This window comes from Lathyrus oleraceus, chromosome 1, assembly GCF_024323335.1.
Source record: "Lathyrus oleraceus cultivar Zhongwan6 chromosome 1, CAAS_Psat_ZW6_1.0, whole genome shotgun sequence".
Classification (NCBI taxonomy): Eukaryota; Viridiplantae; Streptophyta; class Magnoliopsida; order Fabales; family Fabaceae; genus Lathyrus; species Lathyrus oleraceus.
In genome coordinates this window covers 36,665,517-36,737,605 of record NC_066579.1, presented here as the reverse complement: position 1 = coordinate 36,737,605, position 72,089 = coordinate 36,665,517, and the positions used below count along the sequence as shown (strand labels likewise).

Genomic DNA, 72,089 nt, shown 5'->3' with positions numbered 1-72,089 from the left:
ATCTGATTTTGTGTCAACACCAGTATCATTAGAAACCTAGGTCCGAATGTGTTTGAATTCTTCATTAACATCCAACCAGTACATAGCGTAGCTAGTAACTTAAGAAGTTTAGGTATGGATGTTATTTGATAGAGTAAATGGAGACATGAATGCCCTGCACAGAGTATCTTCTGAAATTGGTTTCTCTTCTGAAATTGTTTTTTGTTTATTCTAATTAGTAATGGATAATGCATGGATGTCTTCCAATCGATTGTCGAGAGAGTACGAGAATGGGGTATCAGAATTCGTTAAGTTTTCCGTTGCGCATGCCGAAGACCCCAGTAGAATGATATGTCCTTGCTTGGGTTGTTGTTATGGGAAACGGGTTGACGCAGTTCAGTTGACATCGCATCTAATGAGGCATGGAATTGATCGAAGTTATACATGTTGGAATTTGCATGGTGAGAAAAGTAACGAGAATGTTGAACCGGGGGATAGTACGACCTATTCCTCAAACTATAGTGGCGCAGATACATACGATTGTGATCGAGTTGAAGAGATTGCAGAAGCACTTGAAGGAGATCTTAAGGATTGTCCCGAAATGTTTGAGAGGTTGGTAAGTGATGCAGAGAAACCTTTGTATGATGGTTGCACTAAATTCACAAGATTGTCTGCGGTATTAAAGTTGTACAACTTAAAGGCGGGCAATGGATGGTCGGATAAAAGTTTCACAGAGTTATTAGCCCTTTTGAAAGATATGCTTCCTGAGGATAATGTTCTTCCCAATCGAACATATGAGACCAAAAAGATGTTGTGCTCTATTGGCATGAGCTATGATAAGATACATGCATGTCCAAACGATTGCATTTTGTTTCGAAATGAGTATGCATCGTTAAATGAGTGTCCTAAATGCGGTGTCTCACGATATAAGAACAAGTTGCCTCCAGCAAAAGTCTTGTGGTATTTTCCTGTTATTCCGAGATTTAGACGCATGTTTCATAGTGAAACCGATTCAAGACACTTGACCTGGCATGCAGATGAAAGAATTATAGATGGAAAGTATCGACATCCGGCAGATTCACCACAGTGGTTGAAAATTGATAATGATTATCCTGAATTTGGAGAAGAATCAAGAAACCTTTGCTTGGCATTATCTACTGATGGAATGAACCCACACGGTATCCAGAGTATCTCACACAGTACATGGCCTGTGATTATTATGATTTATAACCTACCTCCATGGCTATGTATGAAGCGTAAGTACATGATGTTGTCTATGTTGATTTCTGGACCTAAACAACCAGGGAATGACATAGACGTGTACTTGAAGCCCTTAATCGAAGATTTAAAGATTTTGTGGGAGACCGGTGTGGAGGTTTGTGATGGATATAGGAAAGAAAGTTTCAACTTGAGGGCGATGTTGTTTGGCACAATTAATGATTTTCCAGCATACGGAAATCTATCAGGGTATAGCATAAAAGGTCAATGTGCGTGTCCTATTTGTGAAGATAAAACAGATTGGAAGCGCTTGGAGTTTGGTCAGAAGAATGTCTTTCTCGGTCATCGGAGATTCTTAAATTCAAATCATCACTACCGTGGATGGAGAAAGGCGTTCAATGGAGAGACAGAACAAGGCAGAGCTCCACCTATATTGACGGGTGATCAAATTTTTGAAAAGGTGAAAGATTTGGATACTCAGTTTGGCAAGCCTTTTGCCCACACACTTGTCAAAAGTGGGTGGAAGAAGAGGTCAGTTTTTTTTGAATTGCCGTATTGGAAGTCCTTGTATGTGAGACATTTTCTTGATGTTATGCATATTGAAAAAAATGTATTTGAAAGTGTTATTGGCACGTTACTCAATATACAAGGAAAGTCTAAGGATGGCCTTAAGGCAAGAAAGGACTTGATAGCGATGGGAATAAGAACTGAATTAGGACCCTTGAAGAAAGGAAAACGAACATATCTACCGCCTGCTGCTTATACTCTATCTAGAAAGGAGAAAAAACATTGTGTAAGTTTCTAAGTGAAGTTAAAGTTCCAGGAGGGTACTCTTCAGATATTAGAAGACTTGTGTCTATGAAAGACCTCAAGTTAAAGAGTTTAAAGACCCATGATTGCCATGTTATAATGGAACATTTTCTCCCAATAGGTATACGGTCTATTCTTCCAGAAAAAGTAAGAAGCTCTATAACTAAGTTGTGTTCTTTCTTCAAGTCAATTTGCAGTAAGGTGATCAATCCTGCGATCTTACCAATGTTGCAAAAAGAAATCGTTATTACTTTGTGTGAGCTTGAAATGTTTTTTCCTCCATCATTTTTTGACATAATGGTACATCTAGTTGTTCATCTTGTGAAAGAGACACAATTGTGTGGACCAGCTTATATGAGATGGATGTACCCTAATGAACGTTATATGAAAATATTAAAAGGGTACGTGAAGAACCGAAGTCGACCAGAAGGTTGTATGGTTGAAAGATACATTGTTGAAGAAGCGATTGAGTTTTGTACTGAATATTTGTCTAATGTTCAGTCAATCGGACTCCCCAAGTCTCAGCTTGTCGAAAAGAAAGAAAAAAAAATCTAATTGGAAATAAAATCGTGGCAGTATCAAGGGTCGAACGGGATCAAGTGCATTTGTATGTTCTGCACAATGAGAATGAGGTTGAGCCGTATGTTGAAATTCACAAGGATGTTCTCCGAGGTTTAAATCCCAATAGAAATGAAAATTGGATAGTACGAGAGCACAATCGATGTTTTATACCTTGGTTTAAGGATCATATTTATTCAAAGTATTATTCAGATCCCGCTTCAATAACAGAAAGGTTGAAATGCTTAGCATATGGTCCAAGTTTCCATGTTTTTTCTTATAGCGCATACGCGATTAATGGATACACATTTTATACCAAAGAACAAGATGATAAAAGTACTATGCAGAATAGTGGTGTCACCGTGGTAGCTGAAGCAATGCACATATCAAGTGTGAAGGACTTAAACCCCAAATTTGCAAATCTGTCGTATTTTGGTGTTATCGAGTGCATTTGGGTGTTTGATTATGAGAAGTTTCAGATTCCTATATTTGGTTGCAAGTGGGTTGAAAATAATAACGGCATTCGAATGGATAAGTCAGGATTTTTGCAAGTGGATCTTAATAGGGTGGGATACAAAGATGAGTCTTTTATTCTAGCCTCTCAAGCTAGACAAGTGTTCTATGTCAATGATCCGAAAAGTACGAAATGGTCTATAGCTCTTTTTTCCAACAAAGTAATTGATGAAAACACTGGAGATCAAGGTGATATTGATGTTGAGATTGAATCGTTTACTAGAAATGATCAAGATGAGAATATTATATCAAATGATTCATATATTAGAAATGATCATAATGAGGGTATTTGGATCAATCCAACCGTCCGTGTTGTTAAGAGACATGTAGAACATATTCCAACCAAGAAAAGAAAGAGAACTTAGTGAAAAAGGTACAGGTCAAATGATTTTAATTATTTTCTTTATTACAGGTAAAATGACTTTTATGATTTTAATTGTTTTTACATTTGTCATCTGATTTTAATTGTTTTCTTTATTACAGGTAAAATGGCTATTATGAAGTCAATCATTCGTGCAAGGGGCAAGGGATACTTGAAAGTATCAATTGATATTTGTTTAGATGGAGATGTTCCATTGTCGTCAAGCCTCATTCGCGTAGATGATGATGCTGGATATTTGAAAGTATCCCTCTACGACAATGGAACATGTCCATCTAAACAAATATCAATTCTATCTTCAAAAGATAAGGGACCAAAAATATAAGGGGATTACACAGCAAATCGAGTCAGTTGCGTAAAAAAAAAGGTATAAACACAATTATATGATATTTATGCATAGAAAATGTTAATTCTTGATCTTATATATCACCTAACTAATTTTATGATATTTTAGGTTCATGCTATTGATATTGAACAAAAAGAGGTTGTTGCTAAGAAGACTGCTGCTAGCAAAAAAAACATACATCTCAGAGATGCTTTTGCTACTTAGTTTTATTTCTTTTTAAGTTATGAATTGGTTGTATATTTAGAATCTTTAGAAGTTAAACGATTATATATCAGTGGATTGTTGTATATTTATGGATTGTTGTATATAAGGCTTGTTGAATGCAATGTGTGAAAAAGGGCTTCAAATTATACAGTTTTGGGTGTACTGCTTCAATATAGGTTGTCTAAAATAAATAAAAAAATATAGCGCTTTTTAAAAAAAAAAATTTAAATAACCACCCACTTTAGAGGGCGCTTCCCAAAATAAGCGCCCTCTAAACCCTTTAAATTTCCACTTTAGAGGGCGCTTTCCAGTAAAAGCGCCCTCTAAACCCTTAAAAGTTTCCACTTTAGAGGGCGCTTTCCAGTAAAAGCGCCCTCTAAACCCTTAAATGTTTCCACTTTAGAGGGCGCTTTCCAGTAAAAGCGCCCTCTAAACCCTTAAATGTTTCCACTTTAGAGGGCGCTTTCTTTAAAAAGCGCCCTCTAAAGTGGCCCTTAAAGGGCTTAAAGAGCCACTTTAGACAGCACTTTCACCAGGAAAAAAAGCGCTGTCTTTACCTATGCCAGCGCCAGATTAGAGGGCGCTTTAAAGCGCTGTTATAGGCCAATAAAAGCGCCCTTTTTTCCCTTATTTGGCGTAGTGTTTATGATTTCTTTTCTAAATTACATGAGAAATGAAAAAGAAAAACAAGTTTATCTTAGTGTAAAATGTGAAAGAAAAGATAGTGAAAATAGTGGGTCACTTATAGAGTAAGAAAAAAGATTCAAATTAATGGAAGAGAGAAGGCGAGTAAACTTCTTTGTGCTTTCACTTTGGGTGGAATAGTTTTTCATGGATTCCACTCAAGGGTTAGCTAAAAAAGAAAAAGTTAGAGTACTATGTAGAAAATTACACCAGAAGCATTAACTATGGAATGGTTGGCTTTTCCCAAACAAGAAAAAAAGATAGTAAACATTCTAAAAAATATTAAATTCATTGTCCAACCTTATTAGTCAAACGGGTCCCATCCCCAACATTTTCCTATCTTCTTCTTTTGATACATCGAAAGTGGATTGATAATGGAATTGACAAGGCTTTTAATAATCGTTACACATGTCTTAAGTTGTAAAGCAAGTAGTAGTACCATGACGTTTCATTCATTATTTATTATTATGTGAAAGCATCATAAACCAATGCCAAATAAAAACAAGGTGATCCCTTGCTGTAAATCACAGAGTTAGTATATGTTTTTGATATAATTCAAAAATAAAAGAAAAATGTATTTAGATGAATATTTGTTAAAATTTTCTTCAGTTATGTACCTCATAATATTTCTGACAAAGTTATGGCATATCAGTATTTTTTTTATAACTCAAGCTATTTTGTCATCACAACTTAGAACTAAAATTTAACAAAATTGAGAAATTTAGATTATTGTTGTCTTAAAAGGTAAATGAAAAATTTAACAACATGTTGTACTTCATAGCACCAAACAATGCATATATCAAGTTAAAAAATCATTAGTAAGAACAAAACATTACCTGAAAATTCATCATTTAGAAACAGTGAACTGGTTTGGTCAAAAATCCCTTCAGCTGGAATAGAGGTATTTTTATATATTTTTTTCAAGAAATTACCACGAAAACTATTTATTATATACTATTTTAACTATGAGTTCTCCACTTGTTGACACACTTCTTCACTTCTAAAACACAACTTCCTGTAAGAAGTAGCTAACTCATCAAAGGTTAATTCATCATCACTGGAGTCTCCATCAGGATCCCATCTCCCAGTCAAGGCAATCACATAATTGGCAGATTCTCCTTCTGTTTCACTTTCCGAATTATCATCAGACCAAATAGCAGCAAGACTCTTCTTCTGTTTCTTGAGATAGGTCCCACATTCAGCTCTAATGTGACCAAACCCTTCACATTCGTGGCACTGAATTCTTTTGCCCTGTCTTGATTTTTCTTCAGATTTTGTTCTTCTTCCAGCATCATTGGGCCTACTAATGTCAAATGAGTTGTTATTGACATTAGACTCTGACCTCACATCCATCCTCTTCAGGATTTTGTTGAATTGTCTTCCAAGTAATGCTAAACCATTTTCTATATCTTCAACAAACAATATTGACTTAAACAGCAATTAACATTATGTAGGACATCGTGACTATGTTTGAAAAAGACAGCGTGATGATGATGGAGTGTAGTTGAAAGAAAAACTATAACAATGTGATCAAACTTAGAAGTTTGTATGGATGTAAAAAAATGTAATTCTTTTTTGTGATTGGGGAATGCATGTTAAGTTTTAATATTGACATATTAATTTTTAAAGTGTTTTTTTACAAAATGGTCAATTTGATGTATTTTTCTGAACCAGACGGTATAACAAAACCAACTTCGGTTATTTGGTTCGAATGGTTTTGGACGGTTCAATCTAGTTTTTGCGATTTTATTCCGGTTTTGACCCACTAGCGGTTTTGAAAGGTTGACCCAACCAGATTCATCGCTGGTTCCCGGACCAACCGATTGAACCGACCGGTTTGATCTTATTTTTAAAACATTTGGTTCAAAAAAATTATTTTGATACATATAAACATACAAATTGTATACAACATATCCTATTAAACTCCAACTTTTATAGATTCAATTAAGATCTCTTTTATTAGTGACGATTAATAATGTCAAAATATTTTCACAACTCTTGATTTTAAAATATTATAACTCTCTTTCTAGATTTCTTTTTAAAAGAAATTTTAATTTTAAAATTACTTTATGTAGAACCCATAATTCTTCTTCAAGTGCAGATCATATAATCTGGATAATATTTTTATTTCATAAAATATCTTTCATAATCAATGTTATAGAATAAAATAAAAATGATTACAGATGGCTTTTAGGTATTATTTTAATAAAAATATTGGCAACACATTGGTTTTGCTCTAATTCTTACACATCTGTAAAAAAATAACCTATAAAAACTACTCGAAAATTAAAACAAATTATTTACTAATCTACTAAATATGTAAAGTGGAGTATTTTCTAGGTAATAAATATTAAGTTACTCTCCAACAATTTATTTTTAAATTATTTTCATTAAACTTGAATAATTCAATCTATACATTAATTGTGTCTCCTAAAATATTTTATGTTGTTCCATTGTGTTTAATAACATGAGATTGAGAACATCAGTCTAACTTATTAATGAAATAATTATATATTAATTAAAAATATATTATTTTCACTATATTTGATCAAATAATTTGAAGATATTTTATTATAATCCAAACCACTTGATAAAATAATTTGATGAGATTTTATTATAATTTAAACCCCAATATTAGCTTTTAATTATTATTTTTACAAAAACAACAGATGTCATTTGAATTTCTTATTATTAACTATTGCTAAAATATACGGTCATTAGATAACAATTTTTTTGATAAATTTTTAAAAAAATAATAAATGTCATACATGAAAAAACATTTTTAATTATATTTCCTCAATCTCAATAAAAACAAAATATCGCACCTTTTTCTTTAAAGGAATATAAATATTTTGTCATGTGGAGTTTCTGGTAGATTATTTTTATAAGTTATTGATGTTATATTTTTCATTATTTTTGTAACTATAATTATAAAATCCATAACAACTATTAATTAAATAATTTGTAAATACATTAATTTAATATAAGTTTAGTGTTGAAAATTATTAAATTTGTATTCCAATTAATAAGTAGAAATTATAAAATTAAATATTTGAAATGAAATTACATTATTGATACTTCAAAAAAAAAAAATTATGTAAATTTCAGATGGAGTGTTTGTAGATAAATGTATTCAAAGAAACAACGAAAATGTTTATTTTATATTCAAACTTTCCAAATTGCAACAACATTCACCCCCTAAACACGAGCCACCTTTTGGTTTGCCCAATGAGGTTTTACAAAAATGGTCACACTGTTCTGGTGCAGTTGGACAAAAATTCGATACGAAGCATAATGTTCTGTTTGCTCCTGAAACTATCATTTCAATTACATTAGAAATAATATATAAAATTGTGTTCATAAGATTGTGTTTTCTTAAACAAAAACATATTCCTTTTAGTATACTCGATAGTATCCTACCATCCAAATGCTTTAATAAAAAACATAACAATGAATATGAAGCAATAAAAATTGAGTTTTATAAATAGATTATTACCGACAACCATGCCTGAAGCAATGCAAATGATCAAAATGGTTAAAATGAGAGTCTTGTAGGATGCCATTTTGTTTTTTAATGTTGAAGTAAGCATGTTGCAAATGCCTATTTATAAGGACTTTGGGAATTAAGTTAGAACAATAGTTTCAAGATGTGAGCCAAAGGACATAATTTAATTTTGAAATACCATATTATCTCGATTTTAAAAATTCTATCTTTTAATTTATTTTTATGCTTTTTTTTAAATCGACCCAATGAATAATACATAAAATTTCCAAATATTATTTTATTTATATAACTTCTCAAATATTAAACTATTTTTGGGATAGATTTAAATTTTTATTAATACCCAATAATGATGGGGACATATTATTGTTCAGAATTAAACACCATGTCAATATACAAGTTTTATACGACATAACCTATTAAATTCATGTGTAAAAAAGCCATTGAAATATCAACTTTAATATGTTTTAATAACATCTCTTTTAGTAGTAAAACATTTTTTAGTCATTTATTAAATTGTCACAAATATTAAACAGTTACGAAACTCAAAATAAAAAAACATGATAATTTTATTTCTCAATATGTTTTAAGAGTCAAATTTTATTTTCCAAATTGCTTTATTTAGATCCCATAAATAATCTACAAATGCAGAGAATTTAGTCTATATAATATGTTTATTACATCTTTTGGCTACAATGTCTTCCCTAACCAATGGTACAAATAAAAATATAATTTTTTTTATGAATAGTTATAAAATATTATTTATATTTTCTATATTATGTGGTTACAACATCTTTCATATCCAACCGTAAAAATTAGAAACAAAACTTTTTAAGTTGTCCAAAAATCTAGCAAAACACTGTTGGAAGATTTAACTAATTAATTATTTTTTAACAACTAATTTTAACTTATTTTATAAAAATTTAATGATTCAATCTATATAGGAATTGTATTTGATATTTTTTTATATATCATTATTGTTAATTTTAAATAGATGGAAACATATTTCAAATAGAAAATAGTCATGCTTTTTAAATATTAATGTGTAAGATATTATCAGAACGAAAGTGATCTTCTATTTAACATATAAAATATATATATATAAAATTCATAATAAATAATTTTTACCTTATTTGATTAATAATTTTTCTATATTTTCTGTAACTTAAACAAAAATATTAACTTTTAAATATTATTTTGATAAAAAAATATTGGGCAACACTCAAGTTATTCTCTGTTATATGAATATTGATAAAATAAGAGAAAAAATATAATCCAAAGTTAAAAAACCATCATTTAATATTCTTATTAATAAATATTAAAAAAAATATATTAAAACTTATTTTTCTACTATTTTTCCATAATATAATATCTTGGCCTAAACCATTGGTTTAAAATCCAATCACTTTTGTTCTTAATAATTTTTTTTTCTTAAACTCATAAAGTCCATGATTGTTAAAAGTAATGTATTGTCTACTAATAAATATTCTTTTATTTATGAAAAATATTTTTAAAATTATTTTTTACAAAACCTAACGATTTCTTCTATCAATGAATTGTATTTCCTTAATTACTTCTTGTTGTGCCATTTTGGAAATTTTAACTACATGGCAATATATTTCAAATGAGAAATCTTATCTTTTATTTCAACGTTATTGTGTTTAATATTAAGAGGATAAGAACATCAGACTAACTTATAGAATAAATTAATATATATTAATTTGAACTAAATTATGTACATTATATTTTATCAAATAATTTGTTGCTCAAATAAAATAGTTTCATACATATGAATATACAAATTTTATGTGACATATCCTATTAAATGCCAACTTTTATAGGTTCATCAATGTTTTAAAAATCGAACCGGTGAAATTCTTGGTTTAAGGTTCAATGAATTCAACCGGTTAAACATACATTGAACTGTTTATTAAATAAACTAATATTCATAGATATGTCACACATAATCATAGGTTCACAACTTAATAAAAGAAATATTTCAAAAATAAATTACAAACTTAATACGACAATGTCAATAGCATATATAATAACACAACATAGTTGCACAATTCATTTCATCTTCATTTAAGAATAATTTGAACAAATTAAAAAGTTATAATAAAATAACTTAAGCTAATTCAAACCAAAATTAAAATAATAAAAGATAATAACTAAAATAAAGTTCAAATAACTAAGAATAGCTAAATCAAATAAGATAAAATACCAAAAATAAAGAATACAATAAACTAAATTAAATTAAAAAAATCGAGTTGAACTACGACAAACAAGTTAAAGTTGACAACAACAAACAATATTGAATTAAACGAAAATTAACATTATGCAGAACATCGTGACTATGTTTGAAAAAGACAGCGTGATGATGATGGAGTGTAGTTGAAAGAAAAACTATAACGATGTGACCAAACTTAGAAGTTTGTATGAATGTAAAAAAATGTAATTCTTTTTTGTGATTGGGGAATCCGTGTTAAGTTTTAATATTGACATATTAATTTTTAAAGTGTTTTTTTACAAAATGGTCAATTTGATGTATTTTTCTGAACCAGACGGTATAACAAAACCAACTTCGGTTATTTGGTTCGAATGGTTTTGGACGGTTCAATCTAGTTTTTGCAATTTTATTCCGGTTTTGACCCACTAGCGGTTTTAAAAGGTTGACCCAACCAGATTCATCGCTGGTTCCTAGACCAACCGATTGAACCGACCGGTTCGATCTTGTTTTTAAAATATTTGGTTCAAAAAAATTATTTTGATACATATAAACATACAAATTGTATACAACATATCCTATTAAACTCAAACTTTTATAGATTCAATTAAGATCTCTTTTATTAGTGACGATTAATAATGTCAAATATTTTCACAACTCTTGATTTTAAAATATTATAACTCTCTTTCTAGATTTCTTTTTAAAAGAAATTTAAAATTTAAAATTACTTTCTGTAGAACCCATAATTCTTCTTCAAGTGCAGATCATATAATCTGGATAATATTTTTATTTCATAAAATATCTTCCATAATCAATGTTACAGAATAAAATAAAAATATTTACAGATGGCTTTTAGGTTGTATTTTAATAAAAATATTGGCAACACATAGGTTTTGCTCTAATTCTACACATCTGTAAAAAATAACCTATAAAAACTACTTGAAAGTTAAAACAAATTATTTAATAATCTACTACATATGTAAATTGGAGTATTTTCTAGGTAATAAATATTAAGTTACTCTCTAACAATTTATATTTAAATTATTTTCATTAAACTTGAATAATTCAATCTATACATTAATTGTGTCTCCTATAATATTTTGTGTTGTTCCATTGTGTTTAATAACATGAGATTGAGAAAATCAGTCTAACTTATTAATGAAATAATTATATATTAATTAAAAATATATTTATTTCACTATATTTGATCAAATAATTTGAAGATATTTTATTATAATCCAAACCACTTGATAAAATAATTTGATGAGATTTTATTATAATTTAAACCCCAATATTAGCTTTTAATTAATATTTTTACAAAAACAACGGATGTCATTTGAATTTCTTGTTATTAACTATTGCTAAAATATACGGTCATTAGATAACAATGTTTTTGATAAATTTAAAAAAATAATAATAAGTGCCATACATTTAAAAAAAAATTTAATATTATTTCCTCAGTCTCAATAAAAACAAAATATCGCACTTTTTTCTTTAAAGGAATATAAATATCTTGTCTTGCGAAGTTTATGTATGGTAGATTATTTTTATAAGTCACTCATGTTATATTTTTCATTATTTTTATAACTATAATTATAAAATCCATAACAACTATTAATTAAATAATTTGTAAATACATTAATTTAATATAAGTTTAGTGTTGAAAGTTATTAAATTTTTATTCCAATTAATAGGTAGAAATTATAAAATTAAATATTTGAAATGAAATTACATTATTGATACTTCAAAAAAAAATTATGTAAATTTCAGATGGAGTGTTTGTAGATAAATGTATTCAAAGAAACAACAAAAATGTTTATTTTATATTCAAACTTTCCAAATTGCAACAACATTCACCCCCTAAACACGAGCCACCTTTTGGTTTGCCCAATGATGCTTTACAAAAATGGTCACACTGTTCTGGTGCAGTTGGACAAAAATTTGATGCGAAGCATAATTTTCCGTTTGCTCCTGAAACTATCATTTCAATTACATTAGAAATAATATATAAAATTATGTTCATAAGATTGTGTTTTCTTAAACAAAAACATATTCCTTTTAGTATACTCGATAGTATCCTACCATCCAAATGCTTTAATAAAAAACATAACAATGAATATGAAGCAATAAAAATTGAGTTTTATAATTGGATTATTACCGGCAACCATGCCTGAAGCAATGCAAATGATCAAAATGGTTAAAATGAGAGTCTTGTAGGATGCCATTTTGTTTTTTAATGTTGAAGTAAGCATGTTGCAAATGCCTATTTATAAGGACTTTGGGAATTAAGTTAGAACAATAGTTTCAAGTAGTGAGCCAAAGGACATAATTTAATTATGAAATACGATATTATCCCGATTTTAAAAATTCTATCTTTTAATTTAAATCTTTTAATTTATTTTTATGCTTTTTTTAAATCGACCCAATGAATAATACATAAAATTTCCAAATATTATTTTATTTATATAACTTCTCAAATATTAAACTATTTTTGGGATAGATTTAAATTTTTATTAATACCAATAATGATGGGGACATATTATTGTTCAGAATTAAACACCATGTCAATATACAAGTTTTATACGACATAACCTATTAAATTCCTATGTAAAAAAGCCATTGAAATGTCAACTTTAATATGTTTTAATAACATCTCTTTTAGTAGTAAAACATTTTTTAGTCATTTATTAAATTGTCACAAATATTAAACAGCTACGAAACTCAAAATAACAAAACATGATAATTTTATTTCTCAATATGTTTTAAGAGTCAAATTTTATTTTCCAAATTGCTTTATTTAGATCCCATAATTAATCTACAAATGCAGAGAATTTAGTCTATATAATATGTTTATTACATCTTTTGGCTACAATGTCTTCCCCAACCAATGGTACAAATAAAAATATAATTTTTTTGTGAATAGTTATAAAATATTATTTATATTTTCTATATTATGTGGTTACAACGTCTTTCATATCCAACCGTAAAAATTAGAAACAAAACTTTTTAAGTTGTCCAAAAATCTAACAAAACACTGTTGGAAGATTTAACTAATTAATTATTTTTTAACAACTAATTTTAACTTATTTTATAAAAATTTAATGATTCAATCTATAAAGGAATTGTATTTGATATTTTTTTTATATATCATTATTGTTAATTTTAAATAGATGGAAACATATTTCAAATATAAAATAGTCATGCTTTTTAAATAGTAATGTGTAAGATATTATCAGAACGAAAGTGATCTTCTATTTAACATATAAAATAAATAAATATATATATATATATATATATATATATATATATATATATATATATATATATATATATATATATATATATAGTAATTCAGAATAAATAATTTTTACCTTATTTGATTAATAATTTTCCTATATTTTCTGTAACTTAAACAAAAATATTAACTTTTAAGTATTATTTTGATAAAAAAATATTGGGCAACACTCAAGTTATTCTCTGTTATATGAATATTGATAAAATAAGAGAAAAAATATACTCCAAAGTTAAAAAACCATCATTTGATATTCTTATTAATAAATATTAAAAAAAATATATTAAAACTTATTTTTCTACTATTTTTCCATAATGTAATATCTTGGCCTAAACCATTGGTTTAAAATCCAATCACTTTTGTTCTTAATAAAACAACTTTTCTTAAACTCATAAAGTCCATGATTGTTAAAAGTAATGTATTGTCTACTAATAAATATTCTTTTATTTATGAAAATTATTTTTAAAATTATTTTTTACAAAACCTAACGATTTCTTCTATCAATGAATTGTATTTCCTTAATTACTTCTTGTTGTGCCATTTTGGAAATTTTAACTACACGGCAATATATTTCAAATGAGAAATCTTATCTTTTATTTCAACGTTATTGTGTTTAATATTAAGAGGATAAGAACATAAGACTAACTTATGGAATAAATTAATATATATTAATTTGAACTAAATTATGTACATTATATTTTATCAAATATTTGTTGATCAAATAAATTAGTTTCATACATATGAATATACAAATTTTATGTGACATATCCTATTAAATGCCAACTTTTATAGGTTCATCAATGTTTTAAAAATCGAACCCGTGAAATTCCTGGTTTAAGGTTCAATGAATTCAACCGGTTAAACATACAGTTGAACTGTTTATTAAATAAACTAATATTCATAGATATGTCACACATAATCATAGGTTCACAACTTAATAAAAGAAATATTTCAAAAATAAATTACAAACTTAATACGACAATGTCAATAGCATATATAATAACACAACATAGTTGCACAGTTCATTTCATCTTCATTTAAGAATAATTTGAACAAATTAAAAAGTTATAATAAAATAACTTAAGCTAATTCAAACCAAAATTAAAATAATAGAAGATAATAACTAAAATAAAGTTCAAATAACTAAGAATAGCTAAATCAAATAAGATAAAATACCAAAAATAAAGAATACAATAAACTAAATTAAATTAAAAAAATCGAGTTGAACTACGACAAACAAGTTAAAGTTGACAACAACAAACAATATTGAATTAAACGGAAATTAACATTATACAGGACATCGTGACTATGTTTGACAAAGACAGCGTGATGATGATGGAGTGTAGTTGAAAGAAAAACTATAACGATGTGACCAAACTTAGAAGTTTGTATGTATTAGATTTTATTAGATTTAATTCATATTTAAATTGTATTATTTTCTTAGCCCCTAAGTTTGTTAGAGGGTATTTTAGTATTTTATCCTATTATAGTAACCCTAGTTTTAGCTTATAAATAGGGTGTCAATCATTGTAACTTTTAATCCTTTTGTAGCCGTCATTCTCTTAATAGAATATTTTCATTCTTTCTTTATTCTACCTTTGCACCAACAATTGGTATCTAGAGCTCCGGTTCGGATTCATTGGGAAACACGGGAAACACGAGTGAACGTGAGGTCTTGTGTGTTTGATTTTGATTCTTAGATTCGTGTTGAATCTTGAACAAAATCTGATCAGAATTTTAATTCTGTGGGTTGGGAAACACTGTGTGAGAAATTTGAGTGTACTGTGCAAGGTAGAAAGATGAACGGAAACGGCAACATGAACACCAAACTTCCAGTATTTGACGGTAAAAACTGGAATCGTTGGATGATCCAAATGCGTGTACTGTTCGGTGCTCAAGATGTTCTAGATCTTATCACTGATGGTTATGTTCAGGTAGCAGCAGATGCGACGGACGAACAGAAAAACGCGCAGAAGGAAGTAAGGAAGAAGGATCAGAAAGCATTGTTCTTCATTCATCAATGTGTTGATGTAAATATGTTTGAGAAGATTGCAGATTCAACGACAGCAAAAGCTGCGTGGGACACACTGGTTAGATGTTATGGTTGTGACGCATCAGTGAAGAAGGTGAAGCTTCAGTCCTTGAGAAAGCAATATGAGAATCTCAACATGAAGAATAATGAGAAAGTTTCTGAATACATCTCCAGAGTGATTCTGATCACTAATGAGATGAAAGCGTGTGGAGAAACTCTTTCTGAAGAAACAATCATGGAGAAGGTATTGAGATCCCTTACCTCTCAATTTGATTACATCGTGGTAGCAATAGAACATTCCAAAGATCTGAGCACCATGAGAATTGAAGAGCTGCAGAGCAGTCTAGAAGCGCAAGAGTTGCGTTTGACTGAGAGAACTTCTGAAAGGGAAGTAGAGCAGCAGGCTCTGAAAGCAACTTCTGATAGGAGGTATCAGAAGCAGTCAGAAGCCAGGAGAAGATCTGATGGTGGTCAGAAGTCAGAAAGCTCAACCTCTGATAGACAAAAGAATGCTCAGAAGGGAAAAGAGAAGTATGACAAGAAGAAAATCCAATGTTACTGCTGTAAGAAGTTTGGTCACTTTGCTAGAGACTGTTGGTCAAACAAGGAGAGAAAATCAGAAGAAGCAAATATAGCCAGAAGTTCTGATGACGAATCTGTGCTATTGATGGCCTCTGAATCTGATAATATGGATCTGATAGACTGGTGGTATATGGACACTGGCTGTTCAAATCATCTTACTGGAAACAAGAAATGGCTGGTTGACTTTGACTCTGAAAAGAGGACAAAGATCAGATGTGCTGATGACAAATATCTTAATGCAGAAGGTATGGGAAATGTCAGAGTGACTCTGAACAATGGGAAAACAGCATTGATTCAGAACGTGTGGTATGTACCTGGCATCAGAAGCAATCTGATGAGTGTGGGATAATTAATTGAGAAAGGTTTTTCAGTTACCATGAAGGACAATCTTCTGAAGCTGTATGACTGCAATCAGAAGTTGATTATGGAGTCAGAACAGGGAAGGAATAGAACATTCAAGGTGAATGTCAGAACTGCAGACTCAGAATGTCTTAGTGCAACAAGTGCTGAGAAGGAGAGTGAGCTGTGGCACAGAAGATTTGGTCATTTGAATTTCAGAAGCTTAAAACATTTGAATTCAAAGAAGTTGGTACATGGAATTCCTGCAATTAAGAAGCCTAAAAAGTCATGCAAAGTTTTCATGGAAGGAAAACAACCACGATTGCCATTTGCGTCAGAAACTGCTCCAAGAGCAAAACATGCCTTGGGAGTTGTACATTCTGATGTGTGTGGTCCATTTCCAGTAGCATCGATTGGAGGGAATAAATACTTTGTGTTATTTGTTGATGAATTCACAAGAATGACATGGGTATCCCTTATTAAGTTTAAACACGAGGTGTTTGATGAATTCAAGAAGTTCAGAATGAAGGCTGAGAATCAGAGTGGTCAGAAGTTGAAGATTCTTAGAACTGACGGTGGAGGTGAGTATAACTCCAAAGAGTTCCAGAAGTTCTGTGAGGAGAATGGAATTGAGCATGAGGTTACTGCTCCTTATACCCCTCAACACAATGGTCTTGCTGAAAGAAGAAACCGCACTTTGCTTGATATGGTGAGAAGCATGCTAAAGGAGAAGAAGCTTCCTCAGAAGCTCTAGGGAGAAGCTGTTGCCACCGCAATGTATGTACTCAACCGATGTCCTACGAAGAAGTTGAAGGAAATAGTTCCAATACAGAAGTGGACTGGAGATAAGCAAAGTGTTAGTCATCTGAAGGTGTTTGGTTCTGTTTGCTATAAACATGTTCCAGAAGCCAGAAGACAGAAGCTGGATGATAGAAGCAAAGTGATGATTCTGATAGGGTACCACAGTACAGGTGCATACAAGCTCTATTGTCCAGAAACCAATAAAATTGAATTCAGCAGAGATGTGATTGTGAAGGAATCAGAAGTTTGGAATTGGGATAAGTCTCAATCTGATTCTGATGTTAGAACTTCTGAAGAAAGGTCAGAGTTAAGAATTTCTGAGGTTGGAGTAAACTCTGACGTTGATTCTGACTCTGATAGTGATCCAGACTCTGATGTTCCAGACTCTGATGTTCCAGACTCTGATGATCCAGACTCTGATGTTCCAGACTCTGATGTTCCAGACTCTGATGATCCAGACTCTGATGATCCAGACTCTGATGACCCAGACTCTGATGGTAATCCAGATTCTGGTGGCAATTCAGACTCTGGAAATATGCCAGACCCTGAAGATGGTCAAAGTTCTGGAGGAAGTCAACCATCTGAAGCTAGAAACTCTGAAGCTCAAGACTCTGAACAAGTTTAGAGACCACAAAGAATCAGAAACATCCCCAGAAGATATGCAGAATTTGACATGCTGCAAGACACTGAAGTAGACTCTGAAGGAGAAGTTATTCAGTGTGCCATGTTAGTAGACTCTAAACTCATAAGTACAGAAGAGGCTCTTAAGCAGAAGCTCTGGCTGAAGGCCATGAAAGAAGAACTTGATGCTATAGAGAGAAACAAGACTTGGAAGCTGACAGAACTTCCAAAAGACAAGAAAGCCATCAGCGTCAGATGGGTTTTCAAGCAGAAGTTAAAGCCAGATGGTTCAATTGGCAAACATAAAGCAAGGTTGGTAGCCAGAGGATTTCTACAGAAACCTGGGCTGGATTACTCTGAAGTGTTTGCACCTGTAGCAAGACATGAAACAATCAGAATGGTGATTGCAATAGCTGCTAACAGGAATTGGCCTCTGATGCATTTAGATGTAAAATCTGCATTTCTGAACGGTCCATTAGAAGAAGAAGTTTACGTGTCACAACCTCCTGGATTTGTGAAAAAGAATCAGGAAGGGATGGTGTACAGATTATACAAAGCTCTATATGGATTGAAACAAGCGCCCAGAGCTTGGAATAAGAAGATTGATTCTTTTTTCAAGAAGCAAGGCTTTCAGAAATGTGAGATGGAGTACGGTGTCTATGTTCAGCATACTTCTGAAGGAAATATGACTCTGGTATGTTTATATGTTGATGATATACTGCTGACTGGAAGTTCTGAACAGGAGATAGCCAAGTTCAAGAAAGTTCTGATGAATGAATTCGAAATGACTGATCTAGGTAAAATGACATACTTTCTAGGGATGGAGTTCAGATACTCTGAGAAAGGTATTATTTTGCATCAGCTCAAGTATGAATTAGAACTTCTGAAGAGATTTGAATTGAAGAATTGTAAGATTGCTGTCACACCTTCTGATACAAATCAGAAGCTGGACTCTGACTCTGATGGAAAGGATGTGGACGCTACAATCTTCAAACAGTTGGTTGGTTCTCTGAGGTATTTGTGCAATACCAGACCTGATATTTGCTATTCAGTTGGGATGGTTAGTAGGTTCATGAGTAAACCTAAGTGGTCCCATTACCAAGCTGCAGTCAGGATTCTGAGGTATATCAAAGGAACTCTGAAGTATGGAGTATTATTTCCCTCTGGAAGAAAGGATGAGTCAGAACTTCTGAGTTATTCAGATTCTGATTGGTGTGGAGACAGAGTTGACAGAAGAAGTACGTCTGGGTACTTATTCAAATTTCTGGGAGGTCCCATTTCTTGGTGTTCCAAGAAGCAACCTGTTGTGGCGCTGTCAACTTGTGAAGCTGAATACATTGCAGGTGCTGTTACTGCATGCCAAGCTGTGTGGATTCTGAATCTATTGCAGGATCTGAAGATTAAGTAAACAAACCTCTGATGCTGATGATTGACAACAAGTCTGCAATCAATCTTGCCAGAAACCCAGTGTTGCATGGAGAAGCAAGCACATTGAGACCAAGTATCATTTTCTGAGACATCAAGTTCAGAGGGGAGTGTTAGAAGTTGTACACTGTAGCACTCAGAAGCAGTTGGCAGATGTTCTGACGAAAGCTATCAAGACTGACCAATTTCTCAGATTAAGGGATGGAATTGGTGTTACAAGTTTTGATGGAATATGAATTAAGGGATGGTATTAGATTTTATTAGATTTAATTCATATTTAAATTGTATTATTTTCTTAGCCCCTAAGTTTGTTAGAGGGTATTTTAGTATTTTATCCTATTATAGTAACCCTAGTTTTAGCTTATAAATAGGGTGTCAATCATTGTAACTTTTAATCCTTTTGTAGCCGTCATTCTCTTAATAGAATATTTTCATTCTTTCTTTATTCTACCTTTGCACCAACAGTATGGATGTAAAAAATGTAATTCTTTTTTGTGATTGGGGAATGCGTGTTAAGTTTTAATATTGACATATTAATTTTTAAAGTGTTTTTTTAACAAAATGGTCAATTTGATGTATTTTTCTGAACCAGACGGTATAACAAAACCAACTTCGGTTATTTGGTTCGAATGGTTTTGGACTGTTTAATCTAGTTTTTGCAATTTTATTCCGGTTTTGACCCACTAGCGGTTTTAAAAGGTTGACCCAACCAGATTCATCGCTGGTTCCCGGACCAACCGATTGAACCGACCGGTTCGATCTTGTTTTTAAAACATTTGGTTCAAAAAAATTATTTTGATACATATAAACATACAAATTGTATACAACATATCCTATTAAACTCAAACTTTTATAGATTCAATTAAGATCTCTTTTATTAGTGACGATTAATAATGTCAAATATTTTCACAACTCTTGATTTTAAAATATTATAACTCTCTTTCTAGATTTCTTTTTAAAAGAAATTTAAAATTTAAAATTACTTTCTGTAGAACCCATAATTCTTCTTCAAGTGCAGATCATATAATCTGGTAATATTTTTATTTCATAAAATATCTTTCATAATCAATGTTACAGAATAAAAGAAAAATATTTACAGATGGCTTTTAGGTAGTATTTTAATAAAAATATTGGCAACACATAGGTTTTGCTCTAATTCTTACACATCTGTAAAAAATAACCTATAAAAACTACTCGAAAGTTAAAACAAATTATTTAATAATCTACTACATATGTAAATTGGAGTATTTTCTAGGTAATAAATATTAAGTTACTCTCTAACAATTTATATTTAAATTATTTTCATTAAACTTGAATAATTCAATCTATACATTAATTGTGTCTCCTAAAATATTTTGTGTTGTTCCATTGTGTTTAATAACATGAGATTGAGAACATCAGTCTAACTTATTAATGAAATAATTATATATTAATTAAAAATATATTATTTTCACTATATTTGATCAAATAATTTGAAGATATTTTATTATAATCCAAACCACTTGATCAAATAATTTGATGAGATTTTATTATAATTTAAACACCAATATTAACTTTTAATTATTATTTTTACAAAAACAACGGATGTCATTTGAATTTCTTATTATTAACTATTGCTAAAATATACGGTCATTAGATAACAATGTTTTTGATAAATTTAAAAAATAATAATAATGTCATACATTAAAAAAAATTTAATTATATTTCCTCAGTCTCAATAAAAACAAAATTCCGCACTTTTTTCTTTAAAGGAATATAAATATTTTGTCATGTGAAGTTTATGTATGGTAGATTATTTTTATAAGTTACTCATGTTATATTTTTCATTATTTTTATAACTATAATTATAAAATCCATAACAACTATTAATTAAATAATTTGTAAATACATTAATTTAATATAAGTTTAGTGTTGAAAATTATTAAATTTTTATTCCAATTAATAAGTAGAAATTATAAAATTAAATATTTGAAATGAAATTACATTATTGATACTTCAAAAAAAAATATGTAAATTTCAGATGGAGTGTTTGTAGATAAATGTATTCAAAGAAACAACGAAAATGTTTATTTTATATTCAAACTTTCCAAATTGCAACAACATTCACCCCCTAAACACGAGCCACCTTTTGGTTTGCCCAATGATGCTTTTTACAAATGGTCACACTGTTCTGGTGCAGTTGGACAAAAATTTGATGCGAAGCATAATTTTCCGTTTGCTCCTGAAACTATCATTTCAATTACATTAGAAATAAATATAAAATTGTGTTCATAAGATTGTGTTTTCTTAAACAAAAACATATTCCTTTTAGTATACTCGATAGTATCCTACCATCCAAATGCTTTAATAAAAAACATAACAATGAATATGAAGCAATAAAATTGAGTTTTATAATTAGATTATTACCGGCAACCATGCCTGAAGCAATGCAAATGATCAAAATGGTTAAAATGAGAGTCTTGTAGGATGCCATTTTGTTTTTTAATGTTGAAGTAAGCATGTTGCAAATGCCTATTTATAAGGACTTTGGGAATTAAGTTAGAACAATAGTTTCAAGAAGTGAGCCAAAGGACATAATCTAATTATGAAATACGATATTATCCCGATTTTAAAAATTCTATCTTTTAATTTAAATCTTTTAATTTATTTTTATGCTTTTTTTAAATCGACCCAATGAATAATACATAAAATTTCCAAATATGATTTTATTTATATAACTTCTCAAATATTAAACTATTTTTGGGATAGATTTAAATTTTTATTAATACCCAATAATGATGGGGACATATTATTGTTCAGAATTAAACACCATGTCAATATACAAGTTTTATACGACATAACCTATTAAATTCCTGTGTAAAAAAGCCATTGAAATGTCAACTTTAATATGTTTTAATAACATCTCTTTTAGTAGTAAAACATTTTTTAGTCATTTATTAAATTGTCACAAATATTAAACAGTTACGAAACTCAAAATAAAAAAACATGATAATTTTATTTCTCAATATGTTTTAAGAGTCAAATTTTATTTTCCAAATTGTTTTATTTAGATCCCATAATTAATCTACAAATGTTGGGAATTTAGTCTATATAATATGTTTATTACATCTTTTGGCTACAATGTCTTCCCCAACCAATGGTACAAATAAAATATAATTTTTTTGTGAATAGTTATAAATATTATTTATATTTTCTATATTATGTGGTTACAACGTCTTTCATATCCAACCGTAAAAATTAGAAACAAAACTTTTTAAGTTGTCCAAAAATCTAACAAAACACTGTTGAAGATTTAACTAATTAATTATTTTTTAACAACTAATTTTAACTTATTTTATAAAATTTAATGATCCAATCTATAAAGGAATTGTATTTGATATTTTTTTTATATATCATTATTGTTAATTTTAAATAGATGGAAACATATTTCAAATAGAAAATAGTCATGCTTTTTAAATAGTAATGTGTAAGTTATTATCAGAACGAAAGTGATCTTCTATTTAACATATAAATACAAATATATATATATATATATATATATATATATATATATATATAGATATATATATATAGATATATATATATATATAAATAATTATAGTAATAAATAAATAATTTTACCTTATTTGATTAATAATTTTTCTATATTTTCTGTAACTTAAACAAAAATATTAACTTTTAAGTATTATTTTGATACAAATATTGGGCAACACTTAAGTTTTTCTCTGTTATATGAATATTGATAAAATAAGAGAAAAATATACTCCAAAGTTAAAAAACCATCATTTGATAATCTTATTAATAAATATTAAAAAAAATATATTAAAACTTATTTTTCTACTATTTTTCCATAATGTAATATCTTGGCCTAAACCATTGGTTTAAAATCCAATCACTTTTGTTCTTAATAAAAAAACTTTTCTTAAACTCATAAAGCCCATGTTGTTAAAAGTAATGTATTGTCTACTAATAAATATTCTTTTATTTATGAAAAATATTTTTAAAATTATTTTTACAAAACCTAACGATTTCTTCTATCAATGAATTGTATTTCCTTAATTACTTCTTGTTGTGCCATTTTGGAAATTTTAACTACATGGCAATATATTTCAAATGAGAAATCTTATCTTTTATTTCAACGTTATTGTGTTTAATATTAAGAGGATAAGAACATAAGACTAACTTATAGAATAAATTAATATATATTAATTTGAAATAAATTTGTACATTATATTTTATCAAATAATTTGTTGATCAAATAAATTAGTTTCATACATATGAATATACAAATTTATGTGACATATCCTATTAAATGCCAACTTTTATAGGTTCATCAATGTTTTAAAAATCGAACCGGTGAAATTCCTGTTTAAGGTTCAATGAATTCAACCGGTTAAACATACAGTTGAACTGTTTATTAAATAAACTAATATTCATAGATATGTCACACATAATCATAGGTTCACAACTTAATAAAAGAAATATTTCAAAAATAAATTACAAACTTAATACGACAATGTCAATAGCATATATAATAACACAACATAGTTGCACAGTTCATTTCATCTTCATTTAAGAATAATTTGAACAATATTAAAAAGTTATAATAAAATAACTTAAGCTAATTCAAACCAAAATTAAAATAATAGAAGATAATAACTAAAAAAAGTTCAAATAACTAAGAATAGCTAAATCAAATAAGATAAAATACCAAAAATAAAGAATACAATAAACTAAATTAAATTAAAAAAATCGAGTTGAACTACGACAAACAAGTTAAAGTTGACAACAACAAACAATATTGAATTAAACAGAAATTAACATTATGCAGGACATCGTGACTATGTTTGAAAAAGACAGCGTGATGATGATGGAGTGTAGTTGAAAGAAAAACTATAACGATGTGACCAAACTTAGAAGTTTGTATGGATGTAAAAAATGTAATTCTTTTTTGTGATTGGGGAATGCGTGTTAAGTTTTAATATTGACATATTAATTTTTAAAGTGTTTTTTTAACAAAATGGTCAATTTGATGTATTTTTCTGAACCAGACGGTATAACAAAACCAACTTCGGTTATTTGTTCGAATGGTTTTGGACTGTTTAATCTAGTTTTTGCAATTTTATTCCGGTTTTGACCCACTAGCGGTTTTAAAAGGTTGACCCAACCAGATTCATCGCTGGTTCCCGGACCAACCGATTGAACCGACCGGTTCGATCTTGTTTTTAAAACATTTGGTTCAAAAAATTATTTTGATACATATAAACATACAAATTGTATACAACATATCCTATTAAACTCAAACTTTTATAGATTCAATTAAGATCTCTTTTATTAGTGACGATTAATAATGTCAAATATTTTCACAACTCTTGATTTTAAAATATTATAACTCTCTTTCTAGATTTCTTTTTAAAAGAAATTTAAAATTTAAAATTACTTTCTGTAGAACCCATAATTCTTCTTCAAGTGCAGATCATATAATCTGGATAATATTTTTATTTCATAAAATATCTTTCATAATCAATGTTACAGAATAAAATAAAAATATTTACAGATGGCTTTTAGGTAGTATTTAATAAAAATATTGGCAACACATAGGTTTTGCTCTAATTCTACACATCTGTAAAAAATAACCTATAAAAACTACTCGAAAGTTAAAACAAATTATTTAATAATCTACTACATATGTAAATTGGAGTATTTTCTAGGTAATAAATATTAAGTTACTCTCTAACAATTTATATTTAAATTATTTTCATTAAACTTGAATAATTCAATCTATACATTAATTGTGTCTCCTAAAATATTTTGTGTTGTTCCATTGTGTTTAATAACATGAGATTGAGAACATCAGTCTAACTTATTAATGAAATAATTATATATTAATTAAAATATATTATTTTCACTATATTTGATCAAATAATTTGAAGATATTTTATTATAATCCAAACCACTTGATAAAATAATTTGATGAGATTTTATTATAATTTAAACACCAATATTAGCTTTTAATTATTATTTTTACAAAAACAACGGATGTCATTTGAATTTCTTATTATTAACTATTGCTAAAATATACGGTCATTAGATAACAATGTTTTGATAAATTAAAAATAAAAATGTCATACATTAAAAAAAATTTAATTATATTTCCTCAGTCTCAATAAAAACAAAATTCCGCACTTTTTCTTTAAAGGAATATAAATATTTTGTCATGTGAAGTTTATGTATGGTAGATTATTTTTATAAGTTACTCATGTTATATTTTTCATTATTTTTATAACTATAATTATAAAATCCATAACAACTATTAATTAAATAATTTGTAAATACATTAATTTAATATAAGTTTAGTGTTGAAAATTATTAAATTTTATTCCAATTAATAAGTAGAAATTATAAAATTAAAGTTTTGAAATGAAATTACATTATTGATACTTCAAAAAAAAATTATGTAAATTTCAGATGGAGTGTTTGTAGATAAATGTATTCAAAGAAACAACGAAAATGTTTATTTTATATTCAAACTTTCCAATTGCAACAACATTCACCCCCTAAACACGAGCCACCTTTTGGTTTGCCCAATGATGCTTTACAAAAATGGTCACACTGTTCTGGTGCAGTTGGACAAAAATTTGATGCGAAGCATAATTTTCCGTTTGCTCCTGAAACTATCATTTCAATTACATTAGAAATAATATATAAAATTGTGTTCATAAGATTGTGTTTTCTTAAACAAAAACATATTCCTTTTAGTATACTCGATAGTATCCTACCATCCAAATGCTTTAATAAAAACATAACAATGAATATGAAGCAATAAAATTGAGTTTTATAATTAGATTATTACCGGCAACCATGCCTGAAGCAATGCAAATGATCAAAATGGTTAAAATGAGAGTCTTGTAGGATGCCATTTTGTTTTTTAATGTTGAAGTAAGCATGTTGCAAATGCCTATTTATAAGGACTTTGGGAATTAAGTTAGAACAATAGTTTCAAGAAGTGAGCCAAAGGACATAATTTAATTATGAAATACGATATTATCCCGATTTTAAAATTCTATCTTTTAATTTAATCTTTTAATTTATTTTTATGCTTTTTTTAAATCGACCCAATGAATAATACATAAAATTTCCAAATAATTTTATTTATATAACTTCTCAAATATTAAACTATTTTTGGGATAGATTTAAATTTTTATTAATACCCAATAATGATGGGGACATATTATTGTTCAGAATTAAACACCATGTCAATATACAAGTTATATAGGACATAACCTATTAAATTCCTGTGTAAAAAAGCCATTGAAATGTCAACTTTAATATGTTTTAATAACATCTATATTAGTAGTAAAACATTTTTTAGTCATTTATTAAATTGTCACAAATATTAAACAGTTACGAAACTCAAAATAAAAAAACAATGTAAAGTATTTCTCAATATGTTTTAAGAGTCAAATTTTATTTTCCAAATTGCTTTAGTTAGATCCCATAATTAATCTACAAATGCAGGAATTTAGTCTATATAATATGTTTATTACATCTTTTGGCTACAATGTCTTCCCAACCAATGGTACAAATAAAAATATAATTTTTTTGTGAATAGTTATAAAATATTATTTATATTTCTATATTATGTGGTTACAACGTCTTTCATATCCAACCGTAAAAATTAGAAACAAACTTTTTAAGTTGTCCAAAAATCTAACAAAACACTGTTGGAAGATTTAACTAATAATTATTTTTTAACAACTAATTTTAACTTATTTTATAAAAATTTAATGATTCAATCTATAAGGAATTGTATTTGATATTTTTTTTTATATATCATTATTGTTAATTTTAAATAGATGGAAACATATTTCAAATAGAAAATAGTCATGCTTTTTAAATAGTAATGTGTAAGATATTATCAGAACGAAAGTGATCTTCTATTTAACATATAAAAATACAAATATATAATATATATATATATATATATATATATATATATATATTATATATATATATATAGTAATTCAAAATAAATAATATTTACCTTATTTGATTAATAATTTTTCTATATTTTCTGTAACTTAAACAAAAATATTAACTTTTAAGTATTATTTTGATACAAAAATATTGGGCAACACTTAAGTTTTTCTCTGTTATATGAATATTGATAAAATAAGAGAAAAAATATACTCCAAAGTTAAAAAACCATCATTTGATAATCTTATTATAAATATTTAAAAAAATATATTAAACTTATTTTTCTACTATTTTTCCATAATGTAATATCTTGGCCTAAACCATTGGTTTAAAATCCAATCACTTTTGTTCTTAATAAAAAACTTTTCTTAAACTCATAAAGCCCATGATTGTTAAAAGTAATGTATTGTCTACTAATAAACATTCTTTTATTTATGAAAAATATTTTTAAAATTATTTTTACAAAACCTAACGATTTCTTCTATCAATGAATTGTATTTCCTTAATTACTTCTTGTTGTGCCATTTTGGAAATTTTAACTACACGGCAATATATTTCAAATGAGAAATCTTATCTTTTATTTCAACGTTATTGTGTTTAATATTAAGAGGATAAGAACATAAGACTAACTTATAGAATAAATTAATATATATAATTTGAAATAAATTTTGTACATTTATTTTATCAAATAATTTGTTGATCAAATAAATTAGTTTCATACATATGAATATACAAATTTTATGTGACATATCCTATTAAATGCCAACTTTTATAGGTTCATCAATGTTTTAAAAATCGAACCGGTGAAATTCCTGGTTTAAGGTTCAATGAATTCAACCGGTTAAACATACAGTTGAACTGTTTATTAAATAAACTAATATTCATAGATATGTCACACATAATCATAGGTTCACAACTTAATAAAAGAAATATTTCAAAAATAAATTACAAACTTAATACGACAATGTCAATAGCATATATAATAACACAACATAGTTGCACAGTTCATTTCATCTTCATTTAAGAATAATTTGAACAAATTAAAAAGTTATAATAAAATAACTTAAGCTAATTCAAACCAAAATTAAAATAATAGAAGATAATAACTAAAATAAAGTTCAAATAACTAAGAATAGCTAAATCAAATAAGATAAAATACCAAAAATAAAGAATACAATAAACTATTTAAATTAAAAAAAATCGAGCTGAACTACGACAAACAAGTTAAAGTTGACAACAACAAACAATATTGAATTAAACGGAAATTAACATTATGCAGGACATCGTGACTATGTTTGAAAAAGACAGCGTGATGATGATGGAGTGTAGTTGAAAGAAAAACTATAACGATGTGACCAAACTTAGAAGTTTGTATGGATGTAAAAAATGTAATTCTTTTTGTGATTGGGGAATGCGTGTTAAGTTTTAATATTGACATATTAATTTTTAAAGTGTTTTTTTAACAAAATGGTCAATTTGATGTATTTTTCTGAACCAGACGGTATAACAAAACCAACTTCGGTTATTTGGTTCGAATGGTTTTGGACTGTTTAATCTAGTTTTTGCAATTTTATTCCGGTTTTGACCCACTAGCGGTTTTAAAAGGTTGACCCAACCAGATTCATCGCTGGTTCCCGGACCAACCGATTGAACCGACCGGTTCGATCTTGTTTTTAAAACATTTGGTTCAAAAATTATTTTGATACATATAAACATACAAATTGTATACAACATATCCTATTAAACTCAAACTTTTATAGATTCAATTAAGATCTCTTTTATTAGTGACGATTAATAATGTCAAATATTTCACAACTCTTGATTTTAAAATATTATAACTCTCTTTCTAGATTTCTTTTTAAAAAAATTTAAAATTTAAAATTACTTTCTGTAGAACCCATAATTCTTCTTCAAGTGCAGATCATATAATCTGGATAATATTTTTATTTCATAAAATATCTTTCATAATCAATGTTACAGAATAAAATAAAAATATTTACAGATGGCTTTTAGGTAGTATTTTAATAAAAATATTGGCAACACATAGGTTTTGCTCTAATTCTACGCATCTGTAAAAAATAACCTATAAAAACTGTTGGTGCAAAGGTAGAATAAAGAAAGAATGAAAATATTCTATTAAGAGAATGACGGCTACAAAAAGGATTAAGTTACAATGATTGACACCCTATTTATAAGCTAAAACTAGGGTTACTATAATAGGATAAAATACTAAAATACCCTCTAACAAACTTAGGGGCTAAGAAAATAATACAATTTAAATATGAATTAAATCTAATAAAATCTAATACCATCCCTTAATTCATATTCCATCAAAATTGTAACACCAATTCCATCCTTAATCTGAGAATTGGTCAGTCTTGATAGCTTTCGTCAGAACATCTGCCAACTGCTTCTGAGTGCTACAGTGTACAACTTCTAACACTCCCCTCTGAACTTGATGTCTCAGAAAATGATACTTGGTTTCAATGTGCTTGCTTTTCCCATGCAACACTGGGTTTCTGGCAAGATTGATTGCAGACTTGTTGTCAATCATCAGCTTCAGAGGTTTGTTTACTTTAATCTTCAGATCCTGCAATAGATTCAGAATCCACACAGCTTGCATGCAGTAACAGCACCTGCAATGTATTCAGCTTCACAAGTTGACAACGCCACAACAGTTGCTTCTTGAACACCAAGAAGGACCTCCCAGAAATTTGAATAAGTACCCAGACGTACTTCTTCTGTCAACTCTGTCTCCACACCAATCAGAATCTGAATAACTCAGAAGTTCTAACTCATCCTTTCTTCCAGAGGGAAATAATACTCCATACTTCAGAGTTCCTTTGATATACCTCAGAATCCTGACTGCAGCTTGGTAATGGGACCACTTAGGTTTACTCATGAACCTACTAACCATCCCAACTGAATAGCAAATATCAGGTCTGGTATTGCACAAATACCTCAGAGAACCAACCAACTGTTTGAAGGTTGTAGCGTCCACATCCTTTCCATCAGAGTCAGAATCCAGTTTCTGATTTGTATCAGAAGGTGTGACAGCAATCTTACAATTCTTTAGTTCAAATCTCTTCAGAAGTTCTAATTCATACTTGAGCTGATGCAAAATAATACCTTTCTCAGAGTATCTAAACTCCATCCCTAGAAAGTATGTCATTTTGCCTAGATCAGTCATTTCGAATTCATTCATCAGAACTTTCTTGAACTTGGCTATCTCCTGTTCAGAACTTCCAGTCAGCAGTATATCATAAACATATAAACATACCAGAGTCATATTTCCTTCAGAAGTATGCTGAACATAGACACCGTACTCCATCTCACATTTCTGAAAGCCTTGCTTCTTGAAAAATGAATCAATCTTCTTATTCCAAGCTCTGGGCGCTTGTTTCAGTCCATATAGAGCTTTGTATAATTTGTACACCATCCCTTCCTGATTCTTTTTCACAAATCCAGGAGGTTGTGACACGTAAACTTCTTCTTCTAATGGACCGTTCAAAATGCAGATTTTACATCTAAATGCATCAGAGGCCAATTCCTGTTAGCAGCTATTGCAATCACCATTCTGATTGTTTCATGTCTTGCTACAGGTGCAAACACTTCAGAGTAATCCAGCCCAGTTTCTGTAGAAATCCTCTGGCTACCAACCTTGCTTTATGTTTGCCAATTGAACCATCTGGCTTTAACTTCTGCTTGAAACCCATCTGACGCTGATGGCTTTCTTGTCTTTTGGAAGTTCTGTCAGCTTCCAAGTCATGTTTCTCTCTATAGCATCAAGTTCTTCTTTCATGGCCTTCAGCCAGAGCTTCTGCTTAAGAGCCTCTTCTGTACTTATGGGTTCAGAGTCTACTAACATGGCACACTGAATAACTTCTCCTTCAGAGTCTACTTCATTCATGTCTTGCAGCATGTCAATTCTGCATATCTTCTGGGAATGTTTCTGATTCTTTGTGGTCTCTGAACTTGTTCAGAGTCTTGAGCTTCAGAGTTTCTAGCTTCAGATGGTTGACTTCCTCCAGAACTTTGACCATCTTCAGGGTCTGGCATATTTCCAGAGTCTGAGTTGCCACCAGAATCTGGATTACCATCAGAGTCTGGATCATCAGAGTCACCTTCATCTTCTGAGTCTTCTCCAGAGTCAGAATCATTATCAGAATCAGAATCAACGTCAGAGTTTACTCCAACCTCAGAAGTTCTGAACTCTGACCTTTCTTCAGAATTCTAACATCAGAATCAGATTGAGACTTATCCCAATTCCAAACTTCTGATTCCTTCACAATCACATCTCTGCTGAATTCATTTTATTGGTTTCTGGACAATAGAGCTTGTATGCACCTGTACTGTGGTACCCTATCAGAATCATCATTTTGCTTCTATCATCCAGCTTCTGTCTTCTGGCTTCTGGAACATGTTTATAGCAAACAGAACCAAACACCTTCAGATGACTAACACTTTGCTTATCTCCAGTCCACTTCTGTATTGGAACTATTTCCTTCAACTTCTTCGTAGGACATCGGTTGAGTACATACGTTGCGGTGGCAACAGCTTCTCCCCAGAGCTTCTGAGGAAGCTTCTTCTCCTTTAGCATGCTTCTCACCATATCAAGCAAAGTGCGGTTTCTTCTTTTAGCAAGACCATTGTGTTGAGGGGTATAAGGAGCAGTAACCTCATGCTCAATTCCATTCTCCTCACAGAACTTCTGGAACTCTTTGGAGTTATACTCACCTCCACCGTCAGTTCTAAGAATCTTCAACTTTTGACCACTCTGATTCTCAGCCTTCATTCTGAACTTCTTGAATTCATCAAACACCTCGTGTTTAAACTTAATAAGGGATACCCATGTCATTCTTGTGAATTCATCAACAAATAACACAAAGTATTTATTCCCTCCAATCGATGCTACTGGAAATGGACCACGCACATCAGAATGTACAACTCCCAAGGCATGTTTTGCTCTTGGAGCAGTTTCTGACGCAAATGGCAATCGTGGTTGTTTTCCTTCCATGCAAACTTTGCATGACTTTTCAGGCTTCTTAATTGCAGGAATTCCATGTACCAACTTCTTTGAATTCAATGTTTTAAGCTTCTGAAATTCAAATGACCAAATCTTCTGTGCCACAGCTCACTCTCCTTCTCAGCACTTGTTGCACTAAGACATTCTGAGTCTGCAGTTCTGACATTCACCTTGAATGTTCTATTCCTTCCCTGTTCTGACTCCATAATCAACTTCTGATTGCAGTCATACAGCTTCAGAAGATTGTCCTTCATGGTAACTGAAAACCTTTCTCAATTAATTGTCCCACACTCATCAGATTGCTTCTGATGTCAGGTACATACCACACGTTCTGAATCAATGCTGTTTTCCCATTGTTCAGAGTCACTCTAACATTTCCCATACCTTCTGCATTAAGATATTTGTCATCAGCACATCTGATCTTTGTCCTCTTTTCAGAGTCAAAGTCAACCAGCCATTTCTTGTTTCCAGTAAGATGATTTGAACAGCCAGTGTCCATATACCACCAGTCTATCAGATCCATATTATCAGATTCAGAGGCCATCAATAGCACAGATTCGTCATCAGAACTTCTGGCTATATTTGCTTCTTCTGATTTTCTCTCCTTGTTTGACCAACAGTCTCTAGCAAAGTGACCAAACTTCTTACAGCAGTAACATTGGATTTTCTTCTTGTCATACTTCTCTTTCCCTTCTGAGCATTCTTTGTCTATCAGAGGTTGAGCTTTGTGACTTCTGACCACCATCAGATCTTCTCCTGGCTTCTGACTGCTTCTGATACCTCCTATCAGAAGTTGCTTTCAGAGCCTGCTGCTCTACTTCCCTTTCAGAAGTTCTCTCAGTCAAACGCAACTCTTGAGCTTCTAGACTGCTCTGCAGCTCTTCAATTCTCATGGTGCTCAGATCTTTGGAATGTTCTATTGCTACCACAATGTAATCAAATTGAGAGGTAAGGGATCTCAATACCTTCTCCGTGATTGTTTCTTCAGAAAGAGTTTCTCCACACGCTTTCATCTCATTAGTGATCAGAATCACTCTGGAGATGTATTCAGAAACTTTCTCATTATTCTTCATGTTGAGATTCTCATATTGCTTTCTCAAGGACTGAAGCTTCACCTTCTTCACTGATGCGTCACCACCATAACATCTAACCAGTGTGTCCCACGCAGCCTTTGCTGTCGTTGAATCTGCAATCTTCTCAAACACATTTACATCAACACATTGATGAATGAAGAACAATGCTTTCTGATCCTTCTTCCTTACTTCCTTCTGCGCGTTTTTCTGTTCATCCGTCGCATCTGCTGCTACCTGAACATAACCATCAGTGACAAGATCTAGAACATCTTGAGCACCGAACAGTACACGCATTTGGATCATCCAACGATTCCAGTTTTTACCGTCAAATACTGGAAGTTTGGTGTTCATGTTGCCGTTTCCGTTCATCTTTCTACCTTGCACAGTACACTCAAATTCTCACACAGTGTTTCCCAACCCACAGAATTAAAATTCTGATCAGATTTTGTTCAAGATTCAACACGAATCTAAGAATCAAAATCAAACACACAAGACCTCACGTTCACTCGTGTTTCCCGTGTTTCCCAATGAATCTGAACCGGAACTCTAGATACCAATTGTTGGTGCAAAGGTAGAATAAAGAAAGAATGAAAATATTCTATTAAGAGAATGACGGCTACAAAAAGGATTAAAAGTTACAATGATTGACACCCTATTTATAAGCTAAAACTAGGGTTACTATAATAGGATAAAATACTAAAATACCCTCTAACAAACTTAGGGGCTAAGAAAATAATACAATTTAAATATGAATTAAATCTAATAAAATCTAATAAAAACTACTCGAAAGTTAAAACAAATTATTTAATAATCTACTACATATGTAAATTGGAGTATTTTCTAGGTAATAAATATTAAGTTACTCTCTAACAATTTATATTTAAATTATTTTCATTAAACTTGAATAATTCAATCTATACATTAATTGTGTCTCCTAAAATATTTTGTGTTGTTCCATTGTGTTTAATAACATGAGATTGAGAACATCAGTCTAACTTATTAATGAAATAATTATATATTAATTAAAAATATATTTTTTCACTATATTTGATCAAATAATTTGAAGATATTTTATTATAATCCAACCACTTGATAAAATAATTTGATGAGATTTTATTATAATTTAAACACCAATATTAGCTTTTAATTATTATTTTTACAAAAAGAACGGATGTCATTTGAATTTCTTATTATTAACTATTGCTAAAATATACGGTCATTAGATAACAATGTTTTTGATAAATTTAAAAAAAAATAATAAATGTCATACATTAAAAAAAATTTTAATTATATTTCCTCAGTCTCAATAAAAACAAAATTCCGCACTTTTTTCTTTAAAGGAATATAAATATTTTGTCATGTGAAGTTTATGTATGGTAGATTATTTTTATAAGTTACTCATGTTATATTTTTCATTATTTTTATAACTATAATTATAAAATCCATAACAACTATTAATTAAATAATTTGTAAATACATTAATTTAATATAAGTTTAGTGTTGAAAATTATTAAATTTTTATTCCAATTAATAAGTAGAAATTATAAAATTAAAGTTTTGAAATGAAATTACATTATTGATACTTCAAAAAAAGATTATGTAAATTTCAGATGGAGTGTTTGTAGATAAATGTATTAAAAGAAACAACGAAAATGTTTATTTTATATTCAAACTTTCCAAATTGCAACAACATTCACCCCCTAAACACGAGCCACCTTTTGGTTTGCCCAATGATGCTTTACAAAAATGGTCACACTGTTCTGGTGCAGTTGGACAAAAATTTGATGCGAAGCATAATTTTCCGTTTGCTCCTGAAACTATCATTTCAATTACATTAGAAATAATATATAAAATTGTGTTCATAAGATTGTGTTTTCTTAAACAAAAACATATTCCTTTTAGTATACTCGATAGTATCCTACCATCCAAATGCTTTAATAAAAACATAACAATGAATATGAAGCAATAAAAATTGAGTTTTATAATTAGATTATTACCGGCAACCATGCCTGAAGCAATGCAAATGATCAAAATGGTTAAAATGAGAGTCTTGTAGGATGCCATTTTGTTTTTTAATGTTGAAGTAAGCATGTTGCAAATGCCTATTTATAAGGACTTTGGGAATTAAGTTAGAACAATAGTTTCAAGAAGTGAGCCAAAGGACATAATTTAATTATGAAATACGATATTATCCCGATTTTAAAAATTCTATCTTTTAATTTAAATCTTTTAATTTATTTTTATGCTTTTTTTAAATCGACCCAATGAATAATACATAAAATTTCCAAATATTATTTTATTTATATAACTTCTCAAATATTAAACTATTTTTGGGATAGATTTAAATTTTTATTAATACCCAATAATGATGGGGACATATTATTGTTCAGAATTAAACACCATGTCAATATACAAGTTTTATACGACATAACCTATTAATTCCTGTGTAAAAAAGCCATTGAAATGTCAACTTTAATATGTTTTAATAACATCTCTTTTAGTAGTAAAACATTTTTTAGTCATTTATTAAATTGTCACAAATATTAAACAGTTACGAAACTCAAAATAAAAAAACATGATAATTTTATTTCTCAATATGTTTTAAGAGTCAAATTTTATTTTCCAAATTGCTTTATTTAGATCCCATAATTAATCTACAAATGCAGGGAATTTAGTCTATATAATATGTTTATTACATCTTTTGGCTACAATGTCTTCCCCAACCAATGGTACAAATAAAAATATAATTTTTTTGTGAATAGTTACAAAATATTATTTATATTTTCTATATTATATGGTTACAACGTCTTTCATATCCAACCGTAAAAATTAGAAACAAAACTTTTTAAGTTGTCCAAAATCTAACAAAACACTGTTGGAAGATTTAACTAATTAATTATTTTTTAACAACTAATTTTAACTTATTTTATAAAAATTTAATGATTCAATCTATAAATGAATTGTATTTGATATTTTTTTATATATCATTATTGTTAATTTTAAATAGATGGAAACATATTTCAAATAGAAAATAGTCATGCTTTTTAAATACTAATGTGTAAGATATTATCAGAACGAAAGTGATCTTCTATTTAACATATAAATAAATAAACAATATATATATATATATATATATATATATATAATATATATATATATATGTAATTCAAAATAAATAATATTTACCTTATTTGATTAATAATTTTTCTATATTTCTGTAACTTAAACAAATATTAACTTTTAAGTATTATTTTGATACAAAAATATTGGGCAACACTTAAGTTTTTCTCTGTTATATGAATATTGATAAAATAAGAGAAAAATATACTCCAAAGTTAAAAAACCATCATTTGATAATCTTATTAATAAATATTAAAAAAATATATTAAAACTTATTTTTCTACTATTTTTCCATAATGTAATATCTTGGCCTAAACCATTGGTTTAAAATCCAATCACTTTTGTTCTTAATAAAACAACTTTTCTTAAACTCATAAAGCCCATGATTGTTAAAAGTAATGTATTGTCTACTAATAAATATTCTTTTATTTATGAAAATATTTTTAAAATTATTTTTTACAAAACCTAACGATTTCTTCTATCAATGAATTGTATTTCCTTAATTACTTCTTGTTGTGCCATTTTGGAATTTTAACTACACGGCAATATATTTCAAATGAGAAATCTTATCTTTTATTTCAACGTTATTGTGTTTAATATTAAGAGGATAAGAACATAAGACTAACTTATAGAATAAATTAATATATATTAATTTGAAATAAATTTTGTACATTATATTTTATCAAATAATTTGTTGATCAAATAAATTAGTTTCATACATATGAATATACAAATTTTATGTGACATATCCTATTAAATGCCAACTTTTATAGGTTCATCAATGTTTTAAAAATCGAACCGGTGAAATTCCTGGTTAAGGTTCAATGAATTCAACCGGTTAAACATACAGTTGAACTGTTTATTAAATAAACTAATATTCATAGATATGTCACACATAATCATAGGTTCACAACTTAATAAAAAATATTTCAAAAATAAATTACAAACTTAATACGACAATGTCAATAGCATATATAATAACACAACATAGTTGCACAGTTCATTTCATCTTCATTTAAGAATAATTTGAACAAATTAAAAAGTTATAATAAAATAACTTAAGCTAATTCAAACCAAAATTAAAATAATAGAAGATAATAACTAAAATAAAGTTCAAATAACTAAGAATAGCTAAATCAATAAGATAAAATACCAAAAATAAAGAATACAATAAACTAAATTAAATTAAAAAATCGAGTTGAACTACGACAAACAAGTTAAAGTTGACAACAACAAACAATATTGAATTAAACGGAAATTAACATTATGCAGGACATCGTGACTATGTTTGAAAAAGACAGCGTGATGATGATGGAGTGTAGTTGAAAGAAAAACTATAACGATGTGACCAAACTTAGAAGTTTGTATGGATGTAAAAAATGTAATTCTTTTTTGTGATTGGGGAATGCGTGTTAAGTTTTAATATTGACATATTAATTTTTAAAGTGTTTTTTTAACAAAATGGTCAATTTGATGTATTTTTCTGAACCAGACGGTATAACAAAACCAACTTCGGTTATTTGGTTCGAATGGTTTTGGACTGTTTAATCTAGTTTTTGCAATTTTATTCCGGTTTTGACCCACTAGCGGTTTTAAAAGGTTGACCCAACCAGATTCATCGCTGGTTCCCGGACCAACCGATTGAACCGACCGGTTCGATCTTGTTTTTAAAACATTTGGTTCAAAAAAATTATTTTGATACATATATAAACATACAAATTGTTCTATTCCTTCCCTGTTCTGACTCCATAATCAACTTCTGATTGCAGTCATACAGCTTCAGAAGATTGTCCTTCATGGTAACTGAAAAACCTTTCTCAATTAATTGTCCCACACTCATCAGATTGCTTCTGATGCCAGGTACATACCACACGTTCTGAATCAATGCTGTTTTCCCATTGTTCAGAGTCACTCTGACATTTCCCATACCTTCTGCATTAAGATATTTGTCATCAGCACATCTGATCTTTGTCCTCTTTTCAGAGTCAAAGTCAACCAGCCATTTCTTGTTTCCAGTAAGATGATTTGAACAGCCAGTGTCCTTATACCACCAGTCTATCAGATCCATATATCAGATTCAGAGGCCATCAATAGCACAGATTCGTCATCAGAACTTCTGGCTATATTTGCTTCTTCTGATTTTCTCTCCTTGTTTGACCAACAGTCTCTAGCAAAGTGACCAACTTCTTACAGCAGTAACATTGGATTTCTTCTTGTCATACTTCTCTTTTCCCTTCTGAGCATTCTTTTGTCTATCAGAGGTTGAGCTTTGTGACTTCTGACCACCATCAGATCTTCTCCTGGCTTCTGACTGCTTCTGATACCTCCTATCAGAAGTTGCTTTCAGAGCCTGCTGCTCTACTTCCCTTTCAGAAGTTGTCTCAGTCAAACGCAACTCTTGAGCTTCTAGACTGCTCTGCAGCTCTTCAATTCTCATGGTGCTCAGATCTTTGGAATGTTCTATTGCTACCACAATGTAATCAAATTGAGAGGTAAGGGATCTCAATACCTTCTCCATGATTTTTCTTCAAAAGAGTTTTTCTCCACACGCTTTCATCTCATTAGTGATCAGAATCACTCTGGAGATGTATTCAGAAACTTTCTCATTATTCTTCATGTTGAGATTCTCATATTGCTTTCTCAAGGACTGAAGCTTCACCTTCTTCACTAATGCGTCACCACCATAACATCTAACCAGTGTGTCCCACGCAGCCTTTGCTGTCGTTGAATCTGCAATCTTCTCAAACACATTTACATCAACACATTGATGAATGAAGAACAATGCTTTCTGATCCTTCTTCCATACTTCCTTCTGCGTTTTTCTGTTCATCCGTCGCATCTGCTGCTACCTGAACATAACCATCAGTGACAAGATCTAGAACATCTTGAGCACCGAACAGTACACGCATTTGGATCATCCAACGATTCCAGTTTTTACCGTCAAATACTGGAAGTTTGGTGTTCATGTTGCCGTTTCCGTTCATCTTTCTACCTTGCACAGTACACTCAAATTTCTCACACAGTGTTCCCAACCCCAGAATTAAAATTCTGATCAGATTTTGTTCAAGATTCAACACGTATCTAAGAATCAAAATCAACACACAAGACCTCACGTTCACTCGTCGTTTTCCCGTGTTTCCCAATGAATCTGAACCGGAGCTCTAGATACCAATTGTTGGTGCAAAGGTAGAATAAAGAAAGAATGAAAATATTCTATTAAGAGAATGACGGCTACAAAAAGGATTAAAAGTTACAATGATTGACACCCTATTTATAAGCTAAAACTAGGGTTACTATAATAGGATAAAATACTAAAATACCCTCTAACAAACTTAGGGGCTAAGAAAATAATACAATTTAAATATGAATTAAATCTAATAAAATCTAATAAAAACTACTCGAAAGTTAAAACAAATTATTTAATAATCTACTACATATGTAAATTGGAGTATTTTCTAGGTAATAAATATTAAGTTACTCTCTAACAATTTTATATTTAAATTATTTTCATTAAACTTGAATAATTCAATCTATACATTAATTGTGTCTCCTAAAATATTTTGTGTTGTTCCATTGTGTTTAATAACATGAGATTGAGAACATCAGTCTAACTTATTAATGAAATAATTATATATTAATTAAAAATATATTATTTTCACTATATTTGATCAAATAATTTGAAGATATTTTATTATAATCCAAACCACTTGATAAAATAATTTGATGAGATTTTATTATAATTTAAACACCAATATTAGCTTTTAATTATTATTTTTACAAAAAGAACGGATGTCATTTGAATTTCTTATTATTAACTATTGCTAAAATATACGGTCATTAGATAACAATGTTTTTGATAAATTTAAAAAAAAATAATAAATGTCATACATTAAAAAAAAATTTAATTATATTTCCTCAGTCTCAATAAAAACAAAATTCCGCACTTTTTTCTTTAAAGGAATATAAATATTTTGTCATGTGAAGTTTATGTATGGTAGATTATTTTTATAAGTTACTCATGTTATATTTTTCATTATTTTTATAACTATAATTATAAAATCCATAACAACTATTAATTAAATAATTTGTAAATACATTAATTTAATATAAGTTTAGTGTTGAAAATTATTAAATTTTTATTCCAATTAATAAGTAGAAATTATAAAATTAAAGTTTTGAAATGAAATTACAATATTGATACTTCAAAAAAAATTATGTAAATTTCAGATGGAGTGTTTGTAGATAAATGTATTCAAAGAAACAACGAAAATGTTTATTTTATATTCAAACTTTCCAAATTGCAACAACATTCACCCCCTAAACACGAGCCACCTTTTGGTTTGCCCAATGATGCTTTACAAAAATGGTCACACTGTTCTGGTGCAGTTGGACAAAAATTTGATGCGAAGCATAATTTTCCGTTTGCTCCTGAAACTATCATTTCAATTACATTAGAAATAATATATAAAATTGTGTTCATAAGATTGTGTTTTCTTAAACAAAAACATATTCCTTTTAGTATACTCGATAGTATCCTACCATCCAAATGCTTTAATAAAAACATAACAATGAATATGAAGCAATAAAAATTGAGTTTTATAATTAGATTATTACCGGCAACCATGCCTGAAGCAATGCAAATGATCAAAATGGTTAAAATGAGAGTCTTGTAGGATGCCATTTTGTTTTTTAATGTTGAAGTAAGCATGTTGCAAATGCCTATTTATAAGGACTTTGGGAATTAAGTTAGAACAATAGTTTCAAGAAGTGAGCCAAAGGACATAATTTAATTATGAAATACGATATTATCCCGATTTTAAAAATTCTATCTTTTAATTTAAATCTTTTAATTTATTTTTATGCTTTTTTTAAATCGACCCAATGAATAATACATAAAATTTCCAAATATTATTTTATTTATATAACTTCTCAAATATTAAACTATTTTTGGGATAGATTTAAATTTTTATTAATACCCAATAATGATGGGGACATATTATTGTTCAGAATTAAACACCATGTCAATATACAAGTTTTATACGACATAACCTATTAAATTCCTGTGTAAAAAAGCCATTGAAATGTCAACTTTAATATGTTTTAATAACATCTCTTTTAGTAGTAAAACATTTTTTAGTCATTTATTAAATTGTCACAAATATTAAACAGTTACGAAACTCAAAATAAAAAAACATGATAATTTTATTTCTCAATATGTTTTAAGAGTCAAATTTTATTTTCCAAATTGCTTTATTTAGATCCCATAATTAATCTACAAATGCAGGAATTTAGTCTATATAATATGTTTATTACATCTTTTGGCTACAATGTCTTCCCCAACCAATGGTACAAATAAAAATATAATTTTTTGTGAATAGTTATAAAATATTATTTATATTTTCTATATTATGTGGTTACAACGTCTTTCATATCCAACCGTAAAAATTAGAAACAAAACTTTTTAAGTTGTCCAAAAATCTAACAAAACACTGTTGGAAGATTTAACTAATTAATTATTTTTTAACAACTAATTTTAACTTATTTTATAAAAATTTAATGATTCAATCTATAAAGGAATTGTATTTGATATTTTTTTTATATATCATTATTGTTAATTTTAAATAGATGGAAACATATTTCAAATAGAAAATAGTCATGCTTTTTAAATACTAATGTGTAAGATATTATCAGAACGAAAGTGATCTTCTATTTAACATATAAAATAAATAAACAAATATATATATATATATATATATATATATATATATATATATATATATATATATATATAGTAATTCAAATAAATAATATTTACCTTATTTGATTAATAATTTTTCTATATTTTCTGTAACTTAAACAAAAATATTAACTTTTAAGTATTATTTTGATACAAAAATATTGGGCAACACTTAAGTTTTTCTCTGTTATATGAATATTGATAAAATAAGAGAAAAAATATACTCCAAAGTTAAAAAACCATCATTTGATAATCTTATTAATAAATATTAAAAAAAATATATTAAAACTTATTTTTCTACTATTTTTCCATAATGTAATATCTTGGCCTAAACCATTGGTTTAAAATCCAATCACTTTTGTTCTTAATAAAAAACTTTTCTTAAACTCATAAAGCCCATGATTGTTAAAAGTAATGTATTGTCTACTAATAAATATTCTTTTATTTATGAAAAATATTTTTAAAATTATTTTTTACAAAACCTAACGATTTCTTCTATCAATGAATTGTATTTCCTTAATTACTTCTTGTTGTGCCATTTTGGAAATTTTAACTACACGGCAATATATTTCAAATGAGAAATCTTATCTTTTATTTCAACGTTATTGTGTTTAATATTAAGAGGATAAGAACATAAGACTAACTTATAGAATAAATTAATATATATTAATTTGAAATAAATTTTGTACATTATATTTTATCAAATAATTTGTTGATCAAATAAATTAGTTTCATACATATGAATATACAAATTTTATGTGACATATCCTATTAAATGCCAACTTTTATAGGTTCATCAATGTTTTAAAAATCGAACCGGTGAAATTCCTGGTTTAAGGTTCAATGAATTCAACCGGTTAAACATACAGTTGAACTGTTTATTAAATAAACTAATATTCATAGATATGTCACACATAATCATAGGTTCACAACTTAATAAAAGAAATATTTCAAAAATAAATTACAAACTTAATACGACAATGTCAATAGCATATATAATAACACAACATAGTTGCACAGTTCATTTCATCTTCATTTAAGAATAATTTGAACAAATTAAAAAGTTATAATAAAATAACTTAAGCTAATTCAAACCAAAATTAAAATAATAGAAGATAATAACTAAAATAAAGTTCAAATAACTAAGAATAGCTAAATCAAATAAGATAAAATACCAAAAATAAAGAATACAATAAACTAAATTAAATTAAAAAAATCGAGTTGAACTACGACAAACAAGTTAAAGTTGACAACAACAAACAATATTGAATTAAACGGAAATTAACATTATGCAGGACATCGTGACTATGTTTGAAAAAGACAGCGTGATGATGATGGAGTGTAGTTGAAAGAAAAACTATAACGATGTGACCAAACTTAGAAGTTTGTATGGATGTAAAAAATGTAATTCTTTTTTGTGATTGGGGAATGCGTGTTAAGTTTTAATATTGACATATTAATTTTTAAAGTGTTTTTTTAACAAAATGGTCAATTTGATGTATTTTTCTGAACCAGACGGTATAACAAAACCAACTTCGGTTATTTGGTTCGAATGGTTTTGGACTGTTCAATCTAGTTTTTTCAATTTTATTCCGGTTTTGACCCACTAGCGGTTTTAAAAGGTTGACCCAACCAGATTCATCGCTGGTTCCCGGACCAACCGATTGAACCGACCGGTTCGATCTTGTTTTTAAAACATTTGGTTCAAAAAAATTATTTTGATACATATAAACATACAAATTGTATACAACATATCCTATTAAACTCAAACTTTTATAGATTCAATTAAGATCTCTTTTATTAGTGACGATTAATAATGTCAAATATTTTCACAACTCTTGATTTTAAAATATTATAACTCTCTTTCTAGATTTCTTTTTAAAAGAAATTTAAAATTTAAAATTACTTTCTGTAGAACCCATAATTCTTCTTCAAGTGCAGATCATATAATCTGGATAATATTTTTATTTCATAAAATATCTTTCATAATCAATGTTACAGAATAAAATAAAAATATTTACAGATGGCTTTTAGGTAGTATTTTAATAAAAATATTGGCAACACATAGGTTTTGCTCTAATTCTACACATCTGTAAAAAATAACCTATAAAAACTACTCGAAAGTTAAAACAAATTATTTAATAATCTACTACATATGTAAATTGGAGTATTTTCTAGGTAATAAATATTAAGTTACTCTCTAACAATTTATATTTAAATTATTTTCATTAAACTTGAATAATTCAATCTATACATTAATTGTGTCTCCTAAAATATTTTGTGTTGTTCCATTGTGTTTAATAACATGAGATTGAGAACATCAGTCTAACTTATTAATGAAATAATTATATATTAATTAAAAATATATTATTTTCACTATATTTGATCAAATAATTTGAAGATATTTTATTATAATCCAAACCACTTGATAAAATAATTTGATGAGATTTTATTATAATTTAAACACCAATATTAGCTTTTAATTATTATTTTTACAAAAACAACGGATGTCATTTGAATTTCTTATTATTAACTATTGCTAAAATATACGGTCATTAGATAACAATGTTTTTGATAAATTAAAAAAAAAAAATGTCATACATTAAAAAAAAATTTAATTATATTTCCTCAGTCTCAATAAAAACAAAATTCCGCACTTTTTTCTTTAAAGGAATATAAATATTTTGTCATGTGAAGTTTATGTATGGTAGATTATTTTTATAAGTTACTCATGTTATATTTTTCATTATTTTTATAACTATAATTATAAAATCCATAACAACTATTAATTAAATAATTTGTAAATACATTAATTTAATATAAGTTTAGTGTTGAAAATTATTAAATTTTTATTCCAATTAATAAGTAGAAATTATAAAATTAAAGTTTTGAAATGAAATTACATTATTGATACTTCAAAAAAAAATTATGTAAATTTCAGATGGAGTGTTTGTAGATAAATGTATTCAAAGAAACAACGAAAATGTTTATTTTATATTCAAACTTTCCAAATTGCAACAACATTCACCCCCTAAACACGAGCCACCTTTTGGTTTGCCCAATGATGCTTTACAAAAATGGTCACACTGTTCTGGTGCAGTTGGACAAAAATTTGATGCGAAGCATAATTTTCCGTTTGCTCCTGAAACTATCATTTCAATTACATTAGAAATAATATATAAAATTGTGTTCATAAGATTGTGTTTTCTTAAACAAAAACATATTCCTTTTAGTATACTCGATAGTATCCTACCATCCAAATGCTTTAATAAAAACATAACAATGAATATGAAGCAATAAAAATTGAGTTTTATAATTAGATTATTACCGGCAACCATGCCTGAAGCAATGCAAATGATCAAAATGGTTAAAATGAGAGTCTTGTAGGATGCCATTTTGTTTTTTAATGTTGAAGTAAGCATGTTGCAAATGCCTATTTATAAGGACTTTGGGAATTAAGTTAGAACAATAGTTTCAAGAAGTGAGCCAAAGGACATAATTTAATTATGAAATACGATATTATCCCGATTTTAAAAATTCTATCTTTTAATTTATTTTTATGCTTTTTTTAAATCGACCCAATGAATAATACATAAAATTTCCAAATATTATTTTATTTATATAACTTCTCAAATATTAAACTATTTTTGGGATAGATTTAAATTTTTATTAATACCCAATAATGATGGGGACATATTATTGTTCAGAATTAAACACCATGTCAATATACAAGTTTTATACGACATAACCTATTAAATTCCTGTGTAAAAAAGCCATTGAAATGTCAACTTTAATATGTTTTAATAACATCTCTTTTAGTAGTAAAACATTTTTTAGTCATTTATTAAATTGTCACAAATATTAAACAGTTACGAAACTCAAAATAAAAAAACATGATAATTTTATTTCTCAATATGTTTTAAGAGTCAAATTTTATTTTCCAAATTGCTTTATTTAGATCCCATAATTAATCTACAAATGCAGGGAATTTAGTCTATATAATATGTTTATTACATCTTTTGGCCACAATGTCTTCCCCAACCAATGGTACAAATAAAAATATAATTTTTTTGTGAATAGTTATAAAATATTATTTATATTTTCTATATTATGTGGTTACAACGTCTTTCATATCCAACCGTAAAAATTAGAAACAAAACTTTTTAAGTTGTCCAAAAATCTAACAAAACACTGTTGGAAGATTTAACTAATTAATTATTTTTTAACAACTAATTTTAACTTATTTTATAAAAATTTAATGATTCAATCTATAAAGGAATTGTATTTGATATTTTTTTTATATATCATTATTGTTAATTTTAAATAGATGGAAACATATTTCAAATAGAAAATAGTCATGCTTTTTAAATAGTAATGTGTAAGATATTATCAGAACGAAAGTGATCTTCTATTTAACATATAAAATAAATAAACAAATATATATATATATATATATATATATATATATATATATATATATATATATATATATATAATTCAGAATAAATAATATTTACCTTATTTGATTAATAATTTTTCTATATTTTCTGTAATTAAACAAAAATATTAACTTTTAAGTATTATTTTGATACAAAAATATTGGGCAACACTTAAGTTTTTCTCTGTTATATGAATATTGATAAAATAAGAGAAAAAATATACTCCAAAGTTAAAAAACCATCATTTGATAATCTTATTAATAAATATTAAAAAAAATATATTAAAACTTATTTTTCTACTATTTTTCCATAATGTAATATCTTGGCCTAAACCATTGGTTTAAAATCCAATCACTTTTGTTCTTAATAAAAAACTTTTCTTAAACTCATAAAGCCCATGATTGTTAAAAGTAATGTATTGTCTACTAATAAATATTCTTTTATTTATGAAAAATATTTTTAAAATTATTTTTTACAAAACCTAACGATTTCTTCTATCAATGAATTGTATTTCCTTAATTACTTCTTGTTGTGCCATTTTGGAAATTTTAACTACACGGCAATATATTTCAAATGAGAAATCTTATCTTTTATTTCAACGTTATTGTGTTTAATATTAAGAGGATAAGAACATAAGACTAACTTATAGAATAAATTAATATATATTAATTTGAAATAAATTTTGTACATTATATTTTATCAAATAATTTGTTGATCAAATAAATTAGTTTCATACATATGAATATACAAATTTTATGTGACATATCCTATTAAATGCCAACTTTTATAGGTTCATCAATGTTTTAAAAATCGAACCGGTGAAATTCCTGGTTTAAGGTTCAATGAATTCAACCGGTTAAACATACAGTTGAACTGTTTATTAAATAAACTAATATTCATAGATATGTCACACATAATCATAGGTTCACAACTTAATAAAAGAAATATTTCAAAAATAAATTACAAACTTAATACGACAATGTCAATAGCATATATAATAACACAACATAGTTGCACAGTTCATTTCATCTTCATTTAAGAATAATTTGAACAAATTAAAAAGTTATAATAAAATAACTTAAGCTAATTCAAACCAAAATTAAAATAATAGAAGATAATAACTAAAATAAAGTTCAAATAACTAAGAATAGCTAAATCAAATAAGATAAAATACCAAAAATAAAGAATACAATAAACTAAATTAAATTAAAAAAATCGAGTTGAACTACGACAAACAAGTTAAAGTTGACAACAACAAACAATATTGAATTAAACGGAAATTAACATTATGCAGGACATCGTGACTATGTTTGAAAAAGACAGCGTGATGATGATGGAGTGTAGTTGAAAGAAAAACTATAACGATGTGACCAAACTTAGAAGTTTGTATGGATGTAAAAAATGTAATTCTTTTTTGTGATTGGGGAATGCGTGTTAAGTTTTAATATTGACATATTAATTTTTAAAGTGTTTTTTTAACAAAATGGTCAATTTGATGTATTTTTCTGAACCAGACGGTATAACAAAACCAACTTCGGTTATTTGGTTCGAATGGTTTTGGACGGTTCAATCTAGTTTTTGCAATTTTATTCCGGTTTTGACCCACTAGCGGTTTTAAAAGGTTGACCCAACCAGATTCATCGCTGGTTCCCGGACCAACCGATTGAACCGACCGGTTCGATCTTGTTTTTAAAACATTTGGTTCAAAAAAATTATTTTGATACATATAAACATACAAATTGTATACAACATATCCTATTAAACTCAAACTTTTATAGATTCAATTAAGATCTCTTTTATTAGTGACGATTAATAATGTCAAATATTTTCACAACTCTTGATTTTAAAATATTATAACTCTCTTTCTAGATTTCTTTTTAAAAGAAATTTAAAATTTAAAATTACTTTCTGTAGAACCCATAATTCTTCTTCAAGTGCAGATCATATAATCTGGATAATATTTTTATTTCATAAAATATCTTTCATAATCAATGTTACAGAATAAAATAAAAATATTTACAGATGGCTTTTAGGTAGTATTTTAATAAAAATATTGGCAACACATAGGTTTTGCTCTAATTCTACACATCTGTAAAAAATAACCTATAAAAACTACTCGAAAGTTAAAACAAATTATTTAATAATCTACTACATATGTAAATTGGAGTATTTTCTAGGTAATAAATATTAAGTTACTCTCTAACAATTTATATTTAAATTATTTTCATTAAACTTGAATAATTCAATCTATACATTAATTGTGTCTCCTAAAATATTTTGTGTTGTTCCATTGTGTTTAATAACATGAGATTGAGAACATCAGTCTAACTTATTAATGAAATAATTATATATTAATTAAAAATATATTATTTTCACTATATTTGATCAAATAATTTGAAGATATTTTATTATAATCCAAACCACTTGATAAAATAATTTGATGAGATTTTATTATAATTTAAACACCAATATTAGCTTTTAATTATTATTTTTACAAAAACAACGGATGTCATTTGAATTTCTTATTATTAACTATTGCTAAAATATACGGTCATTAGATAACAATGTTTTTGATAAATTTAAAAAAAAATGTCATACATTAAAAAAAAATTTAATTATATTTCCTCAGTCTCAATAAAAACCAAATTCCGCACTTTTTTCTTTAAAGGAATATAAATATTTTGTCATGTGAAGTTTATGTATGGTAGATTATTTTTATAAGTTACTCATGTTATATTTTTCATTATTTTTATAACTATAATTATAAAATCCATAACAACTATTAATTAAATAATTTTTAAATACATTAATTTAATATAAGTTTAGTGTTGAAAATTATTAAATTTTTATTCCAATTAATAAGTAGAAATTATAAAATTAAAGTTTTGAAATGAAATTACATTATTGATACTTCAAAAAAAAAATTATGTAAATTTCAGATGGAGTGTTTGTAGATAAATGTATTCAAAGAAACAACGAAAATGTTTATTTTATATTCAAACTTTCCAAATTGCAACAACATTCACCCCCTAAACACGAGCCACCTTTTGGTTTGCCCAATGATGCTTTACAAAAATGGTCACACTGTTCTGGTGAAGTTGGACAAAAATTTGATGCGAAGCATAATTTTCCGTTTGCTCCTGAAACTATCATTTCAATTACATTAGAAATAATATATAAAATTGTGTTCATAAGATTGTGTTTTCTTAAACAAAAACATATTCCTTTTAGTATACTCGATAGTATCCTACCATCCAAATGCTTTAATAAAAACATAACAATGAATATGAAGCAATAAAAATTGAGTTTTATAATTAGATTATTACCGGCAACCATGCCTGAAGCAATGCAAATGATCAAAATGGTTAAAATGAGAGTCTTGTAGGATGCCATTTTGTTTTTTAATGTTGAAGTAAGCATGTTGCAAATGCCTATTTATAAGGACTTTGGGAATTAAGTTAGAACAATAGTTTCAAGAAGTGAGCCAAAGGACATAATTTAATTATGAAATACGATATTATCCCGATTTTAAAAATTCTATCTTTTAATTTATTTTTTTATTTTTATGCTTTTTTTAAATCGACCCAATGAATAATACATAAAATTTCCAAATATTATTTTATTTATATAACTTCTCAAATATTAAACTATTTTTGGGATAGATTTAAATTTTTATTAATACCCAATAATGATGGGGACATATTATTGTTCAGAATTAAACACCATGTCAATATACAAGTTTTATACGACATAACCTATTAAATTCCTGTGTAAAAAAGCCATTGAAATGTCAACTTTAATATGTTTTAATAACATCTCTTTTAGTAGTAAAACATTTTTTAGTCATTTATTAAATTGTCACAAATATTAAACAGTTACGAAACTCAAAATAAAAAAACATGATAATTTTATTTCTCAATATGTTTTAAGAGTCAAATTTTATTTTCCAAATTGCTTTATTTAGATCCCATAATTAATCTACAAATGCAGGGAATTTAGTCTATATAATATGTTTATTACATCTTTTGGCCACAATGTCTTCCCCAACCAATGGTACAAATAAAAATATAATTTTTTTGTGAATAGTTATAAAATATTATTTATATTTTCTATATTATGTGGTTACAACGTCTTTCATATCCAACCGTAAAAATTAGAAACAAAACTTTTTAAGTTGTCCAAAAATCTAACAAAACACTGTTGGAAGATTTAACTAATTAATTATTTTTTAACAACTAATTTTAACTTATTTTATAAAAATTTAATGATTCAATCTATAAAGGAATTGTATTTGATATTTTTTTTATATATCATTATTGTTAATTTTAAATAGATGGAAACATATTTCAAATAGAAAATAGTCATGCTTTTTAAATAGTAATGTGTAAGATATTATCAGAACGAAAGTGATCTTCTATTTAACATATAAAATAAATAATATATAATATATATATATATATATATATATATATATATATATATATATATATATATATATAGTAATTCAAAATAAATAATATTTACCTTATTTGATTAATAATTTTTCTATATTTTCTGTAACTTAAACAAAAATATTAACTTTTAAGTATTATTTTGATACAAAAATATTGGGCAACACTTAAGTTTTTCTCTGTTATATGAATATTGATAAAATAAGAGAAAAAATATACTCCAAAGTTAAAAAACCATCATTTGATAATCTTATTAATAAATATTAAAAAAAATATATTAAAACTTATTTTTCTACTATTTTTCCATAATGTAATATCTTGGCCTAAACCATTGGTTTAAAATCCAATCACTTTTGTTCTTAATAAAAAAACTTTTCTTAAACTCATAAAGCCCATGATTGTTAAAAGTAATGTATTGTCTACTAATAAATATTCTTTTATTTATGAAAAATATTTTTAAAATTATTTTTTACAAAACCTAACGATTTCTTCTATCAATGAATTGTATTTCCTTAATTACTTCTTGTTGTGCCATTTTGGAAATTTTAACTACACGGCAATATATTTCAAATGAGAAATCTTATCTTTTATTTCAACGTTATTGTGTTTAATATTAAGAGGATAAGAACATAAGACTAACTTATAGAATAAATTAATATATATTAATTTGAAATAAATTTTGTACATTATATTTTATCAAATAATTTGTTGATCAAATAAATTAGTTTCATACATATGAATATACAAATTTTATGTGACATATCCTATTAAATGCCAACTTTTATAGGTTCATCAATGTTTTAAAAATCGAACCGGTGAAATTCCTGGTTTAAGGTTCAATGAATTCAACCGGTTAAACATACAGTTGAACTGTTTATTAAATAAACTAATATTCATAGATATGTCACACATAATCATAGGTTCACAACTTAATAAAAGAAATATTTCAAAAATAAATTACAAACTTAATACGACAATGTCAATAGCATATATAATAACACAACATAGTTGCACAGTTCATTTCATCTTCATTTAAGAATAATTTGAACAAATTAAAAAGTTATAATAAAATAACTTAAGCTAATTCAAACCAAAATTAAAATAATAGAAGATAATAACTAAAATAAAGTTCAAATAACTAAGAATAGCTAAATCAAATAAGATAAAATACCAAAAATAAAGAATACAATAAACTAAATTAAATTAAAAAAATCGAGTTGAACTACGACAAACAAGTTAAAGTTGACAACAACAAACAATATTGAATTAAACGGAAATTAACATTATGCAGGACATCGTGACTATGTTTGAAAAAGACAGCGTGATGATGATGGAGTGTAGTTGAAAGAAAAACTATAACGATGTGACCAAACTTAGAAGTTTGTATGGATGTAAAAAATGTAATTCTTTTTTGTGATTGGGGAATGCGTGTTAAGTTTTAATATTGACATATTAATTTTTAAAGTGTTTTTTTAACAAAATGGTCAATTTGATGTATTTTTCTGAACCAGACGGTATAACAAAACCAACTTCGGTTATTTGGTTCGAATGGTTTTGGACGGTTCAATCTAGTTTTTGCAATTTTATTCCGGTTTTGACCCACTAGCGGTTTTAAAAGGTTGACCCAACCAGATTCATCGCTGGTTCCCGGACCAACCGATTGAACCGACCGGTTCGATCTTGTTTTTAAAACATTTGGTTCAAAAAAATTATTTTGATACATATAAACATACAAATTGTATACAACATATCCTATTAAACTCAAACTTTTATAGATTCAATTAAGATCTCTTTTATTAGTGACGATTAATAATGTCAAATATTTTCACAACTCTTGATTTTAAAATATTATAACTCTCTTTCTAGATTTCTTTTTAAAAGAAATTTAAAATTTAAAATTACTTTCTGTAGAACCCATAATTCTTCTTCAAGTGCAGATCATATAATCTGGATAATATTTTTATTTCATAAAATATCTTTCATAATCAATGTTACAGAATAAAATAAAAATATTTACAGATGGCTTTTAGGTAGTATTTTAATAAAAATATTGGCAACACATAGGTTTTGCTCTAATTCTACACATCTGTAAAAAATAACCTATAAAAACTACTCGAAAGTTAAAACAAATTATTTAATAATCTACTACATATGTAAATTGGAGTATTTTCTAGGTAATAAATATTAAGTTACTCTCTAACAATTTATATTTAAATTATTTTCATTAAACTTGAATAATTCAATCTATACATTAATTGTGTCTCCTAAAATATTTTGTGTTGTTCCATTGTGTTTAATAACATGAGATTGAGAACATCAGTCTAACTTATTAATGAAATAATTATATATTAATTAAAAATATATTATTTTCACTATATTTGATCAAATAATTTGAAGATATTTTATTATAATCCAAACCACTTGATAAAATAATTTGATGAGATTTTATTATAATTTAAACACCAATATTAGCTTTTAATTATTATTTTTACAAAAACAACGGATGTCATTTGAATTTCTTATTATTAACTATTGCTAAAATATACGGTCATTAGATAACAATGTTTTTGATAAATTTAAAAAAAAAATGTCATACATTAAAAAAAATTTAATTATATTTCCTCAGTCTCAATAAAAACAAAATTCCGCACTTTTTTCTTTAAAGGAATATAAATATTTTGTCATGTGAAGTTTATGTATGGTAGATTATTTTTATAAGTTACTCATGTTATATTTTTCATTATTTTTATAACTATAATTATAAAATCCATAACAACTATTAATTAAATAATTTGTAAATACATTAATTTAATATAAGTTTAGTGTTGAAAATTATTAAATTTTTATTCCAATTAATAAGTAGAAATTATAAAATTAAAGTTTTGAAATGAAATTACATTATTGATACTTCAAAAAAAATTATGTAAATTTCAGATGGAGTGTTTGTAGATAAATGTATTCAAAGAAACAACGAAAATGTTTATTTTATATTCAAACTTTCCAAATTGCAACAACATTCACCCCCTAAACACGAGCCACCTTTTGGTTTGCCCAATGATGCTTTACAAAAATGGTCACACTGTTCTGGTGAAGTTGGACAAAAATTTGATGCGAAGCATAATTTTCCGTTTGCTCCTGAAACTATCATTTCAATTACATTAGAAATAATATATAAAATTGTGTTCATAAGATTGTGTTTTCTTAAACAAAAACATATTCCTTTTAGTATACTCGATAGTATCCTACCATCCAAATGCTTTAATAAAAACATAACAATGAATATGAAGCAATAAAAATTGAGTTTTATAATTAGATTATTACCGGCAACCATGCCTGAAGCAATGCAAATGATCAAAATGGTTAAAATGAGAGTCTTGTAGGATGCCATTTTGTTTTTTAATGTTGAAGTAAGCATGTTGCAAATGCCTATTTATAAGGACTTTGGGAATTAAGTTAGAACAATAGTTTCAAGAAGTGAGCCAAAGGACATAATTTAATTATGAAATACGATATTATCCCGATTTTAAAAATTCTATCTTTTAATTTATCTTTTAATTTATTTTATGCTTTTTTTAAATCGACCCAATGAATAATACATAAAATTTCCAAATATTATTTTATTTATATAACTTCTCAAATATTAAACTATTTTTGGGATAGATTTAAATTTTTATTAATACCCAATAATGATGGGGACATATTATTGTTCAGAATTAAACACCATGTCAATATACAAGTTTTATACGACATAACCTATTAAATTCCTGTGTAAAAAAGCCATTGAAATGTCAACTTTAATATGTTTTAATAACATCTCTTTTAGTAGTAAAACATTTTTTAGTCATTTATTAAATTGTCACAAATATTAAACAGTTACGAAACTCAAAATAAAAAAACATGATAATTTTATTTCTCAATATGTTTTAAGAGTCAAATTTTATTTTCCAAATTGCTTTATTTAGATCCCATAATTAATCTACAAATGCAGGGAATTTAGTCTATATAATATGTTTATTACATCTTTTGGCCACAATGTCTTCCCCAACCAATGGTACAAATAAAAATATAATTTTTTTGTGAATAGTTATAAAATATTATTTATATTTTCTATATTATGTGGTTACAACGTCTTTCATATCCAACCGTAAAAATTAGAAACAAAACTTTTTAAGTTGTCCAAAAATCTAACAAAACACTGTTGGAAGATTTAACTAATTAATTATTTTTTAACAACTAATTTTAACTTATTTTATAAAAATTTAATGATTCAATCTATAAAGGAATTGTATTTGATATTTTTTTTATATATCATTATTGTTAATTTTAAATAGATGGAAACATATTTCAAATAGAAAATAGTCATGCTTTTTAAATAGTAATGTGTAAGATATTATCAGAACGAAAGTGATCTTCTATTTAACATATAAATATAAATAAATAATATATATATATATATATATATATATATATATATATATATATATATATATATATATAGTAATTCAGAATAAATAATATTTACCTTATTTGATTAATAATTTTTCTATATTTTCTGTAACTTAAACAAAAATATTAACTTTTAAGTATTATTTTGATACAAAAATATTGGGCAACACTTAAGTTTTTCTCTGTTATATGAATATTGATAAAATAAGAGAAAAAATATACTCCAAAGTTAAAAAACCATCATTTGATAATCTTTATATAAATATTAAAAAAAATATATTAAAACTTATTTTTCTACTATTTTTCCATAATGTAATATCTTGGCCTAAACCATTGGTTTAAAATCCAATCACTTTTGTTCTTAATAAAAAAACTTTTCTTAAACTCGTAAAGCCCATGATTGTTAAAAGTAATGTATTGTCTACTAATAAATATTCTTTTATTTATGAAAAATATTTTTAAAATTATTTTTTACAAAACCTAACGATTTCTTCTATCAATGAATTGTATTTCCTTAATTACTTCTTGTTGTGCCATTTTGGAAATTTTAACTACATGGCAATATATTTCAAATGAGAAATCTTATCTTTTATTTCAACGTTATTGTGTTTAATATTAAGAGGATAAGAACATAAGACTAACTTATAGAATAAATTAATATATATTAATTTGAAATAAATTTTGTACATTATATTTTATCAAATAATTTGTTGATCAAATAAATTAGTTTCATACATATGAATATACAAATTTTATGTGACATATCCTATTAAATGCCAACTTTTATAGGTTCATCAATGTTTTAAAAATCGAACCGGTGAAATTCCTGGTTTAAGGTTCAATGAATTCAACCGGTTAAACATACAGTTGAACTGTTTATTAAATAAACTAATATTCATAGATATGTCACACATAATCATAGGTTCACAACTTAATAAAAGAAATATTTCAAAAATAAATTACAAACTTAATACGACAATGTCAATAGCATATATAATAACACAACATAGTTGCACAGTTCATTTCATCTTCATTTAAGAATAATTTGAACAAATTAAAAAGTTATAATAAAATAACTTAAGCTAATTCAAACCAAAATTAAAATAATAGAAGATAATAACTAAAATAAAGTTCAAATAACTAAGAATAGCTAAATCAAATAAGATAAAATACCAAAAATAAAGAATACAATAAACTAAATTAAATTAAAAAAATCGAGTTGAACTACGACAAACAAGTTAAAGTTGACAACAACAAACAATATTGAATTAAACGGAAATTAACATTATGCAGGACATCGTGACTATGTTTGAAAAAGACAGCGTGATGATGATGGAGTGTAGTTGAAAGAAAAACTATAACGATGTGACCAAACTTAGAAGTTTGTATGGATGTAAAAAATGTAATTCTTTTTTGTGATTGGGGAATGCGTGTTAAGTTTTAATATTGACATATTAATTTTTAAAGTGTTTTTTTACAAAATGGTCAATTTGATGTATTTTTCTGAACCAGACGGTATAACAAAACCAACTTCGGTTATTTGGTTCGAATGGTTTTGGACGGTTCAATCTAGTTTTTGCAATTTTATTCCGGTTTTGACCCACTAGCGGTTTTAAAAGGTTGACCCAACCAGATTCATCGCTGGTTCCCGGACCAACCGATTGAACCGACCGGTTCGATCTTGTTTTTAAAACATTTGGTTCAAAAAAATTATTTTGATACATATAAACATACAAATTGTATACAACATATCCTATTAAACTCAAACTTTTATAGATTCAATTAAGATCTCTTTTATTAGTGACGATTAATAATGTCAAATATTTTCACAACTCTTGATTTTAAAATATTATAACTCTCTTTCTAGATTTCTTTTTAAAAGAAATTTAAAATTTAAAATTACTTTCTGTAGAACCCATAATTCTTCTTCAAGTGCAGATCATATAATCTGGATAATATTTTTATTTCATAAAATATCTTTCATAATCAATGTTACAGAATAAAATAAAAATATTTACAGATGGCTTTTAGGTAGTATTTTAATAAAAATATTGGCAACACATAGGTTTTGCTCTAATTCTACACATCTGTAAAAAATAACCTATAAAAACTACTCGAAAGTTAAAACAAATTATTTAATAATCTACTACATATGTAAATTGGAGTATTTTCTAGGTAATAAATATTAAGTTACTCTCTAACAATTTATATTTAAATTATTTTCATTAAACTTGAATAATTCAATCTATACATTAATTGTGTCTCCTAAAATATTTTGTGTTGTTCCATTGTGTTTAATAACATGAGATTGAGAACATCAGTCTAACTTATTAATGAAATAATTATATATTAATTAAAAATATATTATTTTCACTATATTTGATCAAATAATTTGAAGATATTTTATTATAATCCAAACCACTTGATAAAATAATTTGATGAGATTTTATTATAATTTAAACACCAATATTAGCTTTTAATTATTATTTTTACAAAAACAACGGATGTCATTTGAATTTCTTATTATTAACTATTGCTAAAATATACGGTCATTAGATAACAATGTTTTTGATAAATTTAAAAAAATAATAAAAATGTCATACATTAAAAAAAATTTAATTATATTTCCTCAGTCTCAATAAAAACAAAATTCCGCACTTTTTTCTTTAAAGGAATATAAATATTTTGTCATGTGAAGTTTATGTATGGTAGATTATTTTTATAAGTTACTCATGTTATATTTTTCATTATTTTTATAACTATAATTATAAAATCCATAACAACTATTAATTAAATAATTTGTAAATACATTAATTTAATATAAGTTTAGTGTTGAAAATTATTAAATTTTTATTCCAATTAATAAGTAGAAATTATAAAATTAAATTTTGAAATGAAATTACATTATTGATACTTCAAAAAAAATTATGTAAATTTCAGATGGAGTGTTTGTAGATAAATGTATTCAAAGAAACAACGAAAATGTTTATTTTATATTCAAACTTTCCAAATTGCAACAACATTCACCCCCTAAACACGAGCCACCTTTTGGTTTGCCCAATGATGCTTTACAAAAATGGTCACACTGTTCTGGTGAAGTTGGACAAAAATTTGATGCGAAGCATAATTTTCCGTTTGCTCCTGAAACTATCATTTCAATTACATTAGAAATAATATATAAAATTGTGTTCATAAGATTGTGTTTTCTTAAACAAAAACATATTCCTTTTAGTATACTCGATAGTATCCTACCATCCAAATGCTTTAATAAAAACATAACAATGAATATGAAGCAATAAAAATTGAGTTTTATAATTAGATTATTACCGGCAACCATGCCTGAAGCAATGCAAATGATCAAAATGGTTAAAATGAGAGTCTTGTAGGATGCCATTTTGTTTTTTAATGTTGAAGTAAGCATGTTGCAAATGCCTATTTATAAGGACTTTGGGAATTAAGTTAGAACAATAGTTTCAAGAAGTGAGCCAAAGGACATAATTTAATTATGAAATACGATATTATCCCGATTTTAAAAATTCTATCTTTTAATTTAAATCTTTTAATTTATTTTTATGCTTTTTTTAAATCGACCCAATGAATAATACATAAAATTTCCAAATATTATTTTATTTATATAACTTCTCAAATATTAAACTATTTTTGGGATAGATTTAAATTTTTATTAATACCCAATAATGATGGGGACATATTATTGTTCAGAATTAAACACCATGTCAATATACAAGTTTTATACGACATAACCTATTAAATTCCTGTGTAAAAAAGCCATTGAAATGTCAACTTTAATATGTTTTAATAACATCTCTTTTAGTAGTAAAACATTTTTTAGTCATTTATTAAATTGTCACAAATATTAAACAGTTACGAAACTCAAAATAAAAAAACATGATAATTTTATTTCTCAATATGTTTTAAGAGTCAAATTTTATTTTCCAAATTGCTTTATTTAGATCCCATAATTAATCTACAAATGCAGAGAATTTAGTCTATATAATATGTTTATTACATCTTTTGGCTACAATGTCTTCCCCAACCAATGGTACAAATAAAAATATAATTTTTTTGTGAATAGTTATAAAAAATTATTTATATTTTCTATATTATGTGGTTACAACGTCTTTCATATCCAACCGTAAAAATTAGAAACAAAACTTTTTAAGTTGTCCAAAAATCTAACAAAACACTGTTGGAAGATTTAACTAATTAATTATTTTTTAACAACTAATTTTAACTTATTTTATAAAAATTTAATGATTCAATCTATAAAGGAATTGTATTTGATATTTTTTTTATATATCATTATTGTTAATTTTAAATAGATGGAAACATATTTCAAATAGAAAATAGTCATGCTTTTTAAATAGTAATGTGTAAGATATTATCAGAACGAAAGTGATCTTCTATTTAACATATAAATATATATATATATATATATATATATATATATATATATATATATATATAATTCAGAATAAATAATTTTTACCTTATTTGATTAATAATTTTTCTATATTTTCTGTAACTTAAACAAAAATATTAACTTTTAAGTATTATTTTGATAAAAAAATATTGGGCAACACTTAAGTTTTTCTCTGTTATATGAATATTGATAAAATAAGAGAAAAAATATACTCCAAAGTTAAAAAACCATCATTTGATATTCTTATTAATAAATATTAAAAAAAATATATTAAAACTTATTTTTCTACTATTTTTCCATAATGTAATATCTTGGCCTAAACCATTGGTTTAAAATCCAATCACTTTTGTTCTTAATAAAAAAACTTTTCTTAAACTCATAAAGCCCATTATTGTTAAAAGTAATGTATTGTCTACTAATAAATATTCTTTTATTTATGAAAAATATTTTTAAAATTATTTTTTACAAAACCTAACGATTTCTTCTATCAATGAATTGTATTTCCTTAATTACTTCTTGTTGTGCCATTTTGGAAATTTTAACTACATGGCAATATATTTCAAATGAGAAATCTTATCTTTTATTTCAACGTTATTGTGTTTAATATTAAGAGGATAAGAACATAAGACTAACTTATAGAATAAATTAATATATATTAATTTGAAATAAATTTTGTACATTATATTTTATCAAATAATTTGTTGATCAAATAAATTAGTTTCATACATATGAATATACAAATTTTATGTGACATATCCTATTAAATGCCAACTTTTATAGGTTCATCAATGTTTTAAAAATCGAACCGGTGAAATTCCTGGTTTAAGGTTCAATGAATTCAACCGGTTAAACATACAGTTGAACTGTTTATTAAATAAACTAATATTCATAGATATGTCACACATAATCATAGGTTCACAACTTAATAAAAGAAATATTTCAAAAATAAATTACAAACTTAATACGACAATGTCAATAGCATATATAATAACACAACATAGTTGCACAGTTCATTTCATCTTCATTTAAGAATAATTTGAACAAATTAAAAAGTTATAATAAAATAACTTAAGCTAATTCAAACCAAAATTAAAATAATAGAAGATAATAACTAAAATAAAGTTCAAATAACTAAGAATAGCTAAATCAAATAAGATAAAATACCAAAAATAAAGAATACAATAAACTAAATTAAATTAAAAAAATCGAGTTGAACTACGACAAACAAGTTAAAGTTGACAACAACAAACAATATTGAATTAAACGGAAATTAACATTATGCAGGACATCGTGACTATGTTTGAAAAAGACAGCGTGATGATGATGGAGTGTAGTTGAAAGAAAAACTATAACGATGTGACCAAACTTAGAAGTTTGTATGGATGTAAAAAATGTAATTCTTTTTTGTGATTGGGGAATGCGTGTTAAGTTTTAATATTGACATATTAATTTTTAAAGTGTTTTTTTAACAAAATGGTCAATTTGATGTATTTTTCTGAACCAGACGGTATAACAAAACCAACTTCGGTTATTTGGTTCGAATGGTTTTGGACGGTTCAATCTAGTTTTTGCAATTTTATTCCGGTTTTGACCCACTAGCGGTTTTAAAAGGTTGACCCAACCAGATTCATCGCTGGTTCCCGGACCAACCGATTGAACCGACCGGTTCGATCTTGTTTTTAAAACATTTGGTTCAAAAAAATTATTTTGATACATATAAACATACAAATTGTATACAACATATCCTATTAAACTCAAACTTTTATAGATTCAATTAAGATCTCTTTTATTAGTGACGATTAATAATGTCAAATATTTTCACAACTCTTGATTTTAAAATATTATAACTCTCTTTCTAGATTTCTTTTTAAAAGAAATTTAAAATTTAAAATTACTTTCTGTAGAACCCATAATTCTTCTTCAAGTGCAGATCATATAATCTGGATAATATTTTTATTTCATAAAATATCTTTCATAATCAATGTTACAGAATAAAATAAAAATATTTACAGATGGCTTTTAGGTAGTATTTTAATAAAAATATTGGCAACACATAGGTTTTGCTCTAATTCTACACATCTGTAAAAAATAACCTATAAAAACTACTCGAAAGTTAAAACAAATTATTTAATAATCTACTACATATGTAAATTGGAGTATTTTCTAGGTAATAAATATTAAGTTACTCTCTAACAATTTATATTTAAATTATTTTCATTAAACTTGAATAATTCAATCTATACATTAATTGTGTCTCCTAAAATATTTTGTGTTGTTCCATTGTGTTTAATAACATGAGATTGAGAACATCAGTCTAACTTATTAATGAAATAATTATATATTAATTAAAAATATATTATTTTCACTATATTTGATCAAATAATTTGAAGATATTTTATTATAATCCAAACCACTTGATAAAATAATTTGATGAGATTTTATTATAATTTAAACACCAATATTAGCTTTTAATTATTATTTTTACAAAAACAACGGATGTCATTTGAATTTCTTATTATTAACTATTGCTAAAATATACGGTCATTAGATAACAATGTTTTTGATAAATTTAAAAAAAAATAATAAATGTCATACATTAAAAAAAAATTAATTATATTTCCTCAGTCTCAATAAAAACAAAATTCCGCACTTTTTTCTTTAAAGGAATATAAATATTTTGTCATGTGAAGTTTATGTATGGTAGATTATTTTTATAAGTTACTCATGTTATATTTTTCATTATTTTTATAACTATAATTATAAAATCCATAACAACTATTAATTAAATAATTTGTAAATACATTAATTTAATATAAGTTTAGTGTTGAAAATTATTAAATTTTTATTCCAATTAATAAGTAGAAATTATAAAATTAAAGTTTTGAAATGAAATTACAATATTGATACTTCAAAAAAAATTATGTAAATTTCAGATGGAGTGTTTGTAGATAAATGTATTCAAAGAAACAACGAAAATGTTTATTTTATATTCAAACTTTCCAAATTGCAACAACATTCACCCCCTAAACACGAGCCACCTTTTGGTTTGCCCAATGATGCTTTACAAAAATGGTCACACTGTTCTGGTGAAGTTGGACAAAAATTTGATGCGAAGCATAATTTTCCGTTTGCTCCTGAAACTATCATTTCAATTACATTAGAAATAATATATAAAATTGTGTTCATAAGATTGTGTTTTCTTAAACAAAAACATATTCCTTTTAGTATACTCGATAGTATCCTACCATCCAAATGCTTTAATAAAAACATAACAATGAATATGAAGCAATAAAAATTGAGTTTTATAATTAGATTATTACCGGCAACCATGCCTGAAGCAATGCAAATGATCAAAATGGTTAAAATGAGAGTCTTGTAGGATGCCATTTTGTTTTTTAATGTTGAAGTAAGCATGTTGCAAATGCCTATTTATAAGGACTTTGGGAATTAAGTTAGAACAATAGTTTCAAGAAGTGAGCCAAAGGACATAATTTAATTATGAAATACGATATTATCCCGATTTTAAAAATTCTATCTTTTAATTTATTTTTTTATTTTTATGCTTTTTTTAAATCGACCCAATGAATAATACATAAAATTTCCAAATATTATTTTATTTATATAACTTCTCAAATATTAAACTATTTTTGGGATAGATTTAAATTTTTATTAATACCCAATAATGATGGGGACATATTATTGTTCAGAATTAAACACCATGTCAATATACAAGTTTTATACGACATAACCTATTAAATTCCTGTGTAAAAAAGCCATTGAAATGTCAACTTTAATATGTTTTAATAACATCTCTTTTAGTAGTAAAACATTTTTTAGTCATTTATTAAATTGTCACAAATATTAAACAGTTACGAAACTCAAAATAAAAAAACATGATAATTTTATTTCTCAATATGTTTTAAGAGTCAAATTTTATTTTCCAAATTGCTTTATTTAGATCCCATAATTAATCTACAAATGCAGGGAATTTAGTCTATATAATATGTTTATTACATCTTTTGGCTACAATGTCTTCCCCAACCAATGGTACAAATAAAAATATAATTTTTTTGTGAATAGTTATAAAAAATTATTTATATTTTCTATATTATGTGGTTACAACGTCTTTCATATCCAACCGTAAAAATTAGAAACAAAACTTTTTAAGTTGTCCAAAAATCTAACAAAACACTGTTGGAAGATTTAACTAATTAATTATTTTTTAACAACTAATTTTAACTTATTTTATAAAAATTTAATGATTCAATCTATAAAGGAATTGTATTTGATATTTTTTTTATATATCATTATTGTTAATTTTAAATAGATGGAAACATATTTCAAATAGAAAATAGTCATGCTTTTTAAATAGTAATGTGTAAGATATTATCAGAACGAAAGTGATCTTCTATTTAACATATAAATATATATATATATATATATATATATATATATATATATATATATAGAATAAATAATTTTTACCTTATTTGATTAATAATTTTTATATATTTTCTGTAACTTAAACAAAAATATTAACTTTTAAGTATTATTTTGATAAAAAAATATTGGGCAACACTTAAGTTTTTCTCTGTTATATGAATATTGATAAAATAAGAGAAAAAATATACTCCAAAGTTAAAAAACCATCATTTGATATTCTTATTAATAAATATTAAAAAAAATATATTAAAACTTATTTTTCTACTATTTTTCCATAAACTAATATCTTGGCCTAAACCATTGGTTTAAAATCCAATCACTTTTGTTCTTAATAAAAAAACTTTTCTTAAACTCATAAAGCCCATTATTGTTAAAAGTAATGTATTGTCTACTAATAAATATTCTTTTATTTATGAAAAATATTTTTAAAATTATTTTTTACAAAACCTAACGATTTCTTCTATCAATGAATTGTATTTCCTTAATTACTTCTTGTTGTGCCATTTTGGAAATTTTAACTACATGGCAATATATTTCAAATGAGAAATCTTATCTTTTATTTCAACGTTATTGTGTTTAATATTAAGAGGATAAGAACATAAGACTAACTTATAGAATAAATTAATATATATTAATTTGAAATAAATTTTGTACATTATATTTTATCAAATAATTTGTTGATCAAATAAATTAGTTTCATACATATGAATATACAAATTTTATGTGACATATCCTATTAAATGCCAACTTTTATAGGTTCATCAATGTTTTAAAAATCGAACCGGTGAAATTCCTGGTTTAAGGTTCAATGAATTCAACCGGTTAAACATACAGTTGAACTGTTTATTAAATAAACTAATATTCATAGATATGTCACACATAATCATAGGTTCACAACTTAATAAAAGAAATATTTCAAAAATAAATTACAAACTTAATACGACAATGTCAATAGCATATATAATAACACAACATAGTTGCACAGTTCATTTCATCTTCATTTAAGAATAATTTGAACAAATTAAAAAGTTATAATAAAATAACTTAAGCTAATTCAAACCAAAATTAAAATAATAGAAGATAATAACTAAAATAAAGTTCAAATAACTAAGAATAGCTAAATCAAATAAGATAAAATACCAAAAATAAAGAATACAATAAACTAAATTAAATTAAAAAAATCGAGTTGAACTACGACAAACAAGTTAAAGTTGACAACAACAAACAATATTGAATTAAACGGAAATTAACATTATGCAGGACATCGTGACTATGTTTGAAAAAGACAGCGTGATGATGATGGAGTGTAGTTGAAAGAAAAACTATAACGATGTGACCAAACTTAGAAGTTTGTATGGATGTAAAAAATGTAATTCTTTTTTGTGATTGGGGAATGCGTGTTAAGTTTTAATATTGACATATTAATTTTTAAAGTGTTTTTTTAACAAAATGGTCAATTTGATGTATTTTTCTGAACCAGACGGTATAACAAAACCAACTTCGGTTATTTGGTTCGAATGGTTTTGGACGGTTCAATCTAGTTTTTGCAATTTTATTCCGGTTTTGACCCACTAGCGGTTTTAAAAGGTTGACCCAACCAGATTCATCGCTGGTTCCCGGACCAACCGATTGAACCGACCGGTTCGATCTTGTTTTTAAAACATTTGGTTCAAAAAAATTATTTTGATACATATAAACATACAAATTGTATACAACATATCCTATTAAACTCAAACTTTTATAGATTCAATTAAGATCTCTTTTATTAGTGACGATTAATAATGTCAAATATTTTCACAACTCTTGATTTTAAAATATTATAACTCTCTTTCTAGATTTCTTTTTAAAAGAAATTTAAAATTTAAAATTACTTTCTGTAGAACCCATAATTCTTCTTCAAGTGCAGATCATATAATCTGGATAATATTTTTATTTCATAAAATATCTTTCATAATCAATGTTACAGAATAAAATAAAAATATTTACAGATGGCTTTTAGGTAGTATTTTAATAAAAATATTGGCAACACATAGGTTTTGCTCTAATTCTACACATCTGTAAAAAATAACCTATAAAAACTACTCGAAAGTTAAAACAAATTATTTAATAATCTACTACATATGTAAATTGGAGTATTTTCTAGGTAATAAATATTAAGTTACTCTCTAACAATTTATATTTAAATTATTTTCATTAAACTTGAATAATTCAATCTATACATTAATTGTGTCTCCTAAAATATTTTGTGTTGTTCCATTGTGTTTAATAACATGAGATTGAGAACATCAGTCTAACTTATTAATGAAATAATTATATATTAATTAAAAATATATTATTTTCACTATATTTGATCAAATAATTTGAAGATATTTTATTATAATCCAAACCACTTGATAAAATAATTTGATGAGATTTTATTATAATTTAAACACCAATATTAGCTTTTAATTATTATTTTTACAAAAACAACGGATGTCATTTGAATTTCTTATTATTAACTATTGCTAAAATATACGGTCATTAGATAACAATGTTTTTGATAAATTTAAAAAAAAATAATAAATGTCATACATTAAAAAAAAATTTAATTATATTTCCTCAGTCTCAATAAAAACAAAATTCCGCACTTTTTTCTTTAAAGGAATATAAATATTTTGTCATGTGAAGTTTATGTATGGTAGATTATTTTTATAAGTTACTCATGTTATATTTTTCATTATTTTTATAACTATAATTATAAAATCCATAACAACTATTAATTAAATAATTTGTAAATACATTAATTTAATATAAGTTTAGTGTTGAAAATTATTAAATTTTTATTCCAATTAATAAGTAGAAATTATAAAATTAAAGTTTTGAAATGAAATTACATTATTGATACTTCAAAAAAAATTATGTAAATTTCAGATGGAGTGTTTGTAGATAAATGTATTCAAAGAAACAACGAAAATGTTTATTTTATATTCAAACTTTCCAAATTGCAACAACATTCACCCCCTAAACACGAGCCACCTTTTGGTTTGCCCAATGATGCTTTACAAAAATGGTCACACTGTTCTGGTGCAGTTGGACAAAAATTTGATGCGAAGCATAATTTTCCGTTTGCTCCTGAAACTATCATTTCAATTACATTAGAAATAATATATAAAATTGTGTTCATAAGATTGTGTTTTCTTAAACAAAAACATATTCCTTTTAGTATACTCGATAGTATCCTACCATCCAAATGCTTTAATAAAAACATAACAATGAATATGAAGCAATAAAAATTGAGTTTTATAATTAGATTATTACCGGCAACCATGCCTGAAGCAATGCAAATGATCAAAATGGTTAAAATGAGAGTCTTGTAGGATGCCATTTTGTTTTTTAATGTTGAAGTAAGCATGTTGCAAATGCCTATTTATAAGGACTTTGGGAATTAAGTTAGAACAATAGTTTCAAGAAGTGAGCCAAAGGACATAATTTAATTATGAAATACGATATTATCCCGATTTTAAAAATTCTATCTTTTAATTTAAATCTTTTAATTTATTTTGCTTTTTTTAAATCGACCCAATGAATAATACATAAAATTTCCAAATATTATTTTATTTATATAACTTCTCAAATATTAAACTATTTTTGGGATAGATTTAAATTTTTATTAATACCCAATAATGATGGGGACATATTATTGTTCAGAATTAAACACCATGTCAATATACAAGTTTTATACGACATAACCTATTAAATTCCTGTGTAAAAAAGCCATTGAAATGTCAACTTTAATATGTTTTAATAACATCTCTTTTAGTAGTAAAACATTTTTTAGTCATTTATTAAATTGTCACAAATATTAAACAGTTACGAAACTCAAAATAAAAAAACATGATAATTTTATTTCTCAATATGTTTTAAGAGTCAAATTTTATTTTCCAAATTGCTTTATTTAGATCCCATAATTAATCTACAAATGCAGGGAATTTAGTCTATATAATATGTTTATTACATCTTTTGGCTACAATGTCTTCCCCAACCAATGGTACAAATAAAAATATAATTTTTTTGTGAATAGTTATAAAAATTATTTATATTTTCTATATTATGTGGTTACAACGTCTTTCATATCCAACCGTAAAAATTAGAAACAAAACTTTTTAAGTTGTCCAAAAATCTAACAAAACACTGTTGGAAGATTTAACTAATTAATTATTTTTTAACAACTAATTTTAACTTATTTTATAAAAATTTAATGATTCAATCTATAAAGGAATTGTATTTGATATTTTTTTTATATATCATTATTGTTAATTTTAAATAGATGGAAACATATTTCAAATAGAAAATAGTCATGCTTTTTAAATAGTAATGTGTAAGATATTATCAGAACGAAAGTGATCTTCTATTTAACATATAAATATATATATATATATATATATATATATATATATATATATATATATATATATATAAATAATTTTTACCTTATTTGATTAATAATTTTTCTATATTTTCTGTAACTTAAACAAAAATATTAACTTTTAAGTATTATTTTGATAAAAAAATATTGGGCAACACTTAAGTTTTTCTCTGTTATATGAATATTGATAAAATAAGAGAAAAAATATACTCCAAAGTTAAAAAACCATCATTTGATATTCTTATTAATAAATATTAAAAAAAATATATTAAAACTTATTTTTCTACTATTTTTCCATAAACTAATATCTTGGCCTAAACCATTGGTTTAAAATCCAATCACTTTTGTTCTTAATAAAAAAACTTTTCTTAAACTCATAAAGCCCATTATTGTTAAAAGTAATGTATTGTCTACTAATAAATATTCTTTTATTTATGAAAAATATTTTTAAAATTATTTTTTACAAAACCTAACGATTTCTTCTATCAATGAATTGTATTTCCTTAATTACTTCTTGTTGTGCCATTTTGGAAATTTTAACTACATGGCAATATATTTCAAATGAGAAATCTTATCTTTTATTTCAACGTTATTGTGTTTAATATTAAGAGGATAAGAACATAAGACTAACTTATAGAATAAATTAATATATATTAATTTGAAATAAATTTTGTACATTATATTTTATCAAATAATTTGTTGATCAAATAAATTAGTTTCATACATATGAATATACAAATTTTATGTGACATATCCTATTAAATGCCAACTTTTATAGGTTCATCAATGTTTTAAAAATCGAACCGGTGAAATTCCTGGTTTAAGGTTCAATGAATTCAACCGGTTAAACATACAGTTGAACTGTTTATTAAATAAACTAATATTCATAGATATGTCACACATAATCATAGGTTCACAACTTAATAAAAGAAATATTTCAAAAATAAATTACAAACTTAATACGACAATGTCAATAGCATATATAATAACACAACATAGTTGCACAGTTCATTTCATCTTCATTTAAGAATAATTTGAACAAATTAAAAAGTTATAATAAAATAACTTAAGCTAATTCAAACCAAAATTAAAATAATAGAAGATAATAACTAAAATAAAGTTCAAATAACTAAGAATAGCTAAATCAAATAAGATAAAATACCAAAAATAAAGAATACAATAAACTAAATTAAATTAAAAAAATCGAGTTGAACTACGACAAACAAGTTAAAGTTGACAACAACAAACAATATTGAATTAAACGGAAATTAACATTATGCAGGACATCGTGACTATGTTTGAAAAAGACAGCGTGATGATGATGGAGTGTAGTTGAAAGAAAAACTATAACGATGTGACCAAACTTAGAAGTTTGTATGGATGTAAAAAATGTAATTCTTTTTTGTGATTGGGGAATGCGTGTTAAGTTTTAATATTGACATATTAATTTTTAAAGTGTTTTTTTAACAAAATGGTCAATTTGATGTATTTTTCTGAACCAGACGGTATAACAAAACCAACTTCGGTTATTTGGTTCGAATGGTTTTGGACTGTTTAATCTAGTTTTTGCAATTTTATTCCGGTTTTGACCCACTAGCGGTTTTAAAAGGTTGACCCAACCAGATTCATCGCTGGTTCCCGGACCAACCGATTGAACCGACCGGTTCGATCTTGTTTTTAAAACATTTGGTTCAAAAAAATTATTTTGATACATATAAACATACAAATTGTATACAACATATCCTATTAAACTCAAACTTTTATAGATTCAATTAAGATCTCTTTTATTAGTGACGATTAATAATGTCAAATATTTTCACAACTCTTGATTTTAAAATATTATAACTCTCTTTCTAGATTTCTTTTTAAAAGAAATTTAAAATTTAAAATTACTTTCTGTAGAACCCATAATTCTTCTTCAAGTGCAGATCATATAATCTGGATAATATTTTTATTTCATAAAATATCTTTCATAATCAATGTTACAGAATAAAATAAAAATATTTACAGATGGCTTTTAGGTAGTATTTTAATAAAAATATTGGCAACACATAGGTTTTGCTCTAATTCTACACATCTGTAAAAAATAACCTATAAAAACTACTCGAAAGTTAAAACAAATTATTTAATAATCTACTACATATGTAAATTGGAGTATTTTCTAGGTAATAAATATTAAGTTACTCTCTAACAATTTATATTTAAATTATTTTCATTAAACTTGAATAATTCAATCTATACATTAATTGTGTCTCCTAAAATATTTTGTGTTGTTCCATTGTGTTTAATAACATGAGATTGAGAACATCAGTCTAACTTATTAATGAAATAATTATATATTAATTAAAAATATATTATTTTCACTATATTTGATCAAATAATTTGAAGATATTTTATTATAATCCAAACCACTTGATCAAATAATTTGATGAAATTTTATTATAATTTAAACACCAATATTAGCTTTTAATTATTATTTTTACAAAAACAACGGATGTCATTTGAATTTCTTATTATTAACTATTGCTAAAATATACGGTCATTAGATAACAATGTTTTTGATAAATTTAAAAAAATAATAATAAATGTCATACATTAAAAAAAATTTAATTATATTTCCTCAGTCTCAATAAAAACAAAATTCCGCACTTTTTTCTTTAAAGGAATATAAATATTTTGTCATGTGAAGTTTATGTATGGTAGATTATTTTTATAAGTTACTCATGTTATATTTTTCATTATTTTTATAACTATAATTATAAAATCCATAACAACTATTAATTAAATAATTTGTAAATACATTAATTTAATATAAGTTTAGTGTTGAAAATTATTAAATTTTTATTCCAATTAATAAGTAGAAATTATAAAATTAAAGTTTTGAAATGAAATTACAATATTGATACTTCAAAAAAAATTATGTAAATTTCAGATGGAGTGTTTGTAGATAAATGTATTCAAAGAAACAACGAAAATGTTTATTTTATATTCAAACTTTCCAAATTGCAACAACATTCAC

General features: G+C 26.3%; 6 long non-coding RNA genes across 9 annotated transcripts in view; all 6 read right to left on the bottom strand.

Annotated features, from left to right (window-relative positions):
- Window positions 1-35,230: 35,230 nt before the first annotated feature.
- Window positions 35,231-35,695, bottom strand: LOC127087138 (uncharacterized). Its single transcript, XR_007789791.1, has 2 exons — window positions 35,586-35,695; window positions 35,231-35,405 (listed from the first exon to the last, which is right to left on the bottom strand). It is a non-coding gene; the product is annotated as an uncharacterized LOC127087138 (long non-coding RNA).
- A 5,262-nt stretch (window positions 35,696-40,957) lies between these two features.
- Window positions 40,958-41,432, bottom strand: LOC127087199 (uncharacterized). Its single transcript, XR_007789805.1, has 2 exons — window positions 41,323-41,432; window positions 40,958-41,142 (listed from the first exon to the last, which is right to left on the bottom strand). It is a non-coding gene; the product is annotated as an uncharacterized LOC127087199 (long non-coding RNA).
- A 3,976-nt stretch (window positions 41,433-45,408) lies between these two features.
- LOC127086996 (uncharacterized) lies at window positions 45,409-59,251 on the bottom strand. 4 transcript variants are annotated; one of them, XR_007789769.1, is made up of 2 exons: window positions 59,109-59,251; window positions 45,409-45,593 (listed from the first exon to the last, which is right to left on the bottom strand). It is a non-coding gene; the product is annotated as an uncharacterized LOC127086996 (long non-coding RNA). The 4 variants fall into 4 exon arrangements; XR_007789763.1 differs by lacking the exon at window positions 59,109-59,251 and adding an exon at window positions 54,657-54,799; XR_007789762.1 differs by lacking the exon at window positions 59,109-59,251 and adding an exon at window positions 50,211-50,353.
- Window positions 59,252-63,177: 3,926 nt separating this feature from the next.
- LOC127087259 (uncharacterized) lies at window positions 63,178-63,685 on the bottom strand. Its single transcript, XR_007789824.1, has 2 exons — window positions 63,543-63,685; window positions 63,178-63,362 (listed from the first exon to the last, which is right to left on the bottom strand). It is a non-coding gene; the product is annotated as an uncharacterized LOC127087259 (long non-coding RNA).
- A 3,912-nt stretch (window positions 63,686-67,597) lies between these two features.
- LOC127086833 (uncharacterized) lies at window positions 67,598-68,105 on the bottom strand. The gene is made up of 2 exons (XR_007789655.1): window positions 67,963-68,105; window positions 67,598-67,782 (listed from the first exon to the last, which is right to left on the bottom strand). It is a non-coding gene; the product is annotated as an uncharacterized LOC127086833 (long non-coding RNA).
- A 3,919-nt stretch (window positions 68,106-72,024) lies between these two features.
- Window positions 72,025-72,089, bottom strand: part of LOC127086891 (uncharacterized) — a 508-nt gene continuing 443 nt past the window's right edge. Inside the window, exon 2 of the long non-coding RNA XR_007789675.1 lies at window positions 72,025-72,089. This exon is cut by the window's right edge and continues 120 nt beyond it. This is a non-coding gene — a long non-coding RNA (uncharacterized LOC127086891).